Consider the following 63,127-nt stretch of genomic DNA (forward strand, 5'->3'; position numbering starts at 1 on the left):
CCTCACATATGGACATTAAGCCACAAGCAAAATCCAACCACAGCATTCAGAGGCTTGCTTGTCACCAGCCAGGTCTGCCCTTTGGCAGTGGTCCCTGGAGAACCCTCTGCAGTGTGGGCAGGACCTCGCCTGGCCCCGTCCTGCTTCTTTTCTGGAGTCCCGAGTTCCACTGTTGCTTAAAGAGAAGTGTCAGGAAAGATTTTCTTTTCTTTTCCAGATCCTTGGCAAATGCCTGTGCAGATCTATTTTGGTGTCATTAGCTCAACACTGCTGTGTTTTTCTTCCCAGAGATTTAGAAGGGTATTTCAAAAACACATTCATATTCCCTCTCTCTTTTTACCCCTGCAGCCCCCTATTTTATCTCTTTCTGTCTCCTTCTGTCCTTCCTTTTTTTACTACTTGGATTCAACATGGACTTTTCCCTGTCATGGCATGGAAAGGGCCCATGTGGCCAGAGCAGGCTGGACCTGCTCAGCTGCCACACTGACCCTGGGCTTCTGCAGCATCCACTTAGGTCGCAAACCAGAGCAGCTGCAACAGATTTAGAAAACCTGTCTACAAAGTCAGCATCAGGGACCTTTGCTCAATGCACAGCTCACACTTATATGTGAGACAGAATCTTTATGGAAGAGCAAAGGGGAAGGGATGGACAATCATTGAAACTATTAGATGACCATTTGCTAGGCCAGTTACTGTCAAAACATTCTCACTGAATCCTTTACAAGCACGCTGTAAGGTAATCTTTCTTATGGCCAACTTGCAGTTCAGGTCACTGAGGCATATTGAGACAAAGGGACTTGCCTGAGATCAATCAGAACTGGTTTATCAGCCCAGGGTTTTCAATGAGGAGTAGGAGCGAGAAACAGGAAAACAGTGGCTGTCTTCCATGAGGAGGGGAAATTTATTTAAGCAAGGTAATGTAATTAAGATCTTGAATTAATATAAGATGCAATCTCTACACCAAAATAGACTTCAAGCGCATTCCCTTGTGCTTTAAGTAGTTCCTCTCTACTAGGTAGATACTTTGCTTGATTCCTAAAAGCCAAACAGCCTTGCTACAATTCCTGTTATGTAAATAGAAAGTGTATACTTTCTTCTTTATTTACTTCCTTTTGTAAAAAAAAAAAAAAAAAAAAAAAAAAAATCCTTCCAATGTCTTTCTCATCGACAGAGATTTCAATGCTGACCACAGACACGCATACCCTAAAAGAGTAATGAGCACTTTATAACCAGCTCTTTTTCTTGGATTGGAAACACTTACCACCGTTCCAGTTTCACGCCTTAAAAAAGCATATGTACTGAGAGTGGCATAACAAAGAACCTCTCTCGTCATCTTAAAGCATCTCCAAAAATTTTTTTTCCCAATGCCTGGCTAGGAGTTCTCCCAAATTTGGCATCACAAAATGAACAGGAATGAAGGAGGAAACTTTTATTTCTCCTAGAAAAATATGATCTACTCCTGTTTTGAATCACCTTCAAAAACCTAGACATTTGGTCCTATGAAGTCGTGTTTCAACTACAAAATATGGGGATGTTGACGTCTTGGTGAACTGCAGTAAATATTATATTCTTTCAGCTGGCTCGCTTCTTAACTCCCACCAGCAGCCTCGGTACCGGGCCAGCCCGTATTTTAATCCAAGGCAGCTAGCCACTGTTCCCTCCAGGGAAAGATGGAGATAGTCTCCTTCTCCCCACTCATCTCACACCGGATAATGCCCCAGTGATTATATGGCACCCCAGTTTTCCATGTATTCTCTCCTGGCTTCAGGAAGGAGACAAAGGGATCAGATATGACTGTGGAATAAACCTAGAATGGCCCAAAAAAAGAAAATCAAAAGTCCAAAGTTTCTCTTTAGTTGTTTATAGGTTAGCCATTTATCAAGACATCCATTTTTCACACAGCTAGAGAAGAATTAAAGTCATGGGCTTACTTCTTCTGGAGTCCAACTAATCCTTCTTTAATAGCTGCCACAAGGATTTGTTTCTTCCCAACAGTTTGGAGCTCTGAAAGGCACTCGAATGTTCCACTGAATTATACCGGATATATCGAATTAATTCTATTAACAGGCTCAGCCTCTGAATCTTTAACCAGGCCCCAATGCACATGCACTCACTGGTGTGAATGACTTCCAGCAATCTCGGAGATTGCTCCTTGGAGCTGTAGCCACACTGAAAGGTGAACCTGTGTCTGACCTCACTGCATTCCACAATGTTAAATAATCAGCTAAATGGTTACAGCCCTTTTTCAAAAAGGGGGTACTTGCATTCTCCTCTTACCCCCTCCCACTCCTGTGCTAGCTTGGAATTTGCCTTCAAACCAGTTTTGGGACCCATGAACTCTAATGGGCAAAAGCAGGCGATGTGAGAAGCATGGTCTCCACTGAAACTGAAAGAAGAGGAAATCCAGGAAATCTGTTGCTAAATCCTGCTCTTGCCCTTACTTTCTCCCTCCCCCAACTGCTCCTTAATGGAATATGTGCCCTTGCTGTCTGTGTTCTAGACTGTTTTCCTGCCCACGCACCACAGTTCCAGTTAAGCGCCTGTTTAGAGTATGTGTTTTTTTTTTCTTTTTAGAACATCCTCTATAAAAATTAATCACAACAATGATAGTAGTAGCTAACATTGACTCTTTCCTATGTGCCAGACATTTTTCTAAGAGCTTTATAAATATTAACTCACTTCATCTTTGTTACCATCCTATGAGGCAGGTACTATTATGATCCCAATTTACATATGGTACAACTGAGGCACAGGGCAGTTCAATACTGAGCTTGGGGACACAAAGCCAACTAGGACTAGACCCAGGCAGGTCCATACAGGTGATCTAATTCCATCATAACAATTTGCGCTGTTGCATTAAATGTCCAAACACAGTTATGTATGTGTTTTTATTCCATTCCATTCTTCTGGTGGTCCTGGGTAGTAGGGGTCACATAGTAGCCCCATTTTACAGATGCAAAAGTAAAGTGATATGTGTGAGTCCATATACTGAATACACTTAGCATCAGGATTCAAATTCAGATCTTTCTGTTTCCAAAGCACAGGTTTCCATCAGTAGGCTTTAGGAGAGTTTTATAATTGCTTATTTATTTTTCCATGAGTTTTCTTAGTATGTGATCTCAATATGATTCATTTTTCTGTGCTGACCCCTTTAGACAATAGCAACGATGTGCACCTTTTATAGATGCTTGCTTTGTTCACCTGCACTGAATATATTTTGAACCTTATTCCTGTCAATTGGCCTCATGAGGATGAAGAGACCTTCCAGGGACAGGGGACTATCTGTCTTAGCTTTGTGCATGTGTTTGCTCTGTTCTACTTTTCTGAGTGAATAGACCTCCATCCTTTCCATTCCTATGATAGCACACATGATGTGTGTAGTGGAGCTCCAACCTACAATATAGGACTGTGCTGGTGTGGTGTTACAGACATCCACCACCTGCAGTGGTTCATTGTCTGCCCTGTCAATGCTGAGGACTTGTCATGGTCACAGTAGACTTCAGAGGAGCAAAAGTTGTAGAATCAGAAGGTCCCAAAGTTGAGACTCTTTTTTGGATATCTTACTCTGGGAAAATTCCTAAACTTTTCTGTGCTTTGATAGCTTGCATGAAAAATGGGGAGTAGTACTTACCTTATAATATTTCATGGTAATTAAATGAAAAATATTCAAGCAGTGCTTGACACAGTGCCAGGTAGTTAATAAACTCTCGATAAGAGGTAGCAATTATAATGACTATGCTAAGCAGTCTTTGCTTTTCTCCTTATTTCCTGAACACTGTTTTCCCTGCTCTTAGCCCAGTGATATCCAGTGTTTTGTTGTATTTGCAGAACATTTCATTAGCAAGATGCAAGAAACTATTTCGATAATAACCTTTATATGTATCAAGTCCTCGCTGTGTGCCAGGCACTGTGCTGTGTACGTTAGCTAGATGAGCACATTTCATTCTCACCACACCCAATGAGGAAGGCAGTTATCTTCCCCATTTTACAGATGAGGAAGCAAAGGCTTAGAGAAGGTAATCAGCTTGCACAAGGTCATGCATTTAGTCGGGGATGGGATTCCAACTGAGACTAAGTTCACAGTCTAATTCCTTAACCCAGTGGTCGGCAAACTCATTAGTCAATAGAGTCAAGTATCAACAGAACAATGATTGAAATTTCTTTTGAGAGCCGAAAACCAACTTCTGCGCATGGGCCAAAAAGTTTCAGTCACACTGTATGTGCGTGCCCGCATGTGATATTTTGTAGAAGAGCCACATTCAAGGGGCCCAAAGAGCTGCATGTGGCTCTCGAGCCGCAGTTTGCCAACCACTGCCTTAACGAAACCTGACATGCTGAAAATTTATCCCTGTAAGCTGGGGTTGAATCTCTTATTTTTAAAATGGGTGACAAAGAAGAACAAACATTTGGAAGGTCAAATTTACCCAGCTGTAAGGAACATTTGGGACTTGGCTTGCCAACATGGGAATCTGCTTTGTTTGCAAGCTTTTATGAGTAGCATTGTTGAGTCCCTTCACAGGCTGTCTTCTATGTATTCTTTACAAATGATCTTCAGTGAACTTTGGGGTTCCGGGAAGCAGCTGGAAGGTTTGCGTAACTGCCTGTACACTTTTCTGGCACAGATGTCAAATGTTCTTAAATTTAACACAGATAGAACTTAGCGGCTATCGATCGGACTCTTGACACAGAGCTCTCAGGTTTTCCTTCTGTCATATTTACTACATCCCATGGTGACGTTGGTGACCTTCTAAGCTTTCTTTGAAATTGTATTGATCATGCAATTAAATGGTTTCTTCATGTGTGTCAGAAGGCCAATTTGGATTAAGCTCCTGCTGCCTAGCTCTCACAGCTTCAGCTCACAATTCCAGATTATCAATCATCATATAGAATGTGGATGCCGGGTTTGAAAGGCTAACTCCAGGTTGGGTCAGAGCCTGCATTACAAGAAACACTGCCAGCATGCCTCTTCTCATATGTTCTTCCCAATTCCAAGAAAGCAGTGTCCTAATATTTAATAGGTCCCCGTTCAGAAGGCAGTTCCCTTGGAACAGGGACACACATTCCAAAGCAGACTTGCAACTTCTAAAGGCTTATGTATTTGCTCTGCATGGCAAAACAGCTCAGGGAAGGCCCCAGATAATTCAGGAGGAAGCCACCATTTGAAAAGTGGTGAATGTGTCTTTTTCTCTTCTTGATCAATTGCATGGGTTATATGCTCGCTGAGATCTGGACCACATTTGGGACATGGCATATATAAAAGACAAATAAATGAGATATGGCAAAGCAAGGGGGAGGGGAATCAACTGTGGCCTATGATTCAGGACACAGGAATTGTGGTGTTCCATAGCTCCTGATGTAACCTCAGCAAGCTCCGCCTCCTTGGCAGGGCTCAACTCTACCATCTATAGATTGAGAATGTGGGTCCCAAGATCCCCTTCTCTGTGAACAAGTTTATTGTTCTGTGTAGCTTGTGTGAGACAGCCTCCCCCTCTCAGAGTAGCTCTCAGGATGCAAAATCTGTAATAAGTAGGAGTTAGAAAGCAAGGGATGACTTTCCATTCTGTTTTCAAGGAGAAAAACCTCACCACTGATTGGTCCACGGGGGCAGCAATGTTTCCAGAAGTCTGGTGTTAACTGATCTCAAATCTGAAGCCTGGTGAATTAGAAGGCCAATTTTCCAATCAATTCCAGCTGAAATTCAGAATACTTGTGGAGGTTTAGGGACTGGTGAGCTGCAGAATTGCCAGAGATAATTTCTATTGCTCTAGACTCAGAGCAAGCCCTAACAATAATAATGATGATGATGATGATGATGATGATGATGATGATGATGATAAAAAATAAAAAGACTGGCAATATTGCAGAAAATCCAATCTGGATGTCAGCAATGCATTCAAGCATGTCTCCAATTCAGCAACAGGCAGGCAGGATTTCATCCTCAATGTATTTGTAACACCTTATAAAAAGCTGTTGCATTGCTTGTTTTATTTGTTCTTTAACAGAAGAGTAAACACTCAGGACCAATGGCAACATTTCCTCCAACCAGGAAACAGGTTATAGGGAGTTTTCTGACATTAGTCAACTAGTAGTTGATGGCTTTGCATTTATTGCCACAAAAGTTAGTGTTTAGAAATTAGAACACACCCAACCTCATGTCAGTATAGACTATTTGGGAGCTCCAAGAGACAGTTTAAAATTCATTAGTCTGTGACTACCAATAGTTGGGCACTTCCTGTATGCCTGGAACAGTGGTGACCTCTTCACATAGAGCTCTAAACCTGGGACACTATGAGGGTCTTTCATTATACTGGCTCATAGTGAGGAAACTGAACTCTTGACTAGTTTAAGAAATTTATCCTAGGACCTATAGCTGATAGCTTTGAGATTTGAACTCCATTCTCTCTAGTTCTGGGACCCATGCTGATTCTGGAAGGTTTGAGGGTGCCTGTGATCTGTCTTCTGTGACAGCCCATGCAATTTGAAGCATCTCCCATGTAACTCATCCTGGTGCAGTCATTGTGCAGAGGGAAAGTTATGGGCTGATTGGCTGTTATAAACAGCCATCGTACATAAGACGTTTTGCTTCATTTTAAGTAACTTAGAATAAATAATATTTTCTAGTTATGAAAGTAACATGAATTCATTATTAAAGTTTTGGAAAATTCAGAAAGTCACTTAGAAGAAAGTAAAAGCTATCTATCATCCTGCAAATATGAGACTACTATCCATAGCTAACATTTCTTTTCCTGAATTACATCATGGTTAGTTGCTCAAATTCTGGAGCCAGACAGACTTAAATTCAAGTCCCAGTTCAAGAAATTATTTTTGCATTGATATGAGTCATCATGTTGTTTGTTTATTTGAACTTTGGGAAAAAAATAACTTACGGATGGCATCACCTAAAAAAATAAAACAAATAGCCAACACTTCTATAACATTTACTCTGTGTCAAGTACTGTTCTAAAGCTTCATATATAAATTCATTTAATCTTCACAAAAACCCTATAAGGTGGTTATAGATGTTGTCCCCAATTTACCCATGAGGACACTGAGGCAGAGAAGTCATTTCTAAAATCACCTATCAACAAAGTGTTAGAACTGGGGTTCTAACCCAGGAGTTCTGATTCCACAGCTAATGTTCTCAACCATTAATGATACTACTTCTGGTATTATTATTATTGTTTTCTTTATAATTTTTATTTTGCAAAGTTGTAAACATACAAAATATATTGTTTTGTTATCAGCTTTTTTCATTTAACAATGTATGCCTTGAACATGTTTCCAAGTCATTAAATACTTTGAAGGAACATGATTTTTTTTAGATGTCTTTAAGGCATTCAATTGAATGTCTGAAATGTAATTAGCTTAGCCAAATCTCTATTGTTATGCATTTCAGATGTTTCTAATTTTTATCACTGTAATAAACAATGCTGAGATGAACATCATTGTACGCACATTCTCTGGTTATTTCCCTTGGAAAATTTTTTAGAAGAAGAATTGCACAGTCAAAAGGATAGAACATGTTTTATGTGGAAATTGGTGGGGGATATTTTTGTTTGATTTTTGAAAAATGGGGGCTCTCTTTGTAACCTCACCACATCAGACACACACTGCTGTGACAAGGGAGCTATTAAAAGTCACAAAACTGGAGTTAGGACACACACATTACATATAAATATTTATTAAATATAAAATTAGTGGTTCGTCAGACCAGAAGCCTTGCTAATTCATGGTTGGAAAAAATGTAATAGCTACTTACCCTTACATGTTGGGACAGCCCCACTCCAGAGTCTGGAGACATTCTGGTTCATGGCCTGACAAAGAGAATAGTGCTTTATTGAGCAATTACCATGTATCAGTGCAGATCCAGGTCATGTAATGACCCTGCATTGGGCAAAGGAAAGTGTACGTCACAGATAAGATGAAAGGTTGTGTGTCATGCCCAATGTCAGAGAGATGGGGAGAGGCAATCAGAAAGAGGCTCAGTGTGCCTGTCTTCACTTTGCTCTTCTGTATTTCACCATATCACCCCAAAAGTCCAATGATTCTGTATCAGGAATCATGGGAGGAAATGTCACTGTGACCTTGGGTGTCAGTTCCTGCATCTACACTTCAGTTTTGGTCCTGTGTGTATTATGCACTTCTGTGCTCCTGTCTGTTAGCCTTTACCTGAAAACTAAGTCAACCTAAAAAGCTCACTGAATAGATGCCTCCATATTGCCACTGTCAGTCTCAAAAGGTTGGATTTGTTAGGGAACCAACTCCTTCCTGTTTGCATGATGCATTTCCAGGTACACTAAAGGTCACTCATTCCAGAAACCCTGTCTCAGACAAATCAGGACAGTTGGCCATTCTAAATATATAACTATACAATGGATCCTGGGTCATACATTCACCAATGTGTCTCCTTGAGAATCAATTCATTCTTTTCTAGTCATCCACTCCTTCATATCTGGCCAATAGACAACCATTTAATACTAATCTCCATACTCCAGGTGATATTCAGATAGAGGTAATGTCTACATTTATTCTACTCTTGGTTAACAGCTTCCAACATGAACATGACAGGAAGGCATGGTTCCATTGTGGTATAATAGAACCACATTATACCATATATAAAATGTCCGCATTCATACCCCAAAATGGATGGTCTATTTGAGAATCTATAAGAAGTGCATTGCTCAGGCATGGGATAAGAGAATCATGGTAATTCCAGTACCCTAGTCAAACATAAAAGGGAAGTAGAGAGGAAATGTTTAGCGAGAAAGTTACTGCCCATTACAGAAGAGTCTGAGATTGAGAGGAGGAGTGCATAGATGACCATAGTAGGACCTAATGCAGAAAGCTGTAAAAAGTTGGAGCCTTGTGTCTTAGGACTTTATTTATTGAACATCTGTATGTCTGTAAGTGTTGTAGATGCTATAACTGATGCTGTAAGTGTTGAAGATGCCCCCCCACATGTATATACACACATATGTACACACATACAAGTATACACACATATGTATGCACACATGTATGTATATATACAAATATATATGTATACACACATGTATACACACATATATATACACACATATATGTATACACACATATATGTATACACACAAATATATATATTAGCCTATACACACACACTAATATGCAAATTGACCAAATGACAGAATGACTGGTTGCTATGATGCACACTGACCACCAGAGGGCAGATGCTCAATGGAGGAGCTGCTCCCTGGTGGTCAATGCGCTCCCAGGGGAATTGCCACTCAGCCAGAAGCCAGGTTCATGGCTGGTGAGTGCAGCAGTGATAGTGGGACCCTCTCTTGCCTCTGCGGCAGCACTAAGAATGTCTGACTTCCGGCTTAGAATGAGCTGCTCCCTGTGGGGAGGTTTCCTGGACTGCAAGAGGGTGCAGGCCAGGTTGAGGCCCCACCACCACCACCCTCTAATATATATATGTGGCAACTTTTCTATTCTCGTAGAACTAGCATTCTAAAAGGGCCTAGCAAACAGTAGACAGATACATAAGTAAAAGAGCTCCTTTCAGATGGGAACAAATACAGTGAAAAATTATTTTTTGGTCTGGGCAGGAAGTACAAACTTGGTTGTCAGAATAGGTCTCTTTGAAGAAATGTCATTTGAGCAGAAACCACAAAAATGAGAAAAGCCAGCTGTGCTAGGATAGTCAAAGATTGTTTCAGCGATGAGGACAACAGCAAAATGAGAGTAAACTCAGCATGTTGGAGGGACAGAAATACAACCAATGAAGCTGGAAACTGAAAATGAGGAGAGGGGATGGGGATGAAGATGAAGACATCCATCAACAAGGGAGACAGATTCAGGCCTATAGATGGAAAGTTACTGAAAGTTCACTAATGAAGGAGTGATATCATTGAAGCTAGGCCTTTCTACAATATTACATACATAGATCACCATTCAATTTCTGATATTACAACTTTACAATTTTATGAACATAGGAAAGGCATTTAACTCATGACCAAGTGCCAGGCATATAGTAGTTAGGAAAATAGACACAGTTTTTGTCTCCATGAAACCTTGTCTCAGTGAAGCTTAAGTTTCTGGACCAACATTATGGTGATAATAAACCTCATTGTGTATAATGTCATAATGACCAAATAGGGTATAAGAGATAACACCTAGCTTAGTTCTAGGTACATGGAAATAGTCTGACAATTGTTGAGCACAACCCCCTTCCATTCATGGGACCAGCTAAAGGTCTTTTCCTATTTTTTGCTAGGGCTGGCTGTCTTATTTCAACTCAGTTAAGTTTTTCAATAACAAAATCTCCATTTGGAGAAATGACATGTCTACATTTTACTATTCCCATTATACTCTCAAACTTCCATGGGATACTAATTTATTCCAAGTCATACTCTTTGTAAACCTATTTCTTTTTTTTTTAAAGGATCTATTTATAATGTGAGAAAGTCTGTGAGGATGTCCATACGTCTTGAATTGATGGACAAAAGCAGTGGAACACAAGTACATTCAGAGTAGAAGTTGAGGCTGCAGCAGAGCCAGATGGAGAGCCTCTTTATCTGTGGCTATTAATTTTTGTTTATGTAGCATCTACTGACTTCACTCACTGGAACCACTATTATGCAGAGTCATGCCCTACACACTGGCTTTCCGGAAGGGTTACTCATTACCTTCTCCATGTGTGAACAGGGGCAAGCCATTTCCGAAGGAAGCCATCTGAAGGATTGTTCAGCATTTACTTTCCCATGTTCAAGAATTCTTAGAAAAGTGAATGATTACCAATAGATTTTAAGATCTCTTCTACTTAGCAAACTCCAAAGGCATTAGGAAGTTTCTCCAGCAGGGCTGGCTCTCAGATTTGGAAATCTAGGATCATCAAGCAACCACTTCTCAATCCATACTATGTGTCAAATATTACATGCCAGGAAGGGTTCACAAAATTGATATGACCTAGAAATCTGCCTTCAAGTCATTTCTATTCCAGTAAGAATGGCTTCCCATTGCCTTCAGGCGAAATCTCAAAACCCTAAGTGAGGTGGCCCTTGGCTTGTTACCTCTGCTCTACCGTCACATATCCTCTGGCCAAATAAAGAAGTCCTTCTTTTCTAGACACTTCTTGTCCTTAACAGCCACAACAACCATGCATTTTCCCAGATAATTTTCCAGAAACAATTTGATGGAGTAAAAAGAACACAAATTCCAAGTCCAAATTCTGCAACTCACTTGCTATGTGTCCTTCAGCAGATCACGTTTCCTCTCTGATCTTTCATCTCTGTGTTAGAATGGGTGGGTAGTGCTAAGTCATCTCTACTCTTCCTTCCATTATTGATAGTCCAGGATTCTGGACCTAAATGTAGAGGAAATAGGACATCTCCAGAATATTACAGGTGTCTTCCATACCAAGAAAGAAGAAATAGTTTTCTTCTGCTCACTCAATTTTTTGTTTTTGCCCAGAGTAGTAAAACTGAGGTCAGCAGAGCTGACCATGCTATTTATCTGGTTCTGTGTCTTGTGGACATCTAACAATACCAATAAAAGGCTCGATTCAGTGTCATTCCTCAGCTCTCACATCAATCCTGAGAAGTGTGAATTGTTATTTCCGTGTTACATGTGAAATAAATGAAGGCTTAGGCAGGGGACTTGGCTGAGGTTGTATAGAGTCAGACCATGGTGTCAGGATGTAAATCAATGTGTGGGCTCCTTCTGGGACCACAGAAAGCCTTCCCTATTCATCCCATGTCCTGCCTTTGGTCCTCATGTCTGGGTCTCCATGCAAAAGTGGCAGCAGAGGGAGAGTCTGAGACAGAACACTGTGCAGACCTATTTACAGTGACTGGCGTCCCCCTCCACAGCGGGGAGAGGCCAGCTATGTATGTGATATAGGGAAACCACAACAAGGCAATCCCTGGAACTATAAAAGCAAATTAAATCAGGGGTTCTGGCTGGGGATTTAAACATCTTTGATTTCTCTAGAGAAGCTGAGAGATCCAGCCAACTCCCATCATGCACGCCCTCCCCACTCATAGCATGTTTTTGCCCCAGGTTTTCAATCTGGTTTAAGTTGGCCATTTGGAGAGAAGTGAACTTCCTGAGCTTGAAGAAAAGACGGCTTTCTGGGCTTGGAGAGGACTTCTGTTTGCCAGTCTCTTCTGCTAACAATGCCGGGCTGGGATGCTAGTGGATGCAAGTGTGAATAAGGGTAATTATTCACGCTTTTCACCTATTAATTCCCACAGCAATGCCATCACAGAAATGCTAGTAGGTATTGTCTTCATCTCCATTTTAAATATGAGGGAACTAAGGCTCAAGGAGATGAAGTAACTCCCTGAGCCTTGGGGAGTTGGGGTCATGCAACCAGCAAGATGAAGCCATGTTTCAAATTCTGGATCATGTGACATGAACCCATTTCCTGTTAGACCACATAACCATATTATCTCCCACTATCCTACAATGTTGTTCAGATCCTTGGAGAGACATTTTATTTGTTTCAAATATGTTTTTATTTTTTTTTTAAAGTGAAAGGGAGAGGGAGAGAGAGAGAGTAACATCTATGATAAGAAAGAATTATTGTTTGGCTGCCTCCTGCACACCCCCTACTGGGGATTGAGCCTGCAACTCAGGCTTGTGCCCTTGATTGGAATCAAACCCAGGACCCTTCAGTCCACAGGCCAACACTCTATCCATCTAGCCAAACCTGTTAGGGCCTTTGAGAGACATTATAAAAGAATAGTCCATCCTGCCCCAAAGGAAACATTCATTTTCACCTACCCAGACTTTTCTTCTTAGAAGAGGGGCAACACACATAGGTTCCTTATGACACATTTTTAGAAGGGTTTTGGCACTCATATAAATAAAGATTCCCAGCAAAAGCCATTTGTCAGGAGGAAGCATACAAGAAAAGCAGAATTGAAAAAGGGGGAAAAAACGGCATTACATGTATTTTATAATTGATAAGAGGTCATATAGCATAGTAATTAAGTTTGAACATTCTACAGTAGTCTAACAATATAGGAATCTCAGCCCAAATCCTCCTGTTTTTAATCATTAAAGAGAAAGTAATAATATTGCTACCTAACAGGGTTGTAGTACAGATAAAATAAGGTACTATCTATAAAGACCTTAGAAGAGTACCTGACACATAATGATATACATGTCTATTAGTATTATTTTTAACAGGTTTATCCTATATAATAAAAGCCTAATATGCAAAGTGTCTAGTTGTCTGTTAAACCAATCAAAGTATAATATGCTAATGAATGCTTACCACTTGCTATGACATGCATTGACCACCAGAGAGCAGACAGTCAACCAGTCACTATGATGTGCACTGACCATCAGGGGGCAGATGTTCTGACTGATAGGTTAGCTTGCTGGTGGGGTCCCGCTGATCAGGACTGAGCAAGATGGGCTGGAGACACCCTGGAGCCCTCTCACGGTCCCTCTCCAGCTAGCCAACCTCCAGAGTCCCTTCCTGGCTTTGATCATGCACCTGTGGGGTCCCTTGGCCTGGCCTGTGCCCTGTCACATTCAGCTTGATAATGGAATGACTGATCGCTATGATGTGCAATGACCACCAGGGGGCAGGTGCTGAACACAGGACCTTCCCCCTGGTGGTCATTGTGCTCCCACAGGAGAAGTGCAGCTCAGTCAGAAGCTGGGCTCACGGCTGGTAAGCGCAACAGCATTGGCAGCAGCCTTTCCTGCTTCTGCAGCAGTGCTAAGGATGTCTGACAGGCAGGTTAGGCCCACTCCCCATCAGTCAGGCATCCCCGAGGGTTCCTGGATTGTGAGAGGGTGCAGGCCTGGCTGAGGGACCCCTCCCAGTGCACAAAATCTGTGCACTGGGTCTCTAGTTCATATATAATCCATATACCATATAAATCACGCATCTGAAGTGTAACATGAAATGGCTTTTAGTATATTCACAAAGTTAATGAATGATCATCACTATCAGTATTAGAATATGTCATCATCCTAAAAAGAAACCCTGTGTTTATTAGAGTTACTCTTTCTCCCCAACTACTAGTTCCCGTCTCTATAGATTGGCCTGCTCTGGAGGTTTCATTAAAGTAGAATCATAAAATGTGTGGTTTGTTTTGACTGGCTTCTTTCATTTAGAATAATGTAAGGTTCATCCACGTTGTAGCATGTGTCAATACTTCATTTTTCTGATGGTTGAATAATGTTTCATAATGTTTTAGTTGATGGGTATTTGAGTTATATCCATGTTTTGGCTACTCTGAACATGTGTACAAGTTTTCAGTAGTCAAACATTGTTAATTTTTTGTCACATATACCCAGGAAGGGAACTGCTGGGTTATATAGTAACTCTGTTTAATTTCCTGGGAAGCTTGCTACACTGTTTTTCTTTCTTTAAAAAAACTTTATTGTTGAAAGTATTACAGGTCTTCACCACACCATTGTCTGTGTCCATGGGTTATGCATATATGCATACAATATCTTTGGTTAATTTCACTCTCCCACCCCTCTCCCTGCCTTCCCTCTGAGATTCTATATTCCAAAGCAGCTGCTTCATTTTGTATTTCTACCAGCAATGTACACAGGCTTCAGTTTCTCTGCATTCTTGTTAACACTTGTTTTTGTCTAACTCTCTTCTTTTCACCAATTTAGTGGGAGTGAAGTAATAACTAATTGTGATTTTCCTTTATATTTCCTTAATGGCTAATGATGTTGAGGATCTCTTAATGTGGTTTTTGCTATTTGTGGATCTTCATTGGAGAAATATCTAGGCATATCTTTTACCTGTTTTTAATTGGGTTATTATCTTTTATTATTGAGTTGTAAGAGCTCTGTATATATTATATATTATTTGCCCTTATATATATTATTTGAAAATGTTTTTTATTTTTTTTATTTTCTAAGATTATGAGTTGCTGGAAGGAAAGGGGGGTTCATGATTTCTTAGGATCATAAACTTTGGAATCCATTCTGTGTTTGAATGCTACAGATTGCCATGTGCTAGCTTTTTTACCTCAGATTGGTTATTTAACTTTGTAAAGTGGAATGACTAATTCTGAAGCTTCAAGTGTGAGGATTAAAAGAGCTAACATATGCATTGCATATTTCACAGCAACAAGTACATATGAGGGCTAGAACATAGAGGATCTGTTATTGTACAGTGCATCAAAGAGTTCAAAGCATTTTTGTGGTAATCAATTTATTTTCAAGAACATCATGATATCTGATAAGATGATGATTATTTTATAAACTAGAGGCCTGTTGCATGAAGATTCATGCAATAGGCCTTCCTTCCCCTGGCTACCGGCACTGGTTTTCCTCTGGCACCGGGCACCCAGGCCTTTGTTCTGGCCACTGCCTTCCATCTTCATTCTGGCCAGAGCCTTCAGTCTTTGCTCCAGCTGGAGCCTTTAGTCTTCTCTGCTTAAGCCAGAGCACTGCTCCTGTAGCTTCCTCCGCCTCCACCCATCCTCACCCTCATAGCAGGTGTCCAGCCCTGTCCAGCAGCTCAGTGCCTGCATATGCAAATTAACCCACCAGCTTTGTTGGGTTAATTTGCATACTCCTGATTGGCTGGTGGGTGTTGTGGAGGTGCGGTCAGTTTACATATTTCTCTTTTATTAGTGTAGATCACTTGCATCAGGAGCATGACATACTGTTTACACCTTAAAATAATAAGTCATCATAATTTGGATACAACTACATTTTATGGATGAACCATATTTGTCCCAAAGGTTGCCACTATTCTGTTCTATGTCATATGGCCAACAAGTGACAGTAAAGAGAACACTTAGCCATGGCTTGAAGTCTGGATCTATGTAAAAATCTTACAGGAAACTTTTTTTTTTTAACCTCTGTTTCCAGGGTTGAAATTGAAGTAAATGAAGGCTCACTTTATATTGTTTCTGAGGAAGTGTTTGTTTCCTTAGGCACATGTGCTATTTTACCTATACAAATTATTTTTAAAGTACTTTTTATCACAGCGTTTCCTAACGAAGAGTTTAAAAGGAGTGTTCATTCTGCACTGGTTATTTTATATATGGAAGCGGGTAGACAGAGCATTTGAAAAAACATGCTGTCTTATTTCCGTTAGCTGGGAGGTAAGAACTAGGTCTCATGTAATCCCCTTTACCAAGAATTATAGATTTGAACACAGGAAGGTGAGGTAATGAGGCCCAAGGTGCGGATGATTCAGCAGCTGAACCACAAACAGAACCTTAAAAACTCCTGAATTGGAGACCAGAGCGCTCCCTTTCTTCAGTGGTGACGGGAGTGACCTGAGGTTTGGCTCATAACACCCTTGTCCCGTGGGACCTTGTCAGGAACACACGTAGCTGCAGCCTTTGGGCAGCTGAACCCTGGAAGGGACACAAAGAATAGCTCAATCCTCACGGGGTGGCTCTTCTACTTACGTACAAAATAGATGTTGCTGGTGCTTTGAAATGGATAGAAAGCCACATTTTTGGTTCCTGAGGGAAACTTAACATGCTTTCCATCAGGTATGGTCACATTCTGGGTGTTGTCCCCTCAGTCTTTTTAGCATCCACCAAGCCCCTATTCCAGCCCTCACCTCTGCCTGGCAACCTCCCTGGTCAAGCTGGACTTGTGCCCCAGTGATCATTTAAAACCACTTCTCAACGTACACCATCCACACTGAGAAACTGAGTGACTACATATTGCCCTATTCCCTTTCCTTTTGCTTTACTTTTTCAACCCACATGGAAAATTCTCTCAAAAAGGGAAAAATCAAGGCTCTCTGACATCATTACGGACCGTGTGTGGATCAGAGTGCAGGGACTGTGATGCATTTGCTTACAAAAGGTTGACAGGAAGAAGGGGCGGGGCGTGTATGTGAATCACTCAACACAAGATGAAAATATTGATGGAAAAATCCAGCCAGCTGATGACTATGAAATTTATTTAAATATAGTATTTATGACCCATGTTTCCAGGGAATTTAAAACAGTGGTTTCCATTGACCACACAATCCAAATTACAAGAACACATACTTAAGTGTTCTTTTATGGACTTAACACAAGTGGAGGAGGAGAGAGAGGAGGAACCAAAATAGTTCAGAGTGATATGTAAATAGTTTCTGCGCGCACGTGTATGTGTGTGTGTGTGTGTGCCGCGCGCGTGCATGTGTACGTAGCAGCTTGTTGGCCTCAAGGGGAATATAAAATACTTGGGGCCTGCCAAGGTATATGGTTTCTTTTACATTACTCTATCATATTGGGAAATCCCTCAGCCTCCTCTAGCATTCAAGACACAAAGAACTTAAGGACACAAGTTTTGCCAGCAAAAACTACCGTTTCCAATCTCACTCCTATGGGGCCCAACACCAATTGTCAAAGTACTTCCTGCACCCATTGCTCACCAAATGTCCTTTGTTTTTCTAATATTTTTGGCTCACAGTTTTTGAAGCCAACATTTTGTAAATACAGGCTTTCTGTCCATGCTGGTGGGGAGAGGGGCCATAATAGGAAGGGGGGTTTCCTAAATATTTCTGAATGTTCAGTCTGCACTGGTCATAGACCTGGACTCACCAGCTATTTTGTGCAACCTGGAGTTTTACAAAAACCTCTCTTGGCCTTCCTCCATTATATCTCTGTCTTGTTGGAAGTGATCTGTTATGGCACATGTTCCTAATATTCTCCTTTCCCTTCTTTGATGAACATCCTAATACTTTTTACCATTGCATTTCTTGCTTGTGCATTGTAGTGAATTTATGATATTTATGGTTTTGTGGATTAAACTTTTTAGAAACCATTTTCTTTTTAAATTCATATTTTTCTGTGTTGTATGTGTCTGGGTTTTTTAAAACAATTGTGGTAGGGAAGGTATTGTTGATCTTCCTGAGGGTAAAAAAAAAAGTAAGATTATCTTAATCTACAATCTCTGTCCTTCATCTTTCCTTTGTTCTATTCAAATTTTTCAAGTTTTTTTTCTAGAAAATTGACTCTTGATATATTTAACCTTGCTTTCACTGTAGCTTAATTTAATTGTATGTAAAGTTTTATTTCTTTATTCATTTACTCATTCATGAGTCCCTTTATGAGTTAATTATTATTTTTTTTTCCTCCTGATGGTCCTTCTGCCTTAATTATCTCTCAAACCCATTGTATTTAATACATACATCATTTTCTCCTTGGAAATAATATCTATACCTACAATGAATCAATATGATTCTAGTCTACAGTATTCAAATGTGGCATTTTAGTTTATCTTGATGACCTTAATAAAAATGATTGCTTTATTTCATAAGCCTTTTTTGAACAATTGAAACAGTTGGCAACTCCAACATAACCATCAGTCATAGTGAGTTTCCCAGTATGTCCAAGGGTAACCTCTTGTGATGCTTATGCATTCAGTTATATCCTAGGAAAGTTTTAAGTATCAATCTGCATTAAGTTCAATGAACCCTTGCATTGTTTCAAGTCTAGATTTCTCACTCTGTTCTTTTTATGAGTTTTATACTTTCTGCGTACAAGACAGCTCTAACTTGAAGTACTGAAACTGAACTTATCTTCCTCCTCCTCCTCTATCCCCTATCCTAATGGACAGTAGGACCATCCACAAACCACTTAACCTAAAGCCAGAGTGTTATTTTTGACACACTGTTAACCCTTACCCATAGGCACAAAGAACTACCACTTCCAGAATCCTAGTGAGGCTACCTGTTCACTGTCCTCACATCTGACATCTTACTCCACCTTGTAGAAGTTGGGCTGCACCTGGACAACAATGATCTCCTAACTGGTCCTTGTACTCACAGTTTTGCCCCTTTTACTCTACAGAGAAATTAGAGTGATGATTCTTAAGCACCAGTGTGAATCTACCACTCCGTAATCCCCTTCTCTGAGAAGTTTCTTTCTGTCCTCAAGAGAATTTCAGGTCATTTTAAAAAAATATATACAGACCCATCTATCTCTAGGATCTCATTTCCTTCCATAGGCACCCTGCTACAAACATACGAAGCCTCTTTGAATTCTTCATAGCAGCCATGCTTGCCCTTCAAAGGTATCCCTACATGCTGCTGCTTCTGCCTTGGGATATCCTTCAGAAGCACCAACCCTGTCCTTCCCTTAATACCTACTTGCTCATTTCATTCACTAAGTATCAAGGCCCTCCTTCATGTCAAGCACTGTGCTAGGCACTTGATTATATTACTTTAAGGCTCACAGTATGGAAAAGTAGAGAAAAGCATGAATAACTATAATGATTGGTAGGCTGAAAAGAAGAGGTTGGTCTAAAGGAAATAGTTATGAATAATAAGGAAATGTGGCTTTCTAGATGAAAAAAAAAAAAAATCCAAGAACACAGACAGAAACCAACTGTCAAAAGTTGCACAAGTCTGAATACAGGTTGCTCTTCCAGGCCCAAGATAAGTGCATTCTTGCCTTAGTAACAACTAGGCACAATGTTTCATGATCACAGTGTAGGCATTTGTAGCTGTTGTTAATGGCTTTTTGTTTGTTTGTTTTCGATAATTACAAAAATAGGCAATCTTGATATTTTACCAGAATTTGAAGTGCATATATCTTATCTCCTAGCAAATATTTTAATATCCTCAATAAAATTCACTATAGGTGGTCTTCCAATCTCTACTTGCATATCTCCTATTATGAGTACGCTACTCCAACTTGAACAAAACAGAGTGCTGGATTGAGAACTAAATGCTATGTGTTCAAACCCTGCTTCAAGCATGCCTTGGCTATCACAGTGCAGCCACTTCAATTCACCTCTTTGTTTGCTCTTAGCAACAAACCTTAAAAATCTGGATCTTAGAAATATGCCTTAGGGTACTTATTGAAAAGTAGAGAGAGAAAGTATGTGAAAATGCTCAGCCCTGCAACCGACACATAGTAAGTGCATGATAAATGGCAGTCCCTTGCCCTGTGTGATGCTTTCTTCTTCATAAAACAGCTGTTAAGACCTCACCATTCTCTGGCATTTCTGCTTTCATATGTGGCTAGGAGTCTAAAGTTTGCCATCTTGCTTATTAAATCTAACTTACACCCCCCTAGAGATGCATAATCAAGTGATTTTGGCATGTGAAATAAAATATAGCAAATGTTATTGCTGTGATTATTCAGCTGCCAGTTTATAGTGACCCTCAGATGATGGGTTACATAGGAAGCTCTGGGGTAAATAAAACAAGTTTCTGCAAACTTGTAAATGGTTCATTTAACCTGATTCTTTAGGGACAGAGAAGAAAGGCTTCACCTCCCTCCCTCTTAGAAGGAATGAATGTTAAAGCACTCTGCCAGATTTTGCATTCAGGCAACTCAGGAAGTGTTTCGTATTTCTGTATTTTACTTTCTATAAAATATATTTCTGTTGGCCTCTAGAAACAGTCACAGAGATGAAAGACAATAAAAATATTGGAGCATGTTCATTGTTTAATACAAATCTTACAGCCACTAGAATGTTGGTTTTGTAGAGGAAGATATAATTTTCAATGTCCTATCACTGGCAGCCTGAGCAGAGCTTTACCTCTAGTAGTTACTTGAGGATTAGTCAATAAAATAATTCCTGTGAAATAGGCTGATATTCTTACGCCAAGTAAGTACTTTACAAATCCATCTTCATTTTAAGAATATTTTAGGTGGGGTGGGGGCTTGAAATAAGAGAAAAAATATTCAGAAGCACATGTATGAGGCTTTTCTTGCAGCATCTTATACAAAACAATGTTTAAAGCAAAATAAAAATTGGAATATTCAAACTAGAATCTTATAGCTAATATGTTTTAGACTTTAATATGATAATAGAGATTCACTAAGATAAAAGAATACTAAAAATATAGTATTGATTGAGAAAAAGGTATACTAGTATATAGATCTATATATATAATGATATACCATAATTTTTGTCTTATGATGAGGGGATGTGAATAGTTTTATTTCCTTTCCTTTGATTAGTCTTATCTAAATTTTATATTTAAAGTATATTTTTACATTATATTGAATAAAGAAGGATTTCCAACAGAAGGTCTTGTCTTTTTAATTTGTTATAAAGGTTCTTTTTGATATTGGCACTGACCAGACCAATTTCTCTCAAAACATTGTTAGACTACCTCACTTGGTCAAGGTCATCTCAAAAACTTCTGATGTTCAGCTAATAATAATCACTTGCATTGGGTGTATTTATTATAATCCTCTTTGAAAAACTCTGTTTGAACACATGTTGGGAAATGGCCTTGGATTGCCCTGCCTTAAAAAAAATATTCTAATTCTTTCTGTCTCCCCACCCAAACCACCCCCATTCTTTAGAATGGTATTGGCATAAAATTCACATTGCTTCTAAGAAAAAGGGAAATTTGCAATTCTTTGGCAGGAAAAAAGTATCATAAAATGTATCTTAAATTTGTGTTCTGATCATCAGAAGATATGAAAAATAAATTTAGCCAAAAATAATTTTCTGATGGCAGAAATAAAATGTGGATTTTATTGTTAATGATACTAATAAAAAAGTCAATTCAACATTGAATGCTGGAGGCTGTGGTTCAAATACAGACAAATATATCATTATCGCTGCCTGGAAGGCACCATTCTACTCTCCGTTTCAGTGAGTTTGACTGTTGTAGATACCTCATATATGGAGTCCTGCAGCATGTGTCCTTATGTGACTGGCTTATGTCACTTAGCATAATGTCCTCTAGGCTCATCCAGGATATTGTTTATGGAAGAATTTCCTCCCCCTCTTTTTTTTGTAACAAATACTATTCCATTGTATATATATGCCACATTTTTTTAAATCCATTTGTCCATGGACTTTAAGTTGTTTTCATGAATTGGATTTTTAAATAATCCTGCAAAATATATGAGAGTGCAGATAACTCTTTGAGATCTGAATTTCAATTCTTTTGGATATATACCCAGAAGTGGGATTGCTGGATTGTATGAAGTTCTATTTTTAATATTTTGAAGAACTGACATACTGTTTTTCATAGAAGCTACACCAGTTTATAGTCTCATTTAATAATGCACAAGGGTTCCAATTTCTTCAAATTTGAGCCACTACTTTTTTATCTTTTATTTTTATTTTGTTTTTTATAATAGCTGTCCTAACAGGTGTGGTTTGTTGTTATGTGGTTATTTCATTGTGGTTTTGATTTGCACTTCCCTGATGATTAGTAATGATGAACATCTTATCATACTAGTATACCTGTAGGCCATTTGTATGTCTATTCAACTCCTTTGCCCCTTTTTAAGTTGGCATATTTATTTCTTTTGCTCTTGAGTTGTTGGAGTTTGTTACATATTTTGAATATTAATCCCTTATCACATATGTAATTTGCAAATATTTTCTCGCATTCCATATGTTGCCTTACTTTGAAAAAGTGTTTTAATTTGATGTAGCCCCATTTGTCTGTTTCTGCTTTTGTTTCTTGTTCTTTTGGTATCATCTCCAGGAAATAATTGCCCAGACCAGTGTCATAAAGTTTTTTCCCCTGTCTTTTCTTCTAGAATACTTAAGCTCTTAGTCAGTAAATGTGAACTGGATGATTTGATGCCAGCTCTCTCCTTAATGGTCACTGACAGTAGTTGTGACAGTTGAACCCTTTGGATATCTATTTGCATACCTAGGAAATAGGTTGCCATCTGACCTATGCTTCTCAGTTATGGATGAGATTTAGTGAGATATCTGTAAAAACAGTGACATGTTAACACAATGGAGAGGTAGTACAGTGATGCAAAACCAAATTACTTGCTTTGTTGGAAGAAAAACAGCTTGGCTTGAGGGTGCTGTTAATGGCTGTTAATAAGGATTATATTCATAAGTTTTAGACAGCAAATTAAATCAGTCACCAATCTCAAGAAGAGCCCTCTCACCCCAAACATCTTATCACATCACTCCTTGATTTTCATTATCATGCCTTTCACTATTTGATGTTTCTTGTCTGTTCTTTTGCTGTGTCTTTCTTCCCTGCATTATAATATGGTTGCCACATGAGTGGTGACCCTGTTGATCATATTCAGTGATCTGTGCTTAGCACCTCTAACAGTCATAGTCACCTCATGTGTGACTGTGGAAGAAATGGACGTAAGCACATATAACTAGACCTCAGTTTTCAGGGCCCTAAGGAAATCTGAAGGAAAAAATTCTTATTTATATTTTCTAGATAAGACTCAGAGAGGTTGAGCACATTGCCCAAATAGTTAGAAAACTACTCTAACTCCAAATCCCATGTCAGTTTTTTAACACATCATGAGTAGTTTTTCTCTTGGTGGTGTATTAACCCTCTAGGGTTGCATCAAAAAGCACCACAGAGTAAGTGGCTTCAAAAGCAGAAATTTATTTTCTCACAGTTCTGTGTCCAAGATATAGGTGTCCATTACATTGATTTTTTCCTGAAACCTCTTTCTAGTTTGCAGGTGATCATCTTCTCTCTGTGTCTTTGCATGGTCTTCGCTCTGTAACTATCTCTGGCCACACTTTTCTCCTCTTATAAGGACACTAGTCATATTTAATTAGAGTTCACCCTAATGATGTTATTTTAGCTTAATTACATCTTTAAAAACTCTGCTTCTAAATACAGTCACATTCTGAGATATTGGGAGTTAAGCTTCAGTATATGAATTTGGGGAAGACCCAAGTTAGTCCATGAGAGGTGTTGATTTGAAATATCTCAGTCTAGTCTTGGTCTGACACACCTTACATGATAATGTAAACAAACAAACAAACAAAAAACAACATCAACAAAACAGAACATGGTACTCCATTGAGCTCAGAGGAGCAACTAACTTGAGTCTATGTTAAAGTAAACATTCCAAAAGGGAGTCATTCCTAAAGAGACTTGAAAGGCAGGTAGCAGGCAGGCAAAGGTAAAGAGGGGTAAGCATAGTGGATGGAATAGTGGACCCCCCAAAAGGTATGTCCACTGGACCTGAGAATGTGACTTTACTTAGATATGAGCTTAGATATAATTAAGGTAAGACTCTCAAAGGCATAAGGCTGACTCTGACCCACAATGAATGAAGAGAAGGCAACTGGACTGTGGGCGATAAAACAGAAGAAACTTTACTTGGAGGCAGGCAGGGACAAGGGGAGAAAGGAGAAACTCCCTCAGAAGTTGGCTCATCAGGTGCCTTCATGGAAAAGTAAGTAACTCTATACCCCATAATAAGGACCTGAGCCCTTCACTGTGGTGCCAGGAGACCTCTAATCCCCCTTCCAGATGGAACTTGGGAATAATCATGGCTATAGCAGGAACTCCTGGGATCATTTACCGGGTGGTAGGCTCGTGATGGTGCTGATGATAAACCCCATCTCCACAGCAGGTAATGAGAGTCAGGGATTTCTTCTCGGTAGGGCAACACAAGGTCAGACTGGCTGTACTTGGGTTCAGACCAGGTTTTTGGAGTCAGGTGGGCGTGTGTAGATATTTTTAAGCTAAAAGACTCAGTGTCACCCAAAGATCCAAACAGGTGAACCTTTCTGCCAGTTTTGAAAAGACACACGTCAGTGTGCAGGTTTGAGTGAGGAGTATGTTCCCTTGGCCCTCCGCCGGTGCCCCTCTATGGCTCTGCCAGAGGTGGGGATGCGTGGGAAGACACAGCTCATTGTGGCCAACCTCAGCTCCCCGGCATGTCTGGCTCTGGCAACCACCAAAGGTTAAAATAATTTTAATAAAGTCTAATGAACAGCTCAAAGCCTCAGAGTTATTCCTAGGTCAATGGTGTTTCAGGCAAAAGCCTGGGTTCTGTCCATTTCGTTAGAACCGTTTACCGTCATGGTTCATGGCAACCGCTCACCCATGAAACATTTGAAGAGCACCAAAATTAATATTTATAGTAAGTATAATAGCATTCATTGTGTGCCAAGAACTGCGCTACACACTCTGCAGGCATTATCTCATTTAGTGCTATGAGGGGGGTCTCAAATGTACTGTCCCTAATTTACAGATGAGCAAACTGAGGCTAAGCAAAGTGAAGTAACTTTCCCACCATGACCTAGAGAGGAAATGGCAGTGAGGGGATTCAAATCCAAGTCTATTCCACTCCAAGCCCATGTGTTTTTATTGCTATGGAACATGTAGTTTTCACATGAGTCAGGACCACGCTAAATAGGTTCTATTTCCATCCCCTAATTACTCACAGTCTAAGAGGATAGATAAATAAGTAAACAATTACAATACAGAAGGGTATGAATAGCCTCTGAAGGCAGACCTGGAGAAGCTGTGAAAATTCTGAGGAAACACAATGGTCTGAGAGACCAGGGGGATTCTGAGCAAGGTTTTGAAGGATGAGTCAGACTTAGCCATGTGGGCAAAGCAAGAATGGCATAAGGAATCAAGAATTTGGTGCAGTTAGGGAACTTGCAAGTCTTGCAGTAAATCTTGAATTTGCGTTAAGCAGCAGGGAGCCAGTAAAGGAGTTTATTTGCGGAGAGCTCACAGCTGTGTATTCCTGAGCTCACTGTGGCAGCACCTCCAGCCGTAGGTTGGCAGCGGGGAATGGAGGGCTGGGACGGGTTCAGAGCTGAGCAGCCACGTGCACTGTGCCTTCTCTGGCATCAGTGGGCTCACCGCCCCTGTGAGAAGTGACGTGCATGGCCAGCGCTTGGTTCACAACCCACCTGTTTTCCATCTGCTCGTCTGCACCTTGGAGGGTTGAACTAGTCTCCTATAGGCCCCTGCAAAGTTATTCAGCCGTGGAAATTGAAAAGAAAAAAAAAATCCTCAAGTTTGTTTTTTTGTGGTTGCCACTGATTAAAACCACATTTGACAGAGTGCAAGGAGGAAAACACCCCAGGTTTGAAGGCAGCATGTCAGAAGGAGGTGAGCGATTAGGTGCCTTCGTCTCTACAACCATATCCTGTGCTGATACAGAAACTGGCCTGCTGGCCTCCTCCCTGGTGTTGGGAACCTCAGGGAAGAGCATGGTGAGGCATGGGACAGTTAAGCTCCTGGTAGCTTCCCGGGAGCTCACATCTTTCTTCTCCGGCAACTCTCCCAGGAGTGTGACTACATTTCACATCCTGCTCTGCCTCCAGTAGGGGAAGAAATAAAGTAAATCACTCTGTGGAGGAAAGAGTTAAAGGAGCAGTGTAGTGCATAGCTGGACAAAGACTCGAGGGAGACTACATGAAAGGGTGCAGGTTGGAAGAGTAGCTCTTGGGAGAGGTCAGGGAAAGTAGTTCAAACAATTCGAGGCAGAATCCAAGGAGAAGGAAGAGAGGCATGAACAGGTGCTGCCTGTTTGCTGATGAGGGATTTTATGGACATTGATTCTCTTAGTCCTCATAGTATTATCATGTGATGAAGTGGTATTGCCTTATTTTATGGGAAGAAATAGACACTTTGAGGGGTTAAGTATTAGTCCCCAATTAATGCAACTATAAAATGGTGCAGGTGAGTTTTGAATTGAGATTCAACCTCTTTTCTTGAACTTAGCAGTCAGCAGGAAAGCTGTACTAGTCCTTTTCAGGCTAGTTTATTAGGTATAGCCCTAGTAATTTTATAAGCCTGATTGTAATACTTTAAGACTATTCTAATGTGGAACTAGGACCAAGTCCTCTCTAAATAGTTCAACCAAATAAAATGGAAATGTCATTGTGGAATCAAGTCAAGAGGAAAATCAAATCATCCTTCCTAAAGGCTCTTTGCCCCAAAACAATGAGAAACAGCCTAGAAATGATCAGTCTCCTTTGGAAGAGAAAGTGTGTTACAGAGAGGAGATGTCACATGAGCCTGAGTTTAAATTATAGCTCTTTCTGTTTTCAAGCCAGATGTTCTTGATCATATTATATTCTTTTCTTCCTCATCTCAATTATTTTTATCTGTAAAATGGACATAGTATTTCCTACCTCACAAGTTGGTCACTAGAATTTAAATGGAATGGTTTTGTAAATTAAAAATAATAATAATACTGGTCCTGGCATATAGCAAGTAATCAGTAAATGCTTAGTGAGTTTAAATTGTTGTTGACGGGATTAATGTATGATTATATTATTGCCATTACTGTTATTATTTCCACAGCTACGATTATTGTAACTGCTTCTAAAGTCTTTTTCCTCTAATAAAGAAAATCCCTTGATTATTTCTGATGGAACTTGAATAGTTATGAATAGTTAGCTCTTTCTTTTATTCTCTTCCTACACTACCCCTCCTGCCCAACCCCCCTTCAACTCTTGGCTTTTTTCCACGGAAACAGAAGGAGACTATCAGAGAAGAAATACACACACACACACACACACACACACACACACACACACACAAAAACATACACAAATGTGAGAGCCAAAATGGTAGAATGCATCTGCCAAAAATCTACAACTTTACACCAGGGGCAGACATTGACTTTCCCCACCAGACAGGACTTGTGCTGTCACAGCAAAAATTGATCTTCTGTTTGTGGAAAATTATACACAGCTCCCTCTTGTCTGTGCTGGGGAAAATTCTAGTTTAAATCCTTGCTCACAGGTTATGGCAAGTGTTTCTTGCTTCATATCTGCTGATTTTCCCCTACAAGTATTTATTGAGCACCTAGTATGTGCAGGTCTGGGAATAGTCATGAGGAGGAATACTGAACCAAAGCATACTTGACCGGCCTTTGTCAAGTTTATAGTCTGGTGTGTGGGAGGAGGGAAAGATTATTATAAATGACAGACTCATAAAATGTGATTCCAGCAAGGATTAGGACTTGACTATGTAGTGAGAAAGGGGAAAATGTTCCAGTAAAATTCTCTATTATTTTTCATAGTGGTAAGAAATGCTGTAAATTGTAGAGAATAGAAGACTGACAAAACTAAGGAGAAAGCTCATGGCTTTGGGGTCCAATCCCAACATTGTTGCTTATGGTTTAACTCAGTCTTCCTTAACAGGTTTTGATCTGTTAAATTGGAATAATCCTCCCAAGGCCTAAAAAGACTAATTCATATAAGTCTGCTCTCTCTGCCTACACAGCTCTCCCTACCTCTGTTGCCTGGTTAACTCTATACATCTTTAAGGTTTAATTTTAAATGTTGCTTCTTCAGGAGTCTTCTTTGACCTTCTGAGAGTAGGTGAGATCCATTATACACCCCAATAGCATAAGGAACTTCCTCTTTCTGTACTTACTACATTGATAATAAAAATTTTAAAAAAAGGATTTCATGATACAGCTGTTTAACATCTGTCTCCCACACTCAATCTCATGAGGCAGGGGCCTTGCCTGCCTTAGGCATCATTGTGTCCCCAGTTTCAGGCACATGGTTGGGCCTCAATAACTGTGTTTGGAATTAAGTTGAATAAACCCCTAGCACATTCCTGACACAGCTGAGGCCTTTAGTAATAGAGCTTGTGATTATTACACTGTTGGATATCAGTGTTTCTGGAGAATTTTGCATAGTCAGAATAACTGTTACCAGCTATAATGGTAACCGACCACCAGTAGATTTGTCATGATGGCTCCAGTGTTCTTAGTTCCCAGCTTTTCTGCCTACCTCACCTTCTCAGAGACAAGCACTACTTGAATTTACACCATTTTTACTATGTTTTCCTGTCTCTCCTCACTGCCCAACCTTACTCTTTCGAGTAGAAATCACATTTGCTCCAGTACCTCTAAGTGACTGACTCAGTAACCTTGTGAGGAGGAGTTTGAGTGACCCAAAATCATCAACTATAAACTATTATAACTTTGCACTAGTCCAGTACTTATAGCTTCCAAAGAATTCATATTCATCTTTTCACTTATTCCCCACTTTATGTCCATTTCATTGATGAGAGAACTGATATTTGTTGATGAAAGTAACCGTACCCAGGTCCCACTGTACAGAATTTCAACCAAGGACCTCCAGAGGCCAGACAGGTACCTTACTGGGATGCGCAGCTGGGAGGGGCCTGGAAAACCTGTTCTGGAGGAGGAGCAGTTTTGTCAATGATTGGCACGCAAGGTTGACAAATACTCAATTTAAAACACAAGCTTACACAGTGAGAAATCTTGATTTTTATATTAATTTCACCACTTTTCACTGTTGGCTTCTGATACAAATTCTTTTAAAACACATAGCAATCCAAACCAAACCCAGCCATAGCTCGAATTCAGCCCATGGACCACCCATTTACAAGTTTTGATTTAGACTTTAAAATCTTCCAAAATAATAGGCATTGTCCCTCCCAGAAGTCAAATCTCAGAGGCAGGTAGTCCTACGACTCTAGGGGTAGTTCCCAGGTGTAGTCCACTGGCTAACAAGATCAGAACATAGTGGGCGTTTTAAAGGCTTGACTTGGCCACATTGGAAAGATGTTGCACTCCACTCTTGATGTTGGTAAAGTGTATTAGGTTGTGAAATCCAGAAGTCTGGAATCCAGTGGTTTATTATGACCCCCACTTTTATGGAAAAGAAGAGTAAGATCTAGGAATGTCAACTGCATGAGCCCAAACATCCAGTTTATAGAACACCTCCCTCTTGTGTAAGGCCTCTCATGTCATCTCTCACCATGTGCAGGCCCATCTAATGCCCACCTTTGCCAGCAAAACTGTCACCTCCTTGTCACATGTTATCACTCAGGAATGTGCAGGATTAGGTGTTTTTTTAATTTTTTAAAATACATTTTATTGATTTTTTTACAGAGAAGAAAGGAGAGGAATAGAGAGTTAGAAACATCAATGAGAGAGCGACATCGATCAGCTGCCTCCTGCACACCTCCCACTGGGGATGTGCCCACAACCACGGTACATGCCCTTGACTGGAATCGAACCTGAGACCTTTCAGTCCGCAGGCTGATGCTCTATCCACTGAGCAAAACCAGTCTCGGCACCTATGAGGTTCTGCTTAAAAGTTGAAAGTTTCATGGAAAACCCACATCTTCCACAAAAGTCTTCGTAGATCCATTCAGTTAATAGATTTATTTCTTCCCTATGCCCCTATGAAGTATTTCAGTATTTCTGCCTCTTTTTTATAATCTAAGCCTTGGGCTAGAGTTACTGCTGACATATCTGCTTCCATAGAAGGATGGCGAGCCATTGGTGGGCAGAGTAATGCCTTTTTCACTTTGTGTGTCTCACATGGAGACAAGCTCAGCATCTGGGTCCAAGGAAAGCTCCCTAATAGCTATTGAGGTATCTTTTTTGTAATGGCCTGACATTGTGCTAGTGTATAGTTGGTGCTTAATAATTCTCTTTTGATTGATAGTCCCTTTTAGATGCTAACAGAATACTTGGAATTATAATGGGCACTCAAATTGTTTTCAGTGAATTAATGAAAATGAGACATGACTGGCTAAATATAGAGAATTTCAAGAAATTTTCAACCTGTCCAAATACCTCTTTTGTGAGGTTTTGCAGGGGAGTTTGTTGCATGGTCTCTTGTTAGCTGTTTGAGGCAGGACTAGGGTATGGCAACAAAAGGTCTAAGGTAGAAATTTAAGCAGGTATTTATTCATGGATAAATAATGCCCTTACAGCGGTGGTATGAGGGCTTCCCTTACCTTGAACCCCCTCATTCCAAATCTAATCCAAGGTGAGTTGTTGGTTCCAGTATTAGTACTGCAGATTGAATGGCTTAAGTCATAGAAACTGGCTCCGTCATAGTTCTGGAGGCTAGAAGCCCAGTATCACAGTATCTGCAGGTTTGTTTTTTCCTGATGCCTCACTCCTTGTCTTGCAGATGGTTTGCCTTCTTGTTATGTCTTTTCATGGTTGCCCCTTTGTCTGTGTATTTTTTTCTGTGCTAATCCTCTCTTCTTAAAAGAACTTCTAGTCCTATTGGATCAGTGCCTAGTAGTGTGATCTCCTTGTATCTAATTACCTCTTGAAAAACCCTATCTCCAAATACTGTCACATTCAAGGTTCTAAGGCAGTGGTTCTCCATCTTTCTAATGCCTTGACCCTTTAATATGACCCTCATGTTGTAGTGACTCACAACCATAAAATTATTTTCATTGCTACTTCATAACTATAATTTTGCTACTGTTATGAATAGTAATGTAAATATCTGTGTTTTCCAATGGTCTTAGACTCTACAGCAGCAGTTCTCAACCTGTGAGTCGTGACCCACAGGTTGAGAACTGCTAGAAGGGTCACCTAAGACAGTGGTGGCAAACTCATTAGTCAACAGAGCCAAATATCAACAGTACAATGATTGAAATTTATTTTGAGAGCCAAATATTTTAAAATTAAACTTCTCCTAATGCCACTTCTTCAAAATAGACTAGCCCAGGCCATGGTATTTTGTGGAAGAGCCACACTCAAGGGGCCAAAGAGCCGCATGTGGCTCGCGAGCCATATTTGCCGACCATGGGCCTAAGACCATCGGAAAACACAGATATTTACATTATGATGCATAACAGTAGCAAAATTACAATTATGAAGTAGCAACGAAAATAATTTTATGGTTGGGGGGACACTACAACAAGAGGAACTGTATTAAAAGGTCGAGGCATTAGAAAGGTTGAGAACCACTGTTCTAAGGGGTTAGGGCATCAAAATATGAATTTGGAGGAATATACAATTCAGCTCATAATAGCCCCCAAATGCCATAGCTTACAACTTGTTTGATCTCCTTAAGATGGTTTTTACCTTGGGAAATGAACACTTACAATAATACCATAAAGTGTTCGTAAAAATCCAGTTATTTGGGGTTTTAATGCAACTTAACAGTACTTGCTCCTGTAAGAGATCACAGAATCCATTCTTCCTGTCACCATCCTTGTATCATGCCAGCACCTTCTTGTATATCTGTCCCTACCTAAAGCATCAGGCAAAAGAATGTAGTATGTGCTAGATATCTCTGGTTATTATGTATGACTTTCTGTGGTGTGAACAGACAGGGAAAGAGGAGAAAGGCCCACCGTCATTTATGTTGCTCATAAAGCACAGTTACAGGCAGTTCCTATGTTTAAGTGCCCGTAAATTCTGGTAAAAATGATTTAAATTATAACTACTCCAGAAATAACTTTAACTGATGGATCACCCGATGTTTAATTCACTGGTGGAGGTTGTCTAGGGATCTTGGCACATTTAAAGGGACAGAACTATTTACTTGGATCATCTTTAACTTCTATAAACTGATAGCTATTTTTAAAAATGTAATAATAATATATAGTTTGAGTATAAGGAGAGAACTGAAAATATTTTAAACTTAAAGATTTGTAGCTCTATGTAGTTCAGAATATTCCAAAAACGTGTGGGGGTGCTTGCTTAGGACATGCATCATTATTTGAGTGGTTCAGGCAGTTGTTGAAATCTCCAATCTTTCCTTGCATCAGACTCACTGCCTTCCCTGGGTGGGCCTGGTGCTTTTTGGCAGAAAGGATAGATGGAGGAGGGTGGTAGGAAAGGTGGTTTAAGGTGAGATGAATGACAATGAGTGGAAGATATTAGTTGGGTAAACAAGGTCGGAGCATAATGACTGGCCAGGGCTTATCAAGCAATCCACCTTCAGAGTTTCTCCCACATCATGAAGACATGCCCCTGGATGACCAGCCCATCAGGTATCCCTCTTACAAATCTTCACATCTCTGTGCTTCATACTAAGCAGTGTTCTAAAATGTATTTTCTGTTGTTTTACTAATTATTTCTTCAGTTGTGTCTAAACTTCTATTTAAAATTCTGCTAGCTCTATACATTTCAGATTACAAGTTTAATTTTCAGGTTCTCCTTTGAAAAGTTCTTTTGCTTTGATAGTAAGATACATATCTATTTCAGATTGTTTTATTATCTCTCTCAGAGTCACCATTTCTTCTGTTGCTGCCCTTGATGGTGGGCTGTTTCTGTGCATCAAATATTCTGTGTGACCACATCCTCTGTGGAGGTTATTGTTTGTGTGGTCACGGGGAGAATTCTAAGGGTGTTGGTCAGGGCATAGAGGTCAAGCCTATTCCTGCTCAAAATTCCCAACAACAATTTAAAGGATGATAATGGATCATGCTTGTCAGGTTTCTGAAACAGAGATAGGATTAGAAGTGTAGTTAATACACTGGACTAGAAGTTTCTCCAGCTCTTGCATATATGATGACTGCAAGGAAAGCAGGGGCCAACGACAGAGCAAGGCTGCCAAGAAACCTAGTGGGGTCTCAGGTCCTCTGAATAAGAATGCTGAGCCCAGGACAGAGACTGCTGTTCTGTGTTCTGGCCTTTAACTAGAAACCACTTTTGCTTCTGGGCACAACACGTTTAGAATAATATTAACAAATTGAAAATTGCCTGGAGTTGCTATACTTGTTGATGGAGGACCCTGATGTCATAGGGAAGTTGAAAAACCGAGAATATTTTGCCAAGGAAGAAAATCTTTAGACTCATCATGAATTAATTTAAATGTCCCAGTTGCTGCCTTGAGGTAGAAGAAGTAGACTTGTTCTGGGTGAACCCCAGAGAGTGGCACTATGACTGATGGGTAGAAGTTATAGGAAAGGATATTCTGCTCCACAGAAAGGAGTTTCGAACCAAGAATCTGCCTGATAGATGTTTTAAGTGTTGGAGAGAGGAGTGAGTCCTCCAATACCGGAAGTATTCAAGGAACGTTTCCGAGTCCCTAAAGAAGCAGAGCACAACCATGATTGGGCTGGATGATCTTCACAGCCCAAGGCTGATGGTAGGCAGCATAGGTGGGTCTGGGACCAGAGCACCAGGGGCCTCTACAAATGTGCTGTGATGTCAGGCATGTGACTTTACCTCTTCAACAAGAGGCTTGTAAGAATCAAACAATAACTCATCTGAGTACCTAGCACATCAAGTGAGATATAATAGACTTCTAATAAATGGTAGTACTTTTAAATACTTTTCATAGTATTGTTGCCTGAAGGGAAGAAGAAAATGAATATTTAATAAACATCTGTCTAAAGCAAAATTATAGATAGTTCTATTTATCTTTATCTTTATCTTTATCTCTCATGACCCTATGATTAGTTGTTAAAATAATTAGTTGTTAAAATTTCTTTGTTAACAAGTGAGGAAACTGAGACTCAAAAGGTGAAAACAAGTCATCCAAAACACATGAATAATAAGCGAGTAAAGCAAGGCTTAAACCTAGATATTCTCCCTCAAAGATCTGATCACTTAAAAATTAGTTCATGTAGCCGTCTGCAAGTATATTCTCTTGTCCTAATGATGCCATTTTTATTGAGTGTTACAGAAACATTTGTCTTAGTTTCTCCACGTGGCCAAAACCTTTGGGAGTCAGAAACTAGAACCATATGCTGTTTGTATTTCTAGCTCAGTCCTAAGCACATAAAGGATCTCAATATTTCTCACACTGTAATTTTACTGAGACTTTATTTCTGGAAAAGATGATCTCTTGTAATGTTTATTTGGGGCTGTTGTATGTTAGACATTAAAAATCCACAATGTTTTAATATTTCTTTGGGTGATCCTTACCCCATCTGAGTATGCTAGTGTACTTTCCTCCACATTCATCTGTCTGTGCTTCCAATTCAAAGCGTGGGCAGCTCAAGTTAATATCAGGGGAACCAGCTTGTCAGTGCTAATTGTGTGACTTTGGGCAAGTGACTTAGCAGCTCTAAGCCTCCCATTGGTAATGTATGTAGACTAAGCCCTTTCTTGCAACTAATTTGTGAAGATTGAATGAAATAATAGAGCAGATGGCAAACAATGTATTCAGTAAAATGTTTCCTTTTCCTCATGAGAACATAAATGATCTTATTCCTTATTTCTAAGTGAGGACATTGGTGCTTAACTCTAGGCAGAAGAATGGGACTCTTATGATAAAGAATATTTCCAGCTAAGGACCTCAGGACCTTCTACTCACTGATCCTTCACTCATTGCCAGTTAGATTGAAAAATAAGTCCAGAGGTATATTCTGGGGTCCTAAGGAGGACCGAGATGAAAGGTGCTACTCAGGCGGATGGGGGAAAGCTGCTCCTGCCACAGCCATGTTAAATTGTGGTAAGGTCAATATATATATATATATATATATATATATATATATATATATATATATATATATATATATATATATAAAATTATTTGGGGACTGTTAGTATTACTTCTTCTGACTTATACAACTAATAAATGTACCGATCATAGTATCCAGCACATAGGAAACACTCCAACCCTGCCAACATGGCTTAGTGATTGATCATCAATCTATGAACCAGGAGGTCATGTTTGATTCCTAGTCAGGGCACATGCCTGGTTTGTGGGCTCAATCCCCAATGTGGGGCATGCAGGAGGTAGCTGATCAGTGATTCTCTCTCATCATTGATGTTTCGATCTGTCTCTTCCTCTCCCTTCCTCTGTGAAATGGATAAAAATATTTTAAAAGAAACACTCCATAAGTGCTTGTATTCTTATTTAACACTAAGAAAGGGCTTAGTCTACATACATTAGTCTACATACAATATGCCAAAATAAGGACATTTTAAGTAGCAACAGATTATGATTTATAATTTATATTTATTTGAGTTCTTCAATTCTCTACAACTGTCAGGGAATAACTGCCTTCATTTTCCACTTAAAGAAATTGAGAAAAATTTGTAGGAAAGAAAAACTTGTCTGAGCATTGTCTATGGGCCTGATGGGTGAGTACATACTTTGTTCAAAGTGCCTCATACGTGGTAATTCAGATTGTTAGCACTATGGAAACATCTCAGAGATGACACCGGTACTCAGAGCAGGCTCCACATTTGCACAACTTGTAAGTGAGAATGTTAGAAATTCAGCTTGAGCCAGTGTGTCTCCCTTCATAATCCATGCCCCTTTGGACACACAGACAGTTTAGCCTCCTGAAGATCCCACAACCAGCCTTCCACTAAGCTCATGGGAGACTAAAAAAGTGTAGGTGCCCAGCACACACTGACTGCCTTCCTCTGCAGACCCACGGCCTGAGCTATTGTAAGGGGTTTCCTAGTTAGTCCAAAGATGGGGATCTTTTCCATCTGTCTCTCTTCACCAGAAACACATTGGAACAGTGGTTCAATGAATCCATCAGATTTCAGATATTTGGAGTTAACTGTGATTATCCCTTTATGACATCAAATAAACCAAAAGAAGTATGCCTTTTCAACATCCCAAGAAGTAAATACATTTTCCACAAGAGAAAATATGGGTGCCATTTGCCATTGAGTAATATGGCAGCAGATGGAACTCAGCATGAGGCACTGAAATCCATGGGTGTTTCCTCCTGGAGATGCTGTCTGCCTGAAAAAGAAAAAAGAGAAAAAAAATGCTGGATGGTAAGGCTGTTTTACAGCAATGAAAATAAACAACGTTATTCCAACGTAATTAATCTTCCCCAAAATGTTCTTCCTTCCGTGGTGTTTTTGTTCTCACCAGTATTTGAGGACTCTCTCCCTAGGTTTGAGTCACCAAACACTTAGTTTGATTTTTTTTTTTAATGTTTTATGTTTAGATACAGGCATGTCATTACCCACTGAGAGCTTAGTCATCCTTTCTCGGGGTCACTTCAGTTCCTCAACCCATCCCCAAGTCTAACTTTTCATCCTCAGTTACCCCTCTTACCTTATTCCAACTTGACAGCTCAGCCAGCTGCCAACTGATTTCCTGTAGGAGTCCTGCGCCAAGCCAGCTCATCTTTGCCTCTAATCCCTCCTCTCTGGTCTCCTTGCTTTCATAGCCCCTAAGAAAATCATCTCACTTCCCACTTCCTCTCTCCTTTCTGGAAAAAAAAAGTATTTGTGTGTTTGTTCAATAACTATTTAAAGTATAATATTGATCATTTACCTAAACTCTTCTAATTCAATTAGTCTTTGACATTAAAAAAAAGACTTGCTGAAAGTCAGTGTCAAGAAAGCAGGAAACTGACATCTTTGGAACACATGCTCTAGGCCTGGCACTGGGCCGCACACATTACAGATCCTTGTCGAGGGTCATGATGGCCCTGTGAAGTAGGTGGACCTGTTTCTATTTCACAAATAAGGAATGTACATCTCAAAGAGTTTTAGGAACTTCCTCCACATTACCCAGCCATATAATAAGTGGTAGAGTTAAGGATGTGGATTGAGATCTCTTCACTTCCAAATGCCTTATTCCTCCATGAAATCTGAAGTCACATATTCCTAGATTCAAAACATTTATTACGTCTGTGGCTTCAGCTAGTTTCCTCTCATCCTGTGGCCTGCCACTCCTCTAGCCTTAGTGTCCTCATATTTAAAATAGTGAAACTGTATCTTCTTCAGGTGCTTTTAGTGAGGATTAAACAAAATAACATATAAAAGTAAGTTAAAATGCCCAAAATGGTGTCCCCATGCCAGAAACCTCAAATAGTACCTTTGTTTATTAGAAATGAGTTTTGAAACATTGACCTTTCGACCGTGAAACCAGTTCAGACAGGACATAAGTTAAGGTGTTAGAGCTTGAGAGCAGGTTGAATGCAGCTCAGGATATAGGCGACAGTCCAGTGCTGGGTGCCGGGGTACAGATTCACAGGGCAGCCAACTGGATCCTAAAATAGTTATCATCAGTGGAAAATAGGTGCTCTGTGAGAAAGCATTGCCCAGTACAAATACACACATCATAGGATGAAACTAAATTTTTTCTTCAGAAGCAGTGATTTGCATTTCTATCTGGAAAATAAGTGCTACCGGATACTACCTAGCAAGGTATTGAGTTTGTTGTCCCTGGGATTCATGAAATAAATAGTCAACTTCTTATCAGGGCTATAATTAGATATCCCTATCATTAGCAAAGATAACCCAGATGGTCAAAGGCAACTGCAAAATGTGATCAAGATCTATAACATAGAGATGACCACTCTTGTTCAATGTCTACCATATGTAGGATATGGTATTTATGTTAAGCATGCATTATCTGTTTTAACACACACACACACACAAAGAATCCAATATCATAATTCCAATTTTAGACATGGAAGAAACTGAGGTACAAGAAGTTTAGAGTCCTTGCCCAAAGTCATAGAACTGGCAAACAGGTATTTGAAATTAGATGTTTATGATAACAATCTCTAGGCTATACGTTTAACTTACTATCTCAAAAAATATGTAACATTAAATATATATATAGATACAATAATATATGTAAGTTAAAAATATATTAAACATAGAAATATATATAACATAGCATGTACTGGCCCAAGGCTATGCTGCAACTAGATAACTAGATGATTGAGACAGTTTTGACCCAGGCAATGTGACTGGAGAGACCTAACCTATATTCATACCACTGTGATGTCTCTAAATAGAAAATCCTCTGGACCCCATTTTCCCTGGGAAATCAGGGAGGCATGACTTAAAAACAGAGAATAGAGATGACTAAGTAGTGAAAAAAAATATCCAGGAGTTAGGCAACCTCACCTCCTATTCTGGTTCAGAAACTAGATTTCTGCGTAACTGGGGCAAGCCATTCTCTCTTGTCAGTGACTCTGAGGCTGCAGAGAAAATTCAGGGGGGGGGGGACTCCAGAGTTTATTTAGGGTCTCTGAAGGGGTGTGTGTGGAACTAGTTAGATAGTGTCATGGGACAGATGAACAGGATCTAAAATAGCTCTTGGTGAGGTTCCCTGAGAGCTTGGTATCACATGCTTCACATGTATTATGTATTCTTTCTAGCAACCCAAGGAAGGTAGTATCATTGCCCCCATTTGACAGGTTAGATAAGCAAGGCTTAGGGAAACTGGATAAGGATTGGAAATCTACATCTTGCTAATTTCAAAGACAATTATTGAGCCACCACACTAGTCTGGAAGAAGATGCTGCCTTTCCCAGGTGTCAGAGAAAGAACAAATTAAATGGTGAGACACTGGGACCTGACCCTGCACCCATGTTATCTGGACTTTAGAGTCACAGGCTCCCATTCCAGACCTACTGGTTTCTGTCCCAGAGATCATCTTTTTAAAAGTATATATATTTTTATTGATTTTGAGAGATAGGGAAAGGGAGAAGGGAAAGAAAGATAGAAACATCTATGAGAGAAACATTGATCAGCTGCCTCCTGCACACCCTTCTCTCCCCCCCACCCCCATCTTCCCCTGCCATTGGGGATCAAGCACACAATCCTGGCATGTGCCTTGACTTGGAATTGAACTGGGGACCTCTTGGGTAATAAGTGATGCTCAGCCACTGAGCCACACATGCTGGGCAATATCATCTTTTAATGAGCTTGTAGGATGATGCTCATGAACACTGAATGGAATAGTAAATGGTGAACTGTAGCTTTATGCTGTGAAGGCAGAAGCAACCAAGACTGATGGCTCAGGTCAGAGGAGGAATGCACATGTTCGTGTGTGTGTGTGTGTGTGTGTGTGTGTGTATTGGTGTTTAAGTGTGTGTGTGTAGGGGGTGATGCTAAAATATACTGGGGAGTAGAGAGGAAAGAGAGTCCTATGTTTAAGGATTGATTTAAGTGTTCATTCTGTCAGTGCCTCTAAGAGTCTTCTTGGGCCATCTTATTCAAAAGCTCATCTACCATTATTCTCCATTTTTTTCAACCTGCTTTGTTTATCTCAGTTTCACCTTCTCATACTTTACATTTGCTTATTGTCTCTCCTGTAGAGTGAGCTGCATGAGGACAGGGACTCTGTTGTGCTCACTTGCTCTGCATTATCATCTCAGCAGAGGCTGGTATGTAGTAAAATTTCACCATGTGCTTGTTGAGTGAGTGGATAATAGATGGGCTTTCAAAGAAACATAGTCTTGTGAGTATGAAAAAAAAATGTGTGGAGCTGGTCATAGAAGGATTAGGCAAGCTCCTGCCAGGTCAGTGGGACGGAAAGGAAGGTTAAGGGACCCCACAGGAAGCAGCCCGTGAAAGAAACCACAGAAGATGTCTCTACCACTTGGGAGCCTTAAACAAATTCATTCTTCTTTCTGGAAATGAGTTTTCCCATGAATGAGCATATTTACCTCCCAGGTCAGTTTTAGGGAAGTTACGTGTGAAAATGCTACAAAGGACTTAGCATAACAGTGAACATGAAGGGCAGACTCGCCCGTGTATGTTCCTTGGGGATGCGGTGTAATGAAGTAGCAGTCTAGAGCACAGCTCTGGAGTTTCATTGCTCACAGTTTTGTTCTGGCTACCCTGCTGTTTTACTGTGGTACTTTCAGAAAATCTCTAAACCTCTCTGAACCTTCACTCTTTTATCTGTAAAATTGGATAAAAATGATACCTGCCTTTGGGCGAATGGGAAGAATAAATGACGAAACTCCATGTACTGGGAAACATTTAGCATTATGCCCAATACAGAGGTAGCACTCTCTAAGGGTTATCTTAAATTTTAGGCTGATTTTAATCCTGTCTGTTTTTGTTTTTGTTTTTCCCCCCTATGGAATTATTTGAGTAAGTTCTGAGCTCCACGCTGTATCTGTGCAAAAGAGATTGCAAGCAAAGTCTCCTTCCTGAAAGCAGTTATCTATGGAATACACTGAGAAGAGTGGACTTAATAGAGCATCCAAATAAACCACACACTTTTCTAGCAGTGTAGTCTTTTCAAGAGAAAATACACTGTTCAGTACCACCAGGAGTCAGGGTGACCTGGCGCAGCTTGGTGGCTGCATGGAAACTTTAGGGAATCCTGAATGAAAAGTCTACCCCAAACTTTTCCACAGAGAGGGGAGTCACAGAGATTGGTTGAACTGTAGGAAGGTCATAAGTTTTGGATCTGCCATATTAAAGCTGAAATGCTAAAAAAAACATTCCATGTAGGGATATCTAGATGTAGGAGGTAAATATTAGGAATAAGCTGCATATTGATAGTGGTTGAAATCTTAAGAATAAATAGGTTTGCCAAGGGTCTAAAAAAGTATATTCCCATTTGTTTCAAGGTGTTTATTGGGATTTTCTGAGATGAGAATATGGTAGTGTGTGTTCCCCAGAGTTTTTTCATCTTAAATCCCTTTATCAGACAACCTCTCAGAACTACGTAGAATCCCAGAGAACACACTCTGAGAAACTCCGATTTAGACCAGCAAGAGGAAGAGTGCCCCATTGATGAAGACAGATTAGGTTTTGCTTCAGTAACAACTAATCTCCAGTTCTAAGTGGTTTAAAATAACACAGGTTTACTTATTTTTACCCATCATCAGCTGGCAGGGGATCTTTACTAATTGTTGTTACTTGGGGGCCACATTGGTGGAGTTGCCATTATCTTCAATGCTGCTGGTCTCTACAATAAAGAGACCCTTAGTGGGTCACAAGTTCATTTATTATACTCCCTGGCATGGAAGAGATACATATAACTTTAGTACTCTTTCACCAGGGCTGGCCTCATGTTCCACTTAACCAAAGAGAAATAGGAAGTGTGACCCTGCTATGTGCCCAGAGGGCTAACCTACCATGTGATCAGAATTATTTGGTGTGCAGCAGTAATACTGATCCCAAGGAGAAAACCTTAACGAATGTCTTGACTTAGCAAAAGAAAGAATCTGACAAAAGGGAAAACAAAAGAGATGGATGAAAGATTTCAGAGCATAGTTCAAGACACAGATTTTTCTGGGTTTTTATCATTGACACACACTCTTCAGACTTCTCTGTTTTTCTCCTTGGAGGGAGTGGCAGGGATTACTGGGAATTCTGTGCTGGCTTAAGGTCACATCTTTTTTTGGAGGGGGATGTTGATTTACCATGTCCCCAGCCTTTACCTGTGTCACTTTTTAATCCTGAAACCAGTTCTGTTTCCTGACCTGTTTCTTATTGGTGATTTAACTTTTCCCTTCTCTCATGGTTTAAGGTTAGACAGGAATTATCCATTTGACCTTTGTGGGTTTCACTCCTGGTGTTCTCTTGCTCAGACATTGGTGCATGCCTTCAAGGAGCCCCACCCCTGGATGATGGGTAGCCTGTCCTCCCCTCTCAACTCTTAACCCAAAGCCAAACACCCTGATCAACTATAAAAACAACTTTTTCACCTTAGTTAAGTTAATCTAATGTAGTATAATATACGTGGGATTTGGAGTCAGACAGATTGGGTAAAATCCTGGCTCTCCACTTCTAACCTTCTTACCTTGGGTGAGTTATTTCTCACCTCATTCAATCCTCCTTTTCTCATCTGAATAATTGGATCAGTGACCCAAGAGCCTCACAAACCAGTTGTGACAATTATAGGAGAAAATGTTAGTAAATGAATATCAGTTTTTGTATCATTTCTGCACACCAAACCACTGAAAAACTTGTGCAGCTTAAAGCAAAACCAACTTGTCATTGGTCACAAGTCTTCAAAGCCCCTGGGAAGTTCTGATCTGGTCAAGTTTGGATCATCTCAGCTGGGTTCACAATGTTCTTAAAGTCTAGTAGAGACTCAGCAGGATCTGGTTAGTCTAGGAAGACTTCACTCATTGTTTGGCAATTAGCCAACTGTCAACTTGGGCTATAGGGGTGACTTGACCATGTGTCTTCCATCATCCAACTGGCTAGCTTGGGATTGTCCTCATGGCAGTTGGCAGGGGTTCAAGAGAGAAAGTAGAAGTGTGCAGAACCTTCTGGTGTGTGCTCTTGGCAAAGCAAGTCCTATGTCTAGCCCAAATTCCAGGAGTGGTAAGATAGACTCTACCTCTTTATCGGGGAACCTGTCAAAGGGTGTTGATGCAGGAATCAGAGGGACATGGGAGTCATTTTTGTGAGCAATCTACCATAGTCCCATCTTCTTCCTTTCCCTCTCAAGTCTTTCCTGTCCTGCTCTAGCACTGGTCCAAGTGGTTGTGAGCTTTCTTGAAGGTAGGGACTATACATTGTACATTTCTGCATCCTACACTTCCTGAACATCAAATGAACACCACCAACTACCGTCATTGTCACTCAGTAAAAGGTGAATTTATTCCAGGTTCTATTTTAATCATTTTTCAATACATCTCTTGGTTCTTACAACCATTCTCTATATAATAGCTACTCTTGACTGACTTCCCATTCCCATGCACATAATAGGTACCCAATAAAAAAATCTATTAGATGGGCCGAAACCGGTTTGGTTCAGGGATAGAGCGTTGGTCTGCGGACTGGAAGGTCCCGGGTTCGATTCCGGTCAAGGGCATGCACCTTGGTTGCGGCACATCTCCAGTAGGGGGTGTGCAAGTGGCAGCTGATCAATGATTTTCTCTCATCGATGTTTCTAACTCTCTATCTCTCTCTCTTCCTCTCTGTGAAAAATCAATAAAATATATTTTTAAAAATCTATTAGATGGACCTTTTGGGGGGAGTCTTAAGCTGTGTTGTGAGGATAATACCTGGTTTGTGGTTCTAGGAGATGGATCCAACAATGAGATGGTGAGTCAATCATTCCCATCTCTGACTTTTCCCAATACCCACCTGTTTCACCTCAAGTTCACCCTACATACTTGTTATCCTGGGTTGAATTCAGCTTCTCATGAACTTCTGTGATATTCATCATGCCCCAAAGTGCCAATATTACTCATCATTCTCACCCACACACCTCCTACTTCCCTCCATTCATGTATTTGCCCACAGTCATTCTAGCCCTTTGCTTATGTGAGCTTATCACAGTTATCTTTCAGAGCAATAGACTATAAACCCTTATGCTTTGCCATAAAGAGCAACAGTAATAGCAATGACTTTCTCTTGCCAAGTACTTGTCCTGACATCTCATTAGATTTCTGCAACTGCCCTGATAGTACATGAGGCAGGTACAATAGTCCTCATTTACAAGCATGGAAACCAAGGCAGGGGAAGATTTAGTGGCTTTCTCAACATCATACAATACAACAATGTTCAAGACAGGAGGAAAACTCAGGTTTTAATGCTTTATAGGCCAGCAATAATTCCATCCTCTTGCCATTCAAATTTATCTGTTCTCACAATGTGAACTCATTATAATCAAGGAACATCTAGTGGTTGTTGACTATATGCCAAGCACAATTCCAAAATGGAAGGCAGATGAAATCTGTCCATCTAAGGAAAAACTTTGCTGTGTTGTACCTGGAAGTGTTTTATATTTAGGTGATCCTGGTTTCTAATCAAGTTTCTATCCCTTGATTATTTTGTGATCTTGAGTAAATTATTCAATATATTTCATCCTCTGTTTCTTCATCCCTTAGAAGTGGGCATTCACTTCACACCATGGGTTTATTAGGAAAATTACATGAGGTGATGCAAATAAAACTCTGACACATAGGAGCCATTCTGCAGGCTATTATTGTTGTTGTTGTTGTTGTTAAATGTGAGGCAAGAATGAGTCATGTTAGTCAATTGCTCAACCCTCCCGTAGTCAATCTTCATCACATTTATGTCTCTATTTTGATGTTTGCCCAAGATATAAACAGTTTGTCTACTTAAGATATAGGTAGACATTTTTGTGCCTAATTTTAGGATGGCTCTTCTAGCTCAGATGTGTAATTTGAAACATAAATGACGTATATACATTCATTAAGTGTAATTTCCCCCTTATGCTAAGGTGTGTATGAGCTAAAAGAAATGGTAACTTAGAAAAACAATGATATTCAAAAAAAACTGTGGACACAAAACTGAGACCATGATCTCTGCAACCTTGTAGGACTTAGTTTAGGAACAGCATCCTGGACTTTGATGCTCAGGAAAATGGTCATTTCAAACCCTCATGATCTAAAATTATTTGAAGGCAACTTTACATGTATTATAGCTTTCTTATTTTTAAGCTGTATCAAAACCCACAGAAGTTAATGACAAAACCTAGACAAATTGTAAGTTTCTACCTCCAGTCTCTCATGCTGCACAATGCCTCATAAAGTCAATCAACACAAAACTCTGGGGAGGGAGGGTATGTAGGGAGGGGGGGGCAATGTTAAAATATGTACACAGATAATAATTTAATTAAAAAATGTAAAAGAAAAAAAAGAGTCAATCAACATCTTTGTTGTATTTGTTTTCTGCCTCTTTCTTTACAAGCAGGTTTGTATTTGCTTTTTTTTATTTAGCCCCCTCACCCAAAGGAGTTAAAGTGACCATTGTAGCTAATTTGTAAAACTAGAGGTGAAGGAATTAGACTCAGAAGAGTAAAGTGGCATGCCATGTTCTTTGAGTTCATGATGAAAGATATGTCAATCATACCTCAGTAAAGTAGTTAAAAAAACAACAGCTGGAAGTTGAGAGTGCACATTCCCTGACACCAGTGCTTTTCCCAGTGGTGTGCTGGAAGAAGATAAAACGGAATCGGAGCTGATCTGATAAAGACATTTTCATCCCCACTCAGCTCTGCAAGAATGCTTGTAAAGCATGACTTTCTTCTTGAGGATTGGAGAGTTGGAAAGATCTGAATGGAACCATGGAAGACAGATCACTCTGTAAGGAGCAAGGAAGGGACTGAATAATTCAGTGAAATTTAATGGGCTTTTCAAAACATGCCAGCAATCTATTCCCATTCTCTAACCAGATGCCACAAGCCAGCTCTCTTCCTGCCTGTCTGATCCATTTTGGAGGCTTCATTTGGGGATAAGTAGGGTTCTTCCTAGATGCTGGAGGCCCCTCTCTTTGGTTGTATTGTGAGAAGCTCTTTGTAAATGCCAGGGCTGGTTTGCACAGATGTAAGTGGGGCTGCGTGCAGTGGTAAGAGTCTTGAGGACATCCCATCTTTTGGACTGATTGTTATACACTAGAGTAGCAGAGCAGTACTAAATAGAGTTTCCTGGCCTTGTCATAGCGAGCTCTTCTCTGTGATATCATGATTTTGAGTAGCATTCTGGATTTCAGCATCCCATTGTAAAACAAGGAGGTTGGACTCTTTCCCTGAGCATCCTTTGAGTTCCAAATTTCATGGTTTTGAGTCACTTAGGAAAGTGTATAGCTCTTGTTAGGGCTCATTTAGGTGAGACAGTCTAGTCATATCACCCATGTTGGGCACATTAACCTAATTAAGCCTTAGTTTAGTTATGTAAAGTAATCATAAAACGATGACACTTATCGCATGGACTTGAAAGTTTGAATCAGTCTTTCCTGTAAATTTCTTTGTTGCCGAACTTAGCATGTGGCACTCATATTATAGCTGCCGTTGTTATTATTTAATATTGTCTTTGTTGTGATTCTTACTTCTTTTCTACTCTCCTCTGAGCCTTTGAGGCCAGAGAAATATATACAGCCAAATAACATCCCTAGGGACTTCTTGGGCCTCCAAGAAAAATGCTTACTTCAGATCCTCTAGGCTATCAATTAGTAGCATTTTCTATGGAAATCAACTCCCTGAAAGAAAGGAAAGATTTCATTTCAAGCATGAGAAAGGAGAAGGAAACAAAGATTAGTCACAGGTCTAATGTGTTCCAATGCCATTGGTGTTATTTTCTCAGCAGCCGGGTATCCAATGCTTCCATAGCTATTGAGCAGAATGGAGAGCTGCTGAAAAGTGTCTCAGCAGCTGAAACCGGTTTGGCTCAGTGGTAGAGCATCAGTCTGCAGATTGAAAGGTCCCAGGTTCGATTCCTGTCAAGGGCATGTACCTTGGTTGCGGGCACATCCCCAGTAGGGGGCGTGCAAGAGGCAGCCGATCGATGATTCTCTCATCCATGTTTCTAACTCTCTATCCCTCTCTCTTCCTCAGTGTCTCAGCAGAACTCTGCCTTGCAGGTGTATGAGTAGTATTAGCCAGGACTTGATTTGAATAACATGATCTTCTCTTGACTAAGTTGAAGAGCTTTTACTTTCAGCCACAGCATATGCTTAATATAGAAATGCTATTTTTCAGCTCTTAGGTCTCCACTAGATCACCCAAGGAGATCCAAGCTCCTTTCCCCAACACACAAGGTTCAAAGTTCAATTAGTTGGAACAGAGTCAAGTCCCCTCTTAACTGGTTTCTCCTCTCATTCTGCAGTGTTTCATCTCCAGAGAAGCTCAGCTTCTCATTGTCATATGTCCTTTTATTCCAGGCATATCATCCAGCCCATGGGCCATATAAGGCCTGTGAAATCATTTGGTCTGGCCTTCCCAAGGCATTAGTGATGAGTTAATTGAATGTTTGACCAAATATAGCAGGCTAATTTTTAAGTTGATAATTTTATATGGCTTGAAAATTACGTTATAAATACTCAAATGGCCCTTGGCAGAAAAAAAGGTTCCCCACCCGTTTCAGACAGTAGAAACAGTGAACTGGCACTGTGTATCTTATATAATTCATTTGATTATAAACATAAAACATACTGAGAAAGTTCAAGCAATAGAGAAGTATGTCCATGAAAATATAAAATCCCTTAGTCAACCATATATCCCAGTATCTACAAGCTCTAACCATAAAGATAGTGACTATTACTGGTATAATGTGTACCCTTACATGCTTTTGTCTATGAATTTATAATTGCAATTAGATGGAAAATTTGTTCAACAGGCATTTGGGAATATATTTGAGTTAGAAAACGAGCTCTTAAGTAAGAAAATAGGGCTTGGGAAGAAACAAACCCAAGAATTAGACTGTTTCTCTGGAAGTAGAGGAGGAATGGAGAGGTCTGAAGAAATAGGAAAAAAGTCATAGTGAAGCCAGCAAGATAGAAGAATGTCATAGGTGTTTCAGTGCCACCCCATATGCTCAATAACTCTAAAATCTTCACCAGTGTCAACAAGATAAGAAAGAACTTGGGTATGAATTGATTCTTGGAAATACAGGTAAAAAGATTGAGTTGGGCATTACTAGTTCAAATGAGATATAATGGAAGTAGCATGAATATATGTAGAAACAACTCTATGGAGAAAAACAAAAGGGAAAAAGTCCTGCAACTTACAGAAATCATAGGGAAGGCTTTTTAATATTAAAACTTGAAATTTAGGTTTGGGCCTAGGTTAACTATGCTTCGAGTTCTTAACTACTGATATATATACACATTTTATTATATATACATAAATGCATACTCATGTCTGTGTGTGTGTGTGTGTGTGTGTGTATGTATGTGTATACACATACCGATACAAAAATTATATGGTTTTATTTTGCAAAATCCTTTTTTGCTCAGAAATATATCATAATATTGAATCGTATTTCAGAAGTATTTAGTGATTGGCTACAACGAATCATGATACAGGCACTGGAATACAACCAAAAAGAATATTTTAATAGAAAAGATCTATGTCTTTCTTCACAATGATCACATTGAATTCCACAGTAAAAAGCTTTGTTTTGTTTTGTTCTGTTTCATTTTGGTAACAAGTCCTCTAGTGATAGACATTTAGGTTATTTTAGTCTTTTGATGCACCATGCTCTAGTGTGCTGGTGTATTTGCGTATATGAACAAATATTTTTGAAGGTAGTTTCCTTGAAAAAATTGGAGGAGTCAGGGACCATGCATATTTTAAAATTACATCTGTATTTTTAAATTCTCCTACAAAGAGTTAATGTCATTAAAATTTTTGGGTTAAATAACTAAAAACTAATATAGAAGCAGAATCCCTATCAGATCTTGTCAAGAATATTGATGATGATGATGATGATGATGATGATGATAGTGATGGGGAGGATGATGAAGTAGGTGGTAGTGGTGACAATAATGATGACAATGCTGATTATGATGCTAGTTAACATTTAGCATAGTCTTACAATGTATCAAGTATTATGCTCTGTATCTTTAAAACCTGTGGACTGAGAGAAATAAAACCTGTTCAGACATTAATGGCAGGTAAATAGAGTGAAGATTTGAACCTTTTCTTTCATATACCAAAGTCCACTCTACTACTTTAATACTACACAAGGGTTTGCCATACACTATTATTATGAGATGTTCCCCTAGTAAAAATAGTAAAAATAGCATGGTAAATAAAAGAGTTCTATAACCAAACCAATTCTGAAATATTTTTTATAATCTGTATATTTTTGGAGATTCCCAATACTCATGAATTAAGTAAATCCCCTAAGAAGATGTTTAACCAAGCCAAACAATCATTTATCAAATCTAATTGATTATTAAACCCTTAATCAAGCACAAGTCTATTCTGAAGAACACACTTTGAGAATTATTGTCCTTGTTGTTCAGTATTTTTATGACTTATTCATAGAATCACAGGCATTTCTAAAGACTTTTTTTGTTGTTAATCCTCAACAGAGAATATTTTTCCATTGATTTTCTAGAGCGGATGGAAGGGAGGGAGGGAAGGAGGGAAAGAGGAAGAGAAGAGAGAGAAAGAGAGAGGGAGGGAAGGAGAGAGGGAAGTAGAGGGGGGGAGGGAGGGAGGGGAGAGGAGAGGAGAGGAGAGGAGAGAATAAAATATTGATGTGAGAGAGGCACATTGACTGGTTGACTCCCACATGAGCCCCAACCAGGGCCAGGAATTGAGCCTGTAACCAAGGTACTTGCCCTTCCCCAGAATTGAACCCAAGACCCTTCAGTCTGTAGGCTGATGCTCTAACTACTGAGAAAACTGGCTAGGGCAAGACGTTTTAAATATAGTCTACACTCAGAGATTTATATGGATAACAATTCTCCCACAAGCCTTTGCTAGAATTTCTGTAGTAATGGGGCTTACTACCTCATGAGCTAGCCAACTTCATCTTTGGATACCCCAGTTGTTATAACATTGTTTATTACATATTCAACCACATAACCCTGTGAAATTTAATCACCGATTCTAATTTTACCCATTTGCAGTTTCACAGAGTATGTCGAATCCTAATTTTCCCTTTAGATTTTTTTAAATTTCCTCATTGCTTTATATATTTTTTCAGTACAAATAAAGCATATTGCTTTCACTAAAAGTGCAACTTCAAGCAAAAACCATAACAGAACAATTAAATTATTGAACCATTGTTATTTAAAAAAAATGTGCTTTTTCACTGATGTTCAAGTATTCTCTCTGGAGTTTATTATTGTAACTCATTTAAGTACAAAATATAGTCTCAATGACAGTTATTGCCATTTCATATTTATCTAAAAATTCAAATATGAATGTGTATGTAATTTTAAAACATTAATTAACTTTACCCAACTATATTATTAAAGACTATGTACTCAATGGGGGAAATGTTAAGACCAGTGGGAGTTTTTAGAGGAATTGTGCAAAGAAATCTTTTTTATTTTCTTAAAGACCTAACTTGCAATAAAATAAATTAAAATGCCCATCATAGAAAATATTCTCTTCAGATATTTGAAGCCAGTAATCACATATTAATCCATCTCTCATCATCTTATCCCTACATTTCATGTCCCATTTTTCTTTCACCTGCTCTTATCTGGATCTTTCTCATCTTCACAATGATTCTCTCTTTAATATGCTTCCATTGGTCTGCACAGACATCAAAGTGTGATTTCCAAAACTGGACATGCCATTCTTGCTGTGAGCCAACTAGCACAGGTGAGGACAGAACCAGTATTTTCCTGGCTCTAAACTTTCTATTTCTATGGACACATCTAGTTTGGAACAACTGGGTTTTGCAACCTCAGCACACTGGATCTTCAACTGTTCTTAACAATAATTCAACCTTATAAATAGCCGTGACTTTGGAAGGGTAAACAGGTGTTGATGGTGGCAACTTTTGAAGAAAGCAGACATCTAAGTGATTATGAAGTTTTGTGTGGTACTACTCTGATCCCAAGGAATGTTTACTTTTATAGTCTCATGGCTTAAAGAACTCTCTCTATGCTCAGATAAATTGATACACTAAGGGGCTAGAGGGAAAAGGAGGTACATAATGAAAAGTAAAGAATGAATTACAGAAATTATTTTGCCAAATTTTACAAGAAAGATAAAAATCTTAAAAGTATAGATCAAAAGAAAAGAATTAAAAAATGATAAAAGAAAGTAAAACTATTATGATTTAATATTTTGCATGTATCTTATTTAAACCTTATAAAGAACGATGTGTCCCCTACTTTTTAAAAAATTTAAATTCTTTATTGTTTAAAGTATTACATGCATCTTCTTTTGCCCCATTGATCGCTCCCTGGCTGCTCCCATCCCTCAGCACATGCCCTCATGCCCCTACTGTCTGCGTCCATTGATTATGCTCATATGCATGCATACAAGTTCTTTGGTTGATCACCCTCCCTCCCGCCCCTTCCACCTCCCTCCTGCCTCCCCTCATAGTTTGGACAGTCTGTTTCGATGTTTCTATTTTTGTTCATCAGTTTATGTTGTTCATAATATTCCACAAATGAGTGAGATCATGTGATATTTACCTTTCTCTGACTGGCTTATTTCACTTAGCATGATGCTCTCTAGTTCATACATGCTATTGCGAATGGTAAGAATTCCTTCTTTTTTACAGCAGGGTAGTATTCCATTGTGTAGATGTACCAGTTTTTAATCTACTCATCTGCTAATGGGCATTTAGGCTGTTTCCAAATCTTGTAAATTGTGCTGCTATGAACATAAGGAGATTAAATATTAATATCCTTTCTGATTGGTGTTTCTAGTTTCTTGGGATATATTCCTAGAAGTGGGATACTGGGTCAAATGGCAGTTCTATTTTTAATTTTTTGAGGAAACTTCACAGTGTCTGCACCAGTGTGCATTCCCACCAGCAGTGCCCGAAGTTCCTTTTTCTCCACATCCTTGCCAGCACTTGTCCTTTGTTGATTTGTTGATAGCCATTCTGACAGGTGTCAGATAGTACCTTATCGTCGTTTTTTATTTGCATCTCTCGGATGATTAGTGCCTTTGAGTTTGTTTTCATATGTCTCTTGGCTTTCTGTATGTCCTCTTTTGAAAAGTGTCTATTTAGGTCCTTTGCCTGTTTTTTGACTGGATTGTTTATCTTCCTTTTGTTAAGTTGCATGAGTCGTCCCCTACTTTTAAAGGGCAGAAAACATGGAGTCAAGAGGTTAAATGACTTGTCTGATTTTTATCAGCTGATAGGCTATTGAGGCAGTATTTCTACCCAGGTATGGTCAATCCTAAAACCCTATAATTCTATAATTCCAAGACTCATTCCTCAAAACCAATAGATAAATCCCAGTGGTGCTGGGAAGGAACAGCAAAGACCAGTGATCTCGGCTTTGGAAAATGCCAAGGGGGAGGGCCAGGCAATAAGCAACTTACAACAGCCTGAAATAGTCAAGAGTAATTGCCCAGTGAACTTGCTGCCTTCAAGGCCTAACAGAAAGGAACTCCTCTCAGCTCCCCAGTATGAATTAATTTTGAAAATCAAAAGCCTTACAGAGAATATGTTGGAGGTCCCCAGTTAGGCTGCCTGAACTCCAGTTCTAACTTTGAAGATCTTTAATGGCATCTTATACGTTCCCCAGATCCTGGGGATACTCTTACACTGATGGAGAAGGAGTTAAATAAACAGTACTAGCTGGTATCTTTTCCTGCGTACAGGTTGTGGTTGGCTATGTTATTCACCTATGTATTTGACACTATCATCACTATTAATGGATAGTATTTACTGAGCACTGTGTCATGCACTGTGTTGATGTTTTATATATAACTAGAAGCCCAATGCATGAAGATTCGTGACAGAATGGGCCTTCCTTTCCTTGGCTGCCAGCACCGCCTTTCCGCCTTCCTATGCTGCTCAGAGGCCAGGAGTGGCCAGGGGTGGGGCGATGCCCACTATGACATCTTTGTTGGGTTAATTTGGTGGGCATAGCAAAGATATCAATTAGCATGTTGTTATTTTTTTAGATAGATATCTCATATTATCTCAAACATCATATTTTGAAGTAAGTCTAATTGTTATTTTAAACAGCTCTTAAATAGGTGGGGAAGAAGGAACCTTTTGGAGGTTATATTTAGGGCCTTGATTGAATGAAGTGTTACTATGCCCATTTTTATCAATGGAGAAACTATAACATTAACTTGCTCTGAGTCCCAGAGTAAATAAGGAGCAGAGTCAAATTCAAGTTTGTCTGAAATCAAAGCCTATTTAACCCAATACTTAGCCTGAGGCTTCTCAAACTTTTGGATGTATTGTAATCTTTTAGGCCTTGACCCAAATTTTGATGTAGTGGGTTACAGTGGGCCAATGGATTTACATCTGGACAAGCACAACCAGATAATTCTGAGCACCATAGTTGTAAAGATGGTAAGTAGAGACCTCTCTTAGTAAGAATTGACCCCCCCCCAAAAAAAATTGAATATGGTGTCCTAATAAAAACAGGGCATGGGGGCAGGGGGATGAACCCATGTCTGAAGAGAGGAAAGTAAGTGGTGGTGAGATAATGAAGAAAGAGAAATGGTCCATCCTGAAGTCCTGACACTCAGCGATGTCTAGAAGTTTAACTCAGAGGTTCTGATCCCAGTGATTGTCCCTTGCTTTGTGCCATTGGCTTCCAGGATTGCTGGCTGGCGCATTCCCTGACCAAAGTCAACACAGCAGTGAGAAGGAAGGAGTGCAGTGGGTGGATAGGGGCTTGGTTTGCAAACCAGTGTCCCTCCCCCTGCTGCTCCTTCCAGACTTCTGTAGCCAAGAGGAGTGAACAGAACCGTGAACAAAAGGGGCCAGGAGATGAGCAGTTTCCTGTGGGATGTGAAATGTAAAACTTATGCATTGCCTGGAAATGCCATAAGAAATTAATATTTGTTACAGAAACAGTAGGACTGCATTAATATTTTAATGGTGAATGAATATTTAATCCAAAACTCTGGATGGAAAGCAGACAAGACAACCATGGCAGGAACAGTTACACCACCCGGTTAGAGATGTGAATGATTCATTGGCTCTGTCAGTAGTAATAACACCACACAGTGTATCTATTATATAATTCCTTTGAAATATTGGGAAGTAACTCCTCAGAATCAAAATCAGAAGCATTGTTTATTCTTTAAAAGGCAGTCCTCAAAGCATCAAAGAGAGCAAGTCTTTGGGACCAGGGAAGTCTGAAATTGGGTACCAACTCTATGGTTTACTGACTCTGCAACTATGAATCAGCCCATTCACCACTTGAAGCCTTATCTCTAAGAAGAGATAAACATCTATTTGATGGGATTCTTGGCTGCATCTACATTAGTCACTCAATTAATGTTTCCTTTTGTGTATATCCTTATTTTTATAACATGGTAAAACAAAAAAAACAAAAACAAAAAACTTTTAAGGTGGCTAAAATAACCCTTAATTTAGCCCCATGCCTATTTTTGAAAGAAAGACAATGAAACTTTAATTTTCCTATTTCTCCTGGATCCTCGTGTCTGTGACCATTCTTCTCAGTAAAATATTCTGTAGTTTGGAGAAAGCTATTTTCCTAATTAAAAAAAAAATCCAATTCTCTCTATAACACTGAAACTTAAAATTCATGGGTGATACTTATCTTTTAAATGTATACAGGTGTCTCCATGTAGCTCCACTCTTAATGGTCACATGCACATACTATTGCAGTGAAACTTACACTTCTCCTGGCAGGTAATTCTCCCTCCTCCAACACTAGACTATGGCCCTGTAGTGCCTGGTCCCTCTCATCTCTTCTAGGTGGTTCCACTATACTTTATTAGCTTCTTTATTCTGCCTCTTAGGACTTGATATAATTTTATATTAAGAACAGGGGCTTTAAAGACCTATCTGCCTTAGATAATGTCTCCACTCAGCCTGTTATTCATTGGGTGATCTTGAACAAGGTCCTCATCGACCCCCTAGGTCATAGGCCTTAAAACTGGAACAGTGGCATTTACCTCATGCATTATAATATCTATGACATATACATATAAAGTGAAACATTTTGGAGTATTCCCATTTCATAGATGAGGAAACTGAGATGAAGAAATCCAATAAGGTACTCAAGGTCATTCATTAAGGACTAAAACTTGGTCTTCACATGAAAGTGCTGCTGGGATTTAAATGTACTTGTGGCTAACCTAGCTATGAAAACTGCTCCCTGCCACTCCTTGATTCTTCCTCTGCTAGCTCGCCATTTAATGGCTGCCAGGTTCATAATGTTGCCGTATGTGTAAATATGAGAATGGACATAGAAAAGAGAGTATCTAGATGAAGAACTAAGGAAGTGGGATAAGACAGGGACAAATTATTACAATACATAGCAGAAAGTCATTCTCAAAAACTGGGAAGAATGAATGTATTTCAAAGCAGAGACAAAATAGTAACTTAATTTTTAATTCACATATTGGGATTTAATGTAGAATTTCACAAGAAGGGTGGAAAATGTGACCACCAGTAAGAAACAGGAAAAAAAAAAAACGTCCAAAAACCTCTATGATAGATGATGCCAATGAACTACAACCAAACTTTAAACATTCATCATTTTTTGCCTTCTTCTGGATAGAATTAAGTCATGGAATAAACTTCTGTGAACGCTCACCTTTTTGTTTTTCCTGGAAGGATGCATGAAGTATACGTGGGAGAGAAGGCATGATGGATGGGTGCAAGAAAATGGAAGTCAAATAGATTACACTCAGGAGTCAGTCTGCAGTTCTGTTTAAGCAACCATACTATTCCCTCCCAGATGCTGTACAAAATACTTTATGTAGATAATTCCACTTAATTCCCACTAGAACCCTAGGAGGAGGGAATTGTATCAGCAACCACAGAAGTCACTCTGCTGGTGTTAAACAACAGATTATTTCTGGGCAGCAAACATAAGGATCTCTGTAGGCCTCCACCATTTATGGATGTAGACTCAATCCTGGACACCTATGCTGTAATGGAAAACCTCCCCTCTCCCTCATTCTTTTATCTCTGAACCACTCACTTGACCTCCGATGTCCAAAGCAGAAGTATCAAATCAGCCAGATCCAGGGTATGCCTTCAAGACCAGGATACCTAAAGGGGTGCATTTCTTCACATGGATTTCCTACTTCTCTCCAAAACATACACTGAAGTCCCCAAGTTGAGAACAAGTCCATATTCGTGGCAGACCAAATGACAGTTACCTACTGTAGGTACTGTCATCTCAACTTTATAGATGAAATCATCAAGGCACAGTGAAGTAAAAATATTACCCTAAGATTTCATAGCTGCTTAAAAAAAAAACATTGAGGTATGATTTGACATGTAAAAAGCTGTACATAATTAATATATACAACTCAAGTTTGGGGATTAGTATACATCTGTGAATTCCTTGCCACTATCAAAACCATAGACAGCTGAAATCACTTTGGCTCAGTGGAGAGAGTGTCAGCCTGCGGACTGAAAGGTCCCAGGTTCAATTCTGGTTAAGGGCATGTACCTTGGTTGCAGGCACATCCTCCTGCAGGGAGTATGTAGGAGGCAGCTGATCAATGTTTCTCTCTCATCGATGTTTCTAACTCTCTATCCCTCTCCCTTCCTCTCTGTAAAAAATCAATAAAATATATATATATTTTTAAAAACATAGACATATCTATCACCTACTGAAACTTCCTCCTGCCCTCTTTATAATAATAACTAGTGCCCTGGTACACAGATTCATGTACATTGAAAGGAATTTAATTAGAAGGTGGCCAGCAGGGCAGGATTGGGCAAAACAGGCTGGACATGCCCTGGATCCAACCTCCTGCAGTTCTCTCCCGAGCCAGCAGCACCTGGGGTGGGGCAGCGGTGAGGGGCGGCTGCTGAGTGAGTGGTGTCCCTCTAGCAGGTGGGGATCTCTCAGCCTAGCCTGCAGGGATCAGGCGGAAATCGGCTCTCCAACATTCCTCGAGGGGTTCCAGATTGTGAGAGGGCAGTTATTGGGTGATTCACACCAGAATCAGGCTTCCTTCTCTCTTGTTCTGGGGTGCATCACCCAAGGACCACTGCTGCCAAGTCACTGCAGCTCAGCAGCTCCTGTGTTGAGCATCTACCTCCTGGTGGTCAGTACACGTTATAGTTACCAATCAGCCAGTCGCTTAGCATTTTATATAGTGAGATAAGTATTATCATTTTTGGTAAGAACACTAATCATAAAATCTACTCTCTGAAAAATTGTAAGTATACAACATACTATTGTTAGTTATAGGTACTATGCTGTATATTGAGTCTCCAGAAATTAATATCTTACATAACCAAAATGTACCTTTTAACCATCACTTCTCCATTTTCCCCTCTGCCCAGCCCATGGCAACCAACATTCTACTCTCTGCTTCTATGAGTATAACTAGTTTAAATTCTACATTTATCTATAGTGAGATCTTATACAATAGATGTGTCTTTCTGTGTCTGGCTTATTTCACTTAGCAAAATTCCCTCTACGTTTATCCATATTGCCCCAAATGGTAGGATTTTCTAAATAATATTCTACTTTATGTATATTTCACATTTTCCTGTGTGTTTTTTAATTGATTTTACTTTTAAATTTATTGGGGTGACACTTGTTATTAAAATTATATAGGTTTCAATTTTTTAAAACATTTATTTACAAAGATATATACCCCTATGTTCATTACCACATTATTCACATTTTCTTTATCAGTTGATGGACACTTGGGTTGCTTTCATTTTGGGGCTATTATGAATAATGTGGTTATGAACATGAGTATGCAGATGTCTGTTTGGGTCCTTAATTTCAATTCTTTTGGATATATACCTAGGAGTGGAATTACTGAGTCATGTGGTAATTCTGTTTTTAATTTTTCAAGAATTATCATACTATTTTCCATTATGGTTTCACCATTTTCACTTTCCCACTAATTCTGAATAAGGGGTATTTGTCCACTTCCTCATCAACATTTTTTCTTTTCTGTTTTATTTTAAATAGTAAGTTCTAATAAGTGTGAAGTGGATCCTATCTCTATAATAAAGAGCCAGGGTATAACACCATTAAGACTAAAATTCAACCAGACTGGAAGTCAGTGCTGTGTTGCCAATTGTTTCCGCTTCAGGTGCAGTGCCTCTGCACTGGCTGCTGAGGGGGCTGTGAATCAGAGCCAGAGAGAGGCCTGAAGAGAGAAGCAGGAACTGATCTTTGCTTCTGTGGCAGCTTTTGACCAGCACTTGCCTCTCTCGTTCTTTCCCAGTCTGGCCAGTAGCTATGCCTCTATTTCTCTCCAGGACTGCAGTTCCCATCTTTTTGATCAGGCCCCGTTGATGGGCCAAGAGACGCTGACTGGCTTAGAAACTGACCAGTCAGAACCAAATCTGGGTGAAGTGTGAAGAACCAATGGCTACCTAGGAGGCGGAGCTTTTGACACTGACTGGAATAGAAACTGGCCAATCAGAACCAAATCTGTAGGCTTAGATGTGTTTCTGTCCAAGGAGAGTGGTTGATCCTGAGGCCGGCTCCAGCAGTGGCCTTCACAAATCTATAGAAAGGGCTCATCAGTGTCAGCCTGAACCCTTGCTGCCAGAAGATCCTGCAAGATGGATAACTGCAGGTGGTAGAGAAGCAGAACCTGAGCAAAGAGGAGCTGATAGCTGAGCTGCAGGACTGCGAAGGCCTTATCTCTGCTTGGCCACCAAGGTGACCTCCGATGTTATCAACGCAGCAGAGAAGCTCTAGGTGGTGGGCAGGGCTGGCACCCGCGTGGACAATATGGATCTGGAGACTGCCACAAAGAAGGGCATCCTGGTCATGAACATTCCCAATGGGAACAGTCTTTGTGCTGCAGAGCTCACCAATGGGATGATCATGTGTCTGGCCAGGCAGATTCCCCAGGCGACAGCTTCGATGAAGGATGGCAAATGAGACAAAAAGAAGTTCACGGTAACCAAGTTGAATGGAAAGACCCTGGGAATTCTTGGCCTGGGGAGGATCAGGAGAAAGGTAGCTATTCAGATGCAGTCCTTTGGGATGAAGACTGGAGGGTACGACCCCATCATCTCAACAGAGGTCTCAGCCTTCTTCAGCATTCAGCAGCTGCCCCTGCAGATCTGGCCCCTCTGTGACTTCATCACTGTGCATACCCCTCTCCTGCCCTCCAAGACAGGCCTGCTGAAAGACAGAACCTTTGCCCTGTGCAAGAAGGGCATGTGCGTAGTGAACTGCACCTGTGGAGGGATTGTGGATGAGGGTGCCCTGCTCTGGGCCCTGCATTTGGGCAGTGTGCGAGCACAGCACTGGACATGTTCACAGAGGAGCCACCTTGGGACCACTCCTTGGTGGACCATGAGAACGTCATTAGCTGCCCCCACCTGGGCACCAGCACCAAGGAAGCCCAGAGCCACTGCAGGGAGGAGATCGCTGTCCAGTTCGTGGACATGGTGAAGGGCAGAGCCCTCACGGGGGTCATGAATGCTCAGACCTTTACCAGTGCCTTCTCTCTGTACACCAAATCTTGGATCGGTCTGGCAGAAGCTTTGGGGACTCTAATGTGAGCCTGGGCAGCATCCCCCAAAGGGACCATCCAGGTGGTAACGCAGGGCTTATCCTTGAAAAATGCCGGGAACTGCCTGAGCCTCGCAGTCATTGTCGGCCTCCTCAAAGACTCTTCTAATCATGCGGATGTGAACTTGGTGAACGCCAAGCTGCTGGTGAAGGAGGTTGGCCTCAATGTAACCATTTCCCATAACCAGCTGTGCCAGGAGAGCAAGGATGCGAGGAAGGCCTCCTGAGTGTGGCCCTGGCAGGTGCCCCCTACCATGCTGTGGGGTTTGTCCAGGGCACCACACTTGTGCTGCAGGCACTCAATGGAGCTGCCTTCAGACCAGAAGTGCCTATCCGCAAGGGTCTTCCCCTGCTCCTGTTCTGGACTCAGTCCTCTAACCCTGCCATGCTGCCTACCATGATTGGGCTCCTGCCAGAGGCAGGCATGCAGCTGCTGTCCTACCAGACCTCAGTGGTTTCCTAGGGGGAGACCTTGCGCGTCATAGGCATCTCCTTCCTGCTGCCCAGCCTGGACGTCTGAAAGTAGCATGTGACCAAGGCCTTTCAATTTCATTTCTGACCTTGGTGCTTACCAGGACCAGACTTGGGGGCTTTGTGATCAGCATTGAGAGGTCACATTTCCAAAGCTGACAACACTTATGTGGTCTGACCCCTGTAATAACCACTTAATAAACAGCCTCTCTCCTCCGCCCCCCCCAAAAACAAACAAACAAACAAACAAACAAACAAAAACAACAACAACCAAATCTGGGTCAACTGTGAGGAGCCAATGGCTGCCAACGAGGAGGAGCTTTTGACACTGACTGGCATAGAAATTGACCAATCAGAACCAAATTGGCCAGCAGAGAGCAGTTGGGGGTGAGATCAGGCTGGCAGGGGAGGGCAATTAGGGATGATCAGGCAGGCAGACAGAGTCAGTTAAGGGCGATCAAGCAGGCAGGTGAGCGGTTAGGAGCCAGCAGTCCCAGATTGTGGGATCGGTCCTAAACTGGCAATCGGACATCTCCCAGGGGGTCCCTGATTAGAGAAGGTGTAGGCTGGGCTGAGGTAACCCCCCCTTGGTGCATGAATTTCGTGCACTGGGCCACACAGTTAGTTTAATATTTACTGCATGTACAACACTGGCTCCCAGAGTTCCCAATGGGATAAGAGTGCCAGTTGCCCCCATACAGTAGTAACTTGCTTTTATTGGTTTCCTTCTCTTACTTGCCTGGATTCCATATTTCCCTACTCTTCTGGTATATTCTCTGATTACTTTCCAATGAACTATTTGCATTCAAACCCTTGCCTCAGGGTCTGCTTCTAAGTATCTTGAACTAAGATACCTATTTGAGATCATTCCTTATCCATTACAGTACTTTAAAAAAAAAAAAAACTTTATAGTTGAAAGTATTATATATATCCCCTTTTCCCCCCAAGACTCCTCCTAGCCCTCTCCCGCCCCCCTCGCCAGGCCTTCACCACCCTATTGTCTGTGTCCATGGTTCATGCATATATGCATACAACAAGTTCTTTGGCTGATCTGTTCCAACCTACCCATGCCTACCTTCCCTCTTCAATTGGACATTCTTTTCAATGCTTCTGTGTCTCTGTTATTCCATGGATCTATGTTATTCATCCGTGTATTTTGTACAGTACTTAATTGATAAGTACTATTTTGCTCCATGAACATAATCTACACTCCTAAAGAAATATAGAATTTATTCAGCCCATCCCATAGAAATAAATCTTTCTATCTTTAGTATACTCAAAACTCTTACAACTTCAGAGGAAAGTGGGAGCCCCCAGATCTATGCAGTTGCTTTAAAACTATGTTCCATGGATCCCCACAGTTTTGGGACTCTGAAAGTGTTTACTTTGTGCAATATGAAAAATAAATTTTTCACTACACTACATTTTGAGATATTTCAAATGAGCTAACTGGGGTTGCTTAGTGTATTGCTTTTGGTACAGAACTCTGGTCACAATTTTTCCAGTCATCTCTTAATTAAAATTATCCAGAGTCTTTAAGGCAAGTTTGTTTTTAATGTTGTTATAGACAAATATATCTTCGTCAATCAGAACTTTGTCATGCTGTGTCATCATGTAATAACTCTAGATTCTTTGTTGTTGTTTTTTTTACATTAATTAAGACAATGAAAAGATGAAATCATTTCCAGGAAAATCCATAGCTGCTTTTTTTTTCATATGTATATATGATGTTCCAGTACAGTCCCTTTAAAGATGAACAAACAGTAAGGTTTCCATACCCATAGAAGTTGGTAATCTATAGATCTAGCTCAAGCCCTCATGTAATTCATAATTTCCTTCATCAGCACCTTGACATGTGTGCTTACACATGGCAATTTAAAGAAAGTTTTTCCCTCCTGGATAAGTCTGCTTCATTTTAGAATCGTTCTAATTGCTATGAAGATTTCTGAATTTCTCTTCTATTGAGCTGAAATTTGCATCCCTAAAACTTTCACTCTTCCATCCAGGAGATATTTTTTTTCCTCCTTAATCTTTAAGGGCCACCTCCAGACCTCATTGGAGTTGCCCAGTGTTCTTGCACAAGCAGGCAAAAACCATTGCATGCATTTGAACTCCTGTACTTTTGGCACATAGCAAGGAGTGGGTCTCACTTCTCCACTGGCTGGCAGCAAGCCTCCCCTTCTCAGTCCATCTGTAACATATAGGAAAGTGACGGCAAAGATATGGATTTCACCAAACTTAATCAGAGCCTTAAGTGAATCAACAGGGGTGGGGGGGTGGGAGGAGAGTTAGGGGTGCAGAGAAGGGGTGGGCAACATTCCAGCCCCACAACATATGGCAATAGTTTCATTGAAAACCCAAGACTGTATTTATTTCATGCGGCGACATAGCCCCAAGAAGCATGCAGGCCAAATTTCTAATACATGAACCCTAAATCCAATTTTTCAGATCTCCTCCTCTTCCTCTGATTTTTCTTCCTTCTCCCCACCCCACTCTGAGCTCGTTTCTCTTCCTTATTATTATTATATTTTTTTTTGAGGACTCCCTATTCTCCTTGAAAGCTGGGGTAGTATGAATGGAATGTTTTGATTTACGACAGCCCCCCCTGAATTCTTCTTTCCCAAATCAATTAATTTTCACACATTCTGACAACTGAGGGGTAGGAGCAAGGGCTGAGGGGGGCAGTGGTTGGGTGGTGAGAGGTTAGGGTCTAGCAGGGGGTGAGGTGAGTAGGAGATTGGAGCTCCCCAGAGGGGCTTAGCCAGGGGAAGATGAATTACCCTTGCGTTGGTGTTGAGAGAAAAGGACTGGGGGAGAGCTCGGTATCTGTGATGAGCACACATGAGCACTGGGGGCAGGGCAATTGGCTGTCAATCAGAGGGTTAAAAACGTGGAAAAAGAAAAAGGCAACTTCATTCCAAGAAGATAGAAAACTGGGGAATTCAAAGACCTTCTCTGCCTCCTTGCCCCAGGTTGCCTGTGGCCTGCCCATTTACTCCTGTGGCATTGCCAGCAGAGGTGGGTAGTGGCATTTCTTTGCAGCAAACATTCAAGAATTCTGATGGAGGAGATAGGAAAAGGAAGCTCTTATTCTCTCTCTCTCTCTCTCTCTCTCTCTCTCTCTCTCTCTCTCTCTCTCTCTCTCTCTCCCTCCCTCCCTCCCTCCCTCCCTCCCTCCCTCCCTCCCTCCCTCCCTCCCTCCCTCCCATTTCTTCTGTTCTTACTTTTGCTTCCCTCTCTCCCTCCCTCCCTCCCTCCCTCCCTCCCTCCCTCCCTCCCTCCCTCCTTCCCTTCCATTGTTCCTTTCTCCTTTCTTTTTTTTTTTTTCATTATCTCTTGATTACTCAACCATTCAGTCTCCCAAAATGTACTCACCAGCTCTTCTGTGTGAGACTCTATGTTGATAATGGTAAGAAAGACCAGACTTTGGAGATTGATCCAATTCAAATAAAAGACATTGACTCATCAAGCTCTGTATTAGATGCTGGGATACTGGGTCTACAAAGAAGAACATAGTGCTGTGACCTCAAGAACTCAAATGCTGTGTAGGGGAGATAGGCATGTCATTACTCATGTGTTTATTCATTAAATCTGTATGTGAGGTTCTGGGACTATGGACTGTTTTTTACTCAGTAGCATGTGGGACCATGCCTAGCCTCCAGTTGACATACATTAAATTCAATAATAAAAACAAGTTATTAGAAACCTGTGATGTGTCAGCTATTTTGCATGCTTTATCACCAGACCTTCCTCCAACCTCA

At 40.2% G+C, this 63,127-nt stretch overlaps 1 pseudogene across 1 annotated transcript; it reads left to right on the forward strand.

The window, feature by feature from the left end:
* Positions 1 to 32,309: 32,309 nt before the first annotated feature.
* LOC311630261 (D-3-phosphoglycerate dehydrogenase-like) lies at positions 32,310 to 59,525 on the forward strand (annotated as a pseudogene). The gene is made up of 6 exons: positions 32,310 to 32,395; positions 46,097 to 46,173; positions 48,171 to 48,305; positions 52,650 to 52,750; positions 53,002 to 53,062; positions 57,827 to 59,525. The product of its transcript is annotated as a D-3-phosphoglycerate dehydrogenase-like (transcript).
* The last annotated feature ends 3,602 nt before the right edge of the window (positions 59,526 to 63,127 follow it).

Source organism: Pipistrellus hanaki (assembly GCF_964339955.1).
Source record: "Pipistrellus hanaki genome assembly, chromosome: 11".
Taxonomy (NCBI): domain Eukaryota; kingdom Metazoa; phylum Chordata; class Mammalia; order Chiroptera; family Vespertilionidae; genus Pipistrellus; species Pipistrellus hanaki.